Genomic DNA, 72,089 nt, shown 5'->3' with positions numbered 1-72,089 from the left:
CAAAAAGGTCTAAAAACACTGAAGCAGCAAATTTTGTGAAAACCAATACTCGTGTCATTCTCAAAACTTTTGGCCATGACTGTAACTGCACTTGACATAGTAACTAGGTATTTTCTTTTATTTCCTTCAGTTTCTTGCTTTTTATGCTAAAATTACAGTGCTGCTTTTCTTTCTTTCCTTTCATGGCATTATCCTTCACCTTTCCTGCAACACACACCTTTGTTGACATTGACCCTTCATTATTCCACTCACCTCTATTTAACACTCTTGAGCATTTTTCCTATTTATATTCACTAACTGGAACAGCCTCATCCTGTTGCCATAAAATAAATGGACACACAATCGTTTTTCTTTTCTTTCTCTCTTTCTGCTTCTATTATCTGGTGATATATCACTTCTCCCATACATATCTGAACACTACTGAAATCCAGAAAACCTCAAACACATCACCTGTCTCCCGTCTCTTTCAAAGTCCTTTCAATGCACCCTTTGGAATGCCCACTCTGTTTCTAACAGACTTAACTCCATAGACAACCTTTTTCTCTGAAACAGCCTCAACCTACTGGCAATAAAAGAAACATGGCTAAGACAATCAGATAGTGTCTCAGCTGCAGTTCTTTCAAATGGTGGCCTTCATTTCACTCACACCTCCAGAGCTGGAGGCAGACAGGAAGGTGGGGTTTGGTCTGCTTCTCTCCCCACAGTGCACATTTACAGTTTTACCAAATGTCCCATCACTCACGTTCACATCTTTTGAAGTAAATGCTACTTGGATTTTTAATCTATTCTCTAAGCGTTTTGCAGTAATATATTGCCCCCCTGGACCACACCAACAATGTGTTGAATATTTCTCTGCATGGCTCCCTCACTTCTTATCTTCCGAAATCTCCACCATCATCATGGGTGATTTCAATATCCCCATTGCTAATCCATGTTACAATGCTACTTCCAAACTACTCCTCCCTTGGCCTCTCCCAATGGGTTGAATCCTCTACTCATCGGTATGACCACTGCCTTGATCTTGCTTTCTCTAGATTAAGCTCAGTTTTTTATTTCCTAAACACTCCTTTCCCCCTCTTGGATCATCACCTTATCAGCTACATACTCACCCCCAGTGCTTTAACCTCTCTGCTGTCAAACTTTACCAAGCCTCCTCATACCTGCAGAAATCTTAACTTTATTACTCTCCAACAGCTTCCCACCTCTCTCCAACATCGTCTCTCCCCAATTACTACATTCTCCTCTCCTGATATGCTAGTACCTCCTTTTCACCAAATCCGAACATCAGCCCTTGATCAAGTGGCTCCAGCGACACTTCATATTCCATTGATAAAATATATAATACCCTTACAGCGCTACATATGCCACTGCTGCAAATCAGAGAATTAAAACTTTACACCTAAGTATAAATCACATATAGAATTTATTTTTGGGTAAATCACTTTTTTGCGCTGAGGTTTCCCATACAAGATATTTAGAGTAAATCTAATGAATATATAAAACGGAAAAGAATACTTATATTGGTTGATGGTATAGTGTTCAAATTCTTTCAAGCGATCATAGGGAATTGTCTGATGATGAACATACCATGCGGAAGAGAAAGAATATACAATAGTGTAATACTGTATGTTACGACAGTATAAAATCCTAATTATCACTTTTGTATAATGAACTTTTAAAATCTCCAATCCCGATGTTTGGGACTAGAAAACTGGTACTATAATCAATGTTACACCATATGTAGGAATAGTCCTGGTAGGTATATAGTGTGGGATGCCCCACAATCCAATCTACTTACACCGTAGATTCTTTAAAATTGGCACTTCAAAATATAGACCTCCGCTCCTCCCTTCTTCTTCAAAACCTCTCGATAGATGTAAGAAAAAGAGAGGTATACTTTTTAGGTAGTAGCTAAAAGCATTTATTAAATAAAAACATACATGTTCCTACCGCGGAGTATAAAATAATCAGCATATTCTGTGTGCGCTTTCCCTGCGGGTAGATCGTGCACGGAAAGATGTTGACAAGGAATCAGTAATGTCCAGGTCCAGTTTTTTACAAAGTAAAATGTCACTGCCATAAATATCATACCTCTAATGACTGTTGTGAGTGGGAGCTACCTTCCACCAGCTCTCACCTGCGCCCCGGCTGTCATGACAACAGCCGAAAACTCACTTCCAGGGCAAGCGTCGGGATGCTGCTACAGTCAGTGCCACGGCCCGGTATCTGAGGAACCCGTCTGCGTGCGCAAATAAGTTTAATTATTTAGTTGACTCCTGGAACTTATTAGAAATTTCTGCCCCCTGATTGGACAGCCTGACTATTTAAGGCAGGGAGGGCTTAACCCCCTGCAGGTTATAGCTTTCCTGTGCCTGAACACATTGCTGACCAGCTCCTCTGTTCCTGTGTTTCCCTTGCTACCTTAGTTTGATTCCCTGTTGTGAGCCTTTGGCTTGACTCTGTATTCTGTGTAAATTCATGTTCCGTTAGACCTTGGCCTGTTTCTGGATTACCCATGTTCACTGCTTGCCCTGACCAGCTATCCTGCTCATATCTTACCCACGACCCTTGGATTATCTCTGGTATCAGCCTTCAGTACTCTGGTTAATATCCACCTGGATCTAAGGTTTGTTTTGATAAGCTTCTACTACAATAGAGCTAAGTCCTGAGGGTGTCCGAGTACCACCGAGCGTACTAGTTCTACAGGAAAGAAGGCTGCTATAGGTGAAGAGCTCTACCTGCCTGGTTATAGAAGCTTATCAAACAGCCGTGGCCCATAACAATAACTTCTTCACATATACTGCTAACTACTACTCCTATCAAAATGCTCTGGACACTGTAAAACAAACGTACTACCAATCTCTCATCTCTGCTGAAGCTTCTAATCCCAATCACCTTTTTAACACATTTAAATCACTTCTCAATCCACCCACTCTGACTAATAATAGTGCCCAGGATCTTGCTCCCTACTTCAAGGACAAGTTTGATAAGATCAGACTTGAAATAGTAACCTCCTTCTAGACTAGCAATAAGCTCAATCCCTTCCCAACATCATCTGACACACTCTCTTCATTTGATCCCACAAATGAAGAAAAAGTATCTTCTCTTTTCTTATCTTCCTACTCTACCTCCTGTTCTCTTGATCCTATTCCCTCTCAAATTGGTAGATCCCTGTTTCCAGCGCTCATTCCACCTCTAAATAAAATCTGTAATCTCTCTCTCTCTCTCTACTGGTAACTTTCAGTCATTATTCAAGCACACAGTGATTACTCCTATTCTGAAAAACAAAATTCTGACCAAAACTCTCTCTCAAATTACCGACCTATCTCTCGGCTCTCACGCTTCTCCAAGCTTCTAGAGAGAATTGACTACACTTGCCTCACATGCTTTCTTTCTGCAAACAACCTATTGGATCCTCTTCAGTCAGGCTTTTGTTCTCAACACTCCACAGAGACTGCATTGATTAAGGTTGTCAATGATTAAATCATTGCTAAAACTAAAGGCAATTACTCTCTTCTAATTCTCTTGGATCTCTCTGCTGCATTTGACACAGTTGACCACTCTTCTTATACAAATGCTATAATCTCTAGGTCTTTGAGACACTGTCCTATCCTGGTTCTCATGTTACCGATTTAATCGCTTTTCAGTGTTAATTTATCTGGATCCACCTCTTTTCTTCTTCCCTTATCATACGGAGTACCACAAGGCTCAGTACTAGTTCCTCTGTAGTTCTCTATTTATACCATGTCTCCTGAAAAACTAATAAGCTTGTTTGGATTTCAGAATCACCTGTATGCAGATGATACACAAATGTATCTATCCTCACCAGATCTCTTGCCATCTGTGTTGTCATTACTGACTGTCTTCCTGCCATTTAATGTTGAATGTCCTCTCGCCAACACAAACTCAGTCTTTCAAAAACAGAGTTATTAATATTCCCACCAACCAACAGAAGTTACCTACCTGACATTTCTATTTCTGTTGACAACATGACAATAAATCCCACCCCGCAAGCTCGCTGACTAGGTGTGAGCCTTGAACTAACCTTTGTTCCCCACATTGACTCTATATTTAAGTTATGTTGCATACATTTCCAAAATACACATATATGACACACATGAGACTGCAAAAACTTTCATTCTTGCACTCATCATCTCCCGCATTGACTATTGCCTCCTTACTGGTTTTCGCCAAATCAGACTCAAGCCCCTGCGATCTATTTTGCATGCAGCAGCTAGATTGATTTTCCTTGCAAATCATTCTTCCTCTGCTGAGTCTCTCTGTCAGTATCTAATTTGGTTGCCTGTTTTTTACCAAATCCAATATAAAATAGTTCTATTAACATACAGGGCTATCAACAAAATTGCACCTACATACATCTCCATACTTGTCTCAAACAATTTCCCAACTCGATACCTCCATTCTGAACAAGATTTACATCTCTCATCTACTCTCATTACATGCTTCCATTTCCAGTTACTGGACTTTTTTCAGGTTGCACCCACTTTGTGAAATTTCATTCCTCGCACAATAAGACTTTCCTCTTGTCTTCAAACCTTCAAGCGTTCTCTGAAAACCCACCTCTTCTGACCCACTTATAATATTCCTCAACCACTCCCCTTAACCTCACTAGTTTACCCTATTACAACCTTTTACACAGTTCACACAAGACAACTAACCTCTGACCCCCTGACCAACATTGCTGTGTGACTGGATAATATAGCCCACTAAGCACTTTTACCTTTGCATTCTGGCTGGACCAATATGCAATACCTGGAACTTAACCTCATGTATCAAAATCCTATTATCATATAGATTGTAAGCTTCCAAGCAGGGCCCTCTTACCTCTCTGTCTGTCTGTATTACCCATTATTGTTTTATATTGCATATGTTGAGTTGGGCACATCTCAAGATGCATTCAGCTCAAAATATTAACACATGTACCACATATACATCAGGCATAACAAATGTGTATACCTAAATATATATGCTTCAGAATATAATGGTATGATTGAGGGACACAGTGAGTGAACCCAGAGACATCCTGCTGGGATCATAGAGGCACCATACATTGAAGAGGCTGAGAGAACATTAGCAAGTAAGTGTCAGAGCCCAAACAAGTGACTGATGTTGCCCGCACAGAGGAGGGGTGAGCAGAGCTGAGAGAAAACTAGCAAGTAAGTGTCAGAGTCGAAACAAGTGTATAATCATCCCTAAAAGGAGGGGTGAGCAGGGCTAAGAGAACACTAACAAGCATAGTTCCAGAGCCAAGTAAGTATTGCCACCCACAGAGGAGGGGTGAGTGCAACAATTCTGAGAAAAAATGAGAGAAAATGATGCATGCTGAGGCACCACTTTAACTATGAGTGTCCTATTAGCACATGAATGTAAAAGATACGATCCATGCAGGAAAAGAAAGGAAGCTGTATATATTTAATTTATTATTGCAACCATTTAAGAATATGTGAAAGACTGTCAGTAAAGAGTTTCTATTGTGCAATATAGAAATGGTTTGGCCCAACCTACTCATACTTGCCTACATTTTAAACTTCTCTTCCGGGATATCCTGTACGCAATTATGAACTTACTGCAACAATTATTGCATTGCACCACAATGCAACAACACCTGGCCACACTTACCAGACATTACTGTAAAATCCACAGGTGCGGGCAATCTCTGGTCACTGATGCCACTGCCGAGAGCTAGCCAGGTTAATAGTAGAACATAGGTGAGGACGAGCATTACATACCAATGCGTCCCAGGACCACACACATTGAACTACATATTAGACACATTAACACCTCCCAACTGCTCCAACGCCACTTTCCCACACCAGTCGCATAATATTAACCTCACACACCAATTACCACACACACATTAATGCCCCCAACACCAGTCCCCCAATATTATTACCAACAACACCAGTCCCCACAGTATATTAATATCCAATATATCTGTGTCACATGTTTTAGGAGGAAGTGAAACAGTGGTGAAGTTTCTGTGGGCAACGAGGGGTGTGTGAGTGCCATCCAGTATTTTTAATGCTACCATAGTGGCTCCACATGGAACAGCAGCTGCTGAAATGAAGGAGAAGCACTCAACAGTTTCCTTCATTTGAAGTTATTATGCTGAGAGTGTGGTGCTTGACTATGATATCACAACAAATGGCCATACTCACAGTACCAAGAGGAGAGGATGATATTCCCACCTCCCTCCTGCTAAGATAAGCAGCAGCGGGCGGGAGTGCAATGCCCAAGGCCTATAGTTGCATTAGGACCTATGGGACTTGGTGTTGTTTGTTTTTAAATGGTATACACAATTATAAAATCACTTTACACATCCACCTTCTAAGTATATCTGAGCTTTAGTATAAGGTGATGTATCTGCAGAAAAAGTTACCATGTACAATAATTCTTTTGCTGTTCAATTTAAAATTTGGCAGCTTTCTGTGACCCTCATTGTTTCCCTCAGTGTGATCTGAGTTATTACATGCTCCCTTGTGTGTAAATCAATTTTTGGCATATGATTCTCAAACTGTATAACTTTTTTGTTCCATGGGAAAGTTCCTTTCATGTTGCTTGGAATTATGGCTAGATTGGTAGTTTATTTATTATAGTTTATTTATATAGTGCCAATATATTATATAGTGCTGTACAGGGAATATTTAATCATTCATATCAGCCCCTGCCCTGGATCTGCAGAGAATTGTGTCATTTTAAAATAGAAATAGTAACAATAATAATAATAATAATAATAACAATAATAATAACAGTTCGAGTTTACAGTCTAATTTCTCTATCACACAAAAACATTCACACAAAAACAATTTTGACGTTAGCAGCCAATTAAATTACAAGTATGTTGTAGTATAATAATCGAACAGTATGGACTATGAAAGGAAATTGTATTACCCCGGGGGAGAACATACAAACTTCACACAGACAGGGTCCCAATCAGAAGCAAACCTATGGCCCCATGTATATCAAATATTAAATATAGATATAGATACATACAATGGTCGAAGTGGAAATTTAGAAGTGGCGTTATAGAGATTGTAAGTGAATGGAACTTGATAGTTTTACATTGGAGGCAGAAATTTCAATTGTATTGCAAAGTATTACAACTGTCTCGACACCCAGCTACTTCTTTTTTTGTTTTTTTAAGTTTTATTTTTGCAAGGTCAACTGAGAAATACATTACAACTGACAGTTAGAACACAACTAGATAAGCTAAATGAATAGGCACACAGTGACTATGACCAGCATAGCATCAGTAGACTACTGATGTCAGCATAGGAATATAACTGAATAGAAAGAGTGACCAAGAGTTTAAATTATGGAGTAAAGAAGGGAGAGAGAAGAAAGGAGAAAGATTAAAGGGGGAAAGAGAAAAGGGAAAAAGTGGCAATTTCCATATAAAAAAGGAGCAAAACGTGAGGAAAAAACACATAGTTAAAAGGGAGAAAGGAGGGACAGACGGCAGTGAGAGGTTATGAGAATGGCGAGTGAGCCTGGAAAAAGAAGATCCACAGGTCCAAGACCTTGTCAAAAATCCTTGAAAAATTGCAAATGATACTGGTTGAATGTTTCAATCGTTGCATCTGCCAGACTTAATTATGGTCTGGAGAGAAGGGGGAGCCTGCTGTCATCAGTCCACTGCAATTTGACAAACGGCTGCCGAGAGAATGTATATAACCAATTTATTTTGATGCCGGGTTGCCATGGGGACCCCCAAGAGGAAGAAAAAAATTTAGGCTCCAGGGGTTAGTCCATCTGAAGAATTGCATGAATCAAAAGTTTAATCTCAGCCCAAAAATGTGTCAGTTTTAGTCACGCCCACCAAATATTATGAAAAGAGCACTCCTGGGAGCACCCCTGCCAGCAGCGATCAGAGGAGTTGGGGAGGATTTTGTGGAGTCGCGTAGGCACATAGTACCAATTAAACCATTCTCATTTATTCTGACTAGAGATGGGCGGTCTCGGTTCCCCGAGAACCGAACCCACCCGAACTTTGGGTATCCGAGTACCGAGCCGAGCCACCCGCTCTGAATCCAAATCGAGACCGAAGGTCATCGTGACGTCGTCGGATCTCGGGGCTCGGTTCTCGTGATACTTGAAGATAATAAATACACGCCTCCACAGCAATCCATCGCCATTTGACAGAGGGAGAGAGCAGGTTGTAGTCACAGGCTGATTAGAGCAGGGACAGAGAATACAATATTCTGATTCCAAATGTGCTAACAAAAATCGCTAGAGAAGATAGGAAAATAGAGGAGTTTTTTTTCCCAATATTTGGCACTCCCCAGTGCTTTTTGGGTGTCCCCCATTATTTTGCATAAATATTTCTGGCTGTCAAAAGTCATATTTGTCAGCAGTATCTATCAAATAATTTTTAGCACTCCCCAGTGCTTTTGGGGTGTCCCCCATTATTTTACCTAAATATTTCTGGCTGTCAAAATTACTATCTGTCAGCAGTATCCACCAAATAATTTTTAGCACTCCCCAGTGCTTTTGGGGTTTCCCCCATAATTGTGCATAAATATTTCTGACTGTCCAAAGTATTATCTGTCAGCAGATTTACAAAATAATTTTTAGCACTCCCCAGTGCTTTTGGGGTGTCCCCCATAATTGTGCATAAATATTTCTGGCTGTCCAAAGTATTATCTGTCAGCAGATTTACCAAATAATTTTTAGCACTCCCAAGTGCTTTTGGGGTGTCCCCCATTCTTTTGCGATAATATTTCTGGCTGTCAAAAGTACTATCTGTCAGCAGATTAACAAAATAATTTTTAGCACTCTCAAATGCTTTTGGGGTGTCCCCCATTCTTTTGCATTAATATTTCTGGCTGTCAAAAGTCATATTTGTCAGCAGTATCTAAAACATTTTGTAGCATTACAAGTGCGTTGGTCTCATAATGGATTCTAAGCAGTCCACATATGAGCAGAATGAGCAACCAGGTTCTTTCACCAGTCCTGATGGTAGTGTTCCCAGTACGTCATCTGGGAAAGGCGATGTCAAACTACACAGTCTTTTGAAATCAGTCAAAAAAACACACACCCAAAAAAAATTTACCGCGTTGAAGCGCAAAAGAAGTGTAACTGAGGAAAAATTGAGTGCCGATAAAAAAATAATTGCCAACATGCCATTCTATACACGTAGTGGCAAAGAGAGAATGAGGCCTTCACCTTTGGCTGTTAGTGGCAGATCCCAAAAAGTTACCGAGTCTACAATTGGTGCACAACTACTGTTAGGCGTGAAAGCCGAGTTGCAAGAAAACAGTAAGGCATTAGAGGATAATGTATGCTCTGAATCACAAATGACACCAATCCCTGAGGAGAGTCCATCCACCAGTGGTATGTCTAATCGGGAGCATTCTGTTAGTGGCAGTGTACCCATAAAGAAGGTTCCTTTCAGCAGTTTTGCTGATGTGTGCCTTAACAGCCCGAGTGTAGTCAGTGATACACCAATTGAGGATGCCACTTTTGAATTAGAAGAGGGTGAGGGGGAGATTTGTGTAGGTGACAAGGGCACTAATGATGATGTTGATGATTATGATGCAGACAGATACCAAATTGCCTTTCTCAATTTCTATTTATATTCTAGACTCTATAACGGCTGAATAGTTTACTATTTTACTCCTAGTGGAGAGGGGGTCTGATGCAGACAGATAATAAACTACCGTGGTCCATTTATTTTTACTTTCTAATTCCACAGTCTAAGCAGGCTGCTTTTTTTCTATTCAACTACAAGTTGAGGGCGGGTGGGCATAGATAGCCACCAAACTACCGTGGTCCATTTATTTTTACTTTCTAATTCCACAGTCTATGCAGGCTGCTTTTTTTCTATTCAACTACAAGTGGAGGGCGGGGGGCACAGATAGCCACCAAACTACCGTGGTCCATTTATTTTTACTTTCTAATTCCACAGTCTATGTAGGCTGCTTTTTTTCTATTCAACTACAAGTGGAGGGTGTAATATACACCCAAAGATGATGGCTGCATTGCCAATAGGCAAAGATGAAGAGGAAGACAACCAGGTTTGTGTGGAGAATTAAGGACGGCCTACCAGGGATTAAACTGTTTTCTTCCTAATTTATTAGCTTTAGAATTACCTTACTTAACTAAGAAACAGGTGGAGCACTAAATTAGGTTATTTTATGCACAAAAACATTGATTTTTAAACAAAATTGCAAAACAAAATCAAGCAAAACCAAAACCAAAACCAAAACACGAAAGGGTGGTTTTGCAAAACCGAAACACGAAGGTAATCCAGATCCAAAACCAAAAACAAAATCAAACACGGGGGTCAGTGACCATCTCTAATTCTGACACAGATAGAACTGGAGGCAGCCTTGTTGTGAATCTCTGACCATTCTTCATCCTAACAAAGTTTCGTCAAGTTCTCATTCCCAAGCTAATACATGGGTGTATGGGAGGTCTAAAGTAGAGGGAGCAAGTTTGTGTTATAACGTAGAGATAAGACCCTTTGTAGAGGATTGTCGTAAGCAGAAAGATTCAAAAGTAGAAGGAGGGTGAGAGGAAAGACGAACTTTCACAGTAGAATGAAAGTGGCATAACTGGAGATATTGATAGAACTGTTTTGAGGAGATATGAAAGTGAGATTGAATGTCAGAAAATTGAGGGAAAGTCAAAGAAGAAGATAGGTGGTTGAGGTACCACAGTAAAAATGCGTTATGGTTAACTCCTGGGGAGAAATCTAGGGAATTAAATAATGGCATCACAGGAGATGGGTGAGGCGATAGGCCATACTTTTGAGAAGAGGATTCCCATATGGATAGGGAGTGTTAAATGCCAGGGTGGAGTAGGGAGCATTTAGGGCTACAAGCTCTGGGGAGCCATAGGAGGGTGGATGGCGACAGTAATCTCAGACCCTCAACCTCAATTTTAGATCAAACTCTAGAATTTGTTGAACCACACCACAGGACGCATTGAGCAAGTTGGGCGGAGAGGTAGTAACGTCTGAATCAGTTATCCCCAGTCCCTCTGAATAACTTTAAGCCTAACCTGGGGACGCTTAACCGACCAAATGAATTTAGTGACTGAAATTGAAGAAACTTAAAAACGTAGGTGGGCACATGGATGGGCAGGCATTGGAATAAGTACAGCAGTTTATAACAATATTCATCTTAACAGCATTTATATGGCCGATCCAGGAAATATAAAGATGCGATCTGGTGGAAAGGTCTGATTTTATTTGGACAATGAGACTAGGGTTATTCGCTTGAAAAAGGTGACAGTAGTGTTTGGTAATAAAAACACTGAGATATTTAATTTTTTTGAAGATGCCACCGAAATGGAAAATAACTGTACTTTGCCTGGGGTAGGAATATTAAAGTCCAGAACCTCCGTCTTGTCCGAGTTGAACTTATTTCCTGAAAATTTACCATATAGATCTAACTTGGCCAAGAGAGAAGGCAGAGAAGAGTTTGGGTGAGTAATGGACAGAAGGACATCGTCAGCGTAAAGCGCAATTTTATGGGTATTTGGGTCCACAGGTATACCATGTATACCATGCATACCATGTGGTTGGCACGGATCCTGACAGCTAAAGGCTCAATAACGAGAGCAAAAATCAGGGGAGATAGGGGGCAGGATAAATCCAGCAGCGAAGTAGAGTAGGGAGCGCAAGATAAGACGAGGAGGGTGGTGGAGAGGTGGAGGGAAAGCGAACACTGATCCCAGCTTGAATGAGAAGGGTCTACCCAGGACCAGGTAGTGTGATAGGAATCACATAGTGGTGTAAGCCACGGGCTGCAAGGGACAGCAAAGTTGGCGATTCTTAGGGTCAGATGTCTGAAGTATAGCAGATTATGTTTGCTGACAGGCCAGACAGAAAAAAAACAGGTCTATACATGCACCAGACAGTGGCAGTGGAGCAACACAGGCCAGGAGAGGACCTGCCGATGTATAGTATCCAAAGATGTAAGCTGGGATGTCAGGCAGCCCCTGTATTATATGCGGAGGTAGAGCTAAGAGGTAGTTTCCACCTCTGGTCAGAAAGGTGTGAACATTTGAGGTCCCAATGATATACACCACTACGGATATATGACCCAAGGTACTGCCCTGAGGATTGCAGGTGATTGGGTGAAATAAATATCAATGCAGTCGCCAACCGTATTAGGTGAGATGCTCTAATGATGTAGGCGTGTCACGGGCACTAGGAGTCTTTACCCAGGGATCACCAGGTGATAGGCTTACCAGAGCAGTATAGGTGGTAATATGGTACTCTGGTAGCAGGGTGATCACGGAACAGGAAATAGCAAATGATGAGATGCTCAGGAAAGTCTATGAATAGCAGCACTGGCAATATGGAAGTGGTAATACACGAGGAACTGTATGGACAAAGGACACGTGAAGGTAGTCAGTGGTCTGCGGTAGCAAGTTGTACCACTGCTATAGTGAGGAGGAATGTCCAACAGAAACGAGGGGGTGATGAGAGTCAGCGGTCTGCGGATAGCAAGTTGTACCGCTGTCTGAGTGAAGGAATGGAATCCAAGTGGAGGTATCCGGGTAGTCAGTGGTCTGCGATAGCAAGTTGTACCACTGCTATGTGAGAGGATAATGGAACAGGTGATACTGGAAACAGGGATCAGTGGTCTGCCTTCAGCAAGTTGTACCACTGAATATATATGTGAGGAGGTGCACGGGGAGAGACTGCAACACAAGATATACACGGGCACCTTGACTTTGAACCACAGTAATATGCACAATATTAATGTATAGATAACTGAGCAACACTGCCAATATAGAAAGTCTCTTGAAGTAGTCCAGCATAAGATAACACAGTCAATGATGGCAGTAGACTCAGTGGATAACACACTCCAGAGGAGAACCAACACAGTCCAGCAAGGTATGCAATACACAGCACAGTCAATGAGAAGTATGCATACCGTGGTTCAGGAGAAGGCAGTCAGACAGGAGTGCAGAGATACCTGAACGGCAGGAGGCCGGCAGGATGCGAAGTCCCTGGATGGGTGAAGCGGTGGTCTAGTAGGTGCAGCGCACAGGTAGGTAGACCAGCAGGGACACACAGGAAAGCGTGGAGAGTGGATCAGCAGTAGATGGATAAGTCGCGCTGAGGGGTAGTAGCAGCGGGGCTCTGCGGCAACACGGGGGTAGCCAATAGCAACCAGCAGGTGCAGTAACGATGGGACACAGGAGAGCAGAGTTGAACTGGAACTGTTGATCACGGAGAATAGCAGGTAGCACCATAGGCAGCAGACTCAGGGAAACACGGGAGAGTTGACAAGGACTGAAGACTGAAGCGCCCAGAGGCAGCGGATAGGAATCAGCCAAACAGTCACGATGAAACACAGACGGGTTGCAGGTTGAAGACTGTAGTGCACGGAGGCAGCGGATAGGAATCAGCAGCAGTCACGATGATGAAACACAGACGAGTTGGAGGTTGAAGACTGTAGTGCACGGAGGCAGCGGATAGGAATCAGCTGGCAGTCACAATCAGGAACAGGTGAATGGAAGTGAATGAAAGACTGAAGTGCACGGAGGCAGCCGATAGACATCAGCTAACAGTCCCAATAATATATAGTAGAGTTGAAGTGGTTAGTAGACTGTAGTGCACGGAGGCAGCGGATAGGAATCAGCTCACAGTCACGATGATACAGATGATGGTAGAAGTGGTATAGAAGACTGTAGTGCACGGAGGCAGCGGATAGGAATCAGCTCACAGTCACGATGATACAGATGATGGTAGAAGTGGTATGGGAACCACAGGAGTAGAAGTGGTTTGGAAACCACAGAGGTAGAAGTGGTTTGGAAACCACAGGAATCAGCTGGGCTGAATAACGAGGAAACACAGGAACACCTTCAGAGACTCATAGGGAATGAGACTCCAAGATCAGGCAACGTGGTGTTGACCACAGGTGCTTAATATAGGGAGGTTGCCTGATCTGCCAATTAAGTTAAAGGAACATACACTGAAGGTTAGGAAAGGGCTGCGCATGCGCAGTCCCTCAGGGTGGAGGACGGCCACGGTTCCTAAATGTCCGGGAAGAAGCACTCACGGTCCGGTGAGTGACAGTACCCCCCCTTTTAAAGGTGGGCACAGAACGCCTGGAACCGGGCTTGTCCGGATTTTTGGAATAAAACTTCTTCAGAAGAGCAGGAGCATTAAGATCTTCAGCTTTGATCCATGAACGCTCTTCAGGACCAAAGCCCTTCCAATGAACGAGGAAACGGAGGACTCCTCGCGAAATTTTTGCATCCAATACCTCAGTAATCTCGAAATCCTCCTCCTGATGAACTTGAACTGGCTGCGGTGCTGAGGGAGGAGTCGAGAAACGGTTGATAATGAGAGGTTTGAGCAAGGACACATGGAAGGCATTGGAAATCCGAAGATTCTTAGGAAGAAGAAGTTTAACACATACTGGATTGATAACTTGAATGATCCTATATGGACCAATAAAACGAGGGGCGAATTTCATAGATGGAACCTTCAAACGAATATTTTTGGTAGATAACCAAACCCGATCTCCAATTTTTAGTGGTGGCTTAGCCCGCCTCTTCTTATCTGCGAAAGACTTATATTTGTTAGATGTCTTCTTTAAACAGGTTTTGACCTGAGACCAGATATTTTTGAAGGTCTGACAAGCAGTCTCCACAGCAGGAACTTGGGTGGGTGGGAGGGCAGGAAATTCCGGAAAAGACGGATGGTGACCGTAGACCACAAAGAATGGAGTTTTGGATGATGACTCATGGTACATGTTGTTATGGGCGAATTCAGCCCAAGGGAGCAATTCTACCCAGTTGTCTTGGTTGGCTGAAGAGAACATCCTAATAAAAGTCTCAAGATCTTGATTGACTCGTTCCGTTTGTCCGTTAGATTGCGGATGGTAAGACGATGAGAGTGCTAATCGTATGCCCAAGGTTTTACAAAGGGCCCGCCAGAATCTGGAAACGAATTGTACACCTCTATCTGACACAATCTCAGACGGACATCCATGGATGCGGAAGATTTCTTTAATGAAATGTTCAGCCAGAGTAGACGAGGAAGGCAAACCGGACAGAGGGACGAAATGAGCCATCTTCGAAAATCTGTCTACCACTACCCAAATAGTATTGTGATTCTTACTTGGTGGCAAATCAGTAACGAAATCCATACTAATATGGGTCCAAGGCTTGGACGGAATGGGTAATGGTCGCAGCAACCCTGCTGGAGTTCTGCGGGAGGATTTGAACTGAGAACATAAATCACAGGAAGCAATAAACTCTTTGACGTCTCTCCTCATTGAAGGCCACCAGTAACTTCGAGAGAGAATCTCAAAGGTCTTGTGTTCACCGGCGTGTCCAGAAAAACGAGAGGCATGGAACCACGAAAGGATTTTTCTCCTCAGGGTAGGAGGCACGAGGGTCTTCCCAAATGGTAGCATTTTGGTGGATGAAGCAGCCAGAGAAATACATTTGGGGTCTAGAATAGCATGGTTGGGAACCTCTTCTACATCAGAGGACGTCACAAAAGCTCGAGATAGAGCGTCAGCTTTCTTGTTCTTAGCGGCTGGTTTGAAGGTTATAATTAATTCAAAACGTGAAAAAAAAAAAGAGACCATCTTGCTTGACGAGGGTTCAAGCATTGAGCAGATTGCAAATATGACAAGTTCTTATGATCTGTGAAGATCGTCACCGGATGACGAGCTCCTTCCAACAAGTATCTCCATTCCTCTAATGCAGCTTTGATGGCCAGCAACTCCTTGTCCCCGATAGTATAATTTTTCTCGGCGGGCAGAAGACCCCGAGAGTAGAAGGCACAAGGATGTAATTTTTGTTGCTCCGAGCGTTGGGAGAGAATGGCTCCTAAGCCCACATTAGAGGCATCTACTTCTAGGAAGAAGGGAAGTGTCACATCCGGCTGTCGAAGAATGGGAGCAGACGAGAAGGACTCTTTGAGAACTTGAAAGGCTTGGAGAGCCTCAGATGACCATTGCTTAGTATTAGCCCCTTTACGAGTCAGGGCCACAATAGGAGATGCAATGGACGAGAAGTCTTGAATGAAGCGTCTATAGTAATTGGCAAAACCTAAAAAACGCTGGATGGCACGAAGAGTAGTTGGCTGAGGCCAATGTAGTACAGCATTTACTTTGTCTGGATCCATCTTCAGGCCAACTCCGGAAACTATATACCCCAAGAATGGAATCTGGGGTAATTCGAATGAACATTTTTCCAATTTACAGAACAATGAGTTTTTCCGCAGTCTGGAGAGGACCTCTGCCACATGTTGGTGATGAGAAGGCAGGTCCTGTGAGAAGATCAATATGTCGTCCAGGTAGACAACGACACATACATATAATAAGTCCCGAAAGATCTCATTGACGAAACCCTGGAAAACAGCGGGGGCATTACACAGCCCGAAGGGCATTACTAAATATTCGTAATGCCCATCTCTGGTGTTGAACGCGGTCTTCCATTCATCACCGGAACGGATTCTAATTAAATTGTAGGCACCACGAAGATCCAACTTAGTAAATATCCGAGCTCCCTTGATGCGATCAAATAGCTCAGTGATCAGCGGAATGGGATACCGATTCTTGATAGTGATGGCGTTGAGTCCACGAAAATCTATACAAGGGCGTAATGATCCATCCTTCTTTTTGACGAAGAAGAACCCAGCTCCAGCGGGAGAGGTGGAAGGTCGAATGAAGCCACGCTGGAGATTCTCCTGTATGTACTCAGAGGTGGCTTGAGTTTCGGGCAACGAGAGAGGATAGACCCGGCCCCTGGGAGGAGTCTTGCCAGGTAGAAGGTCGATCGGACAATCCCAAGAACGATGAGGAGGAAGACGTTCTGACTGAGCTTTATCAAACACATCGGCAAATGAAGCATACTGAGGAGGGAGTCCCGGGGAGGAAGATGTGATGGAAGATTGCTGTACTTTAAGAGGAGTCACTTGAGAAAGACAACGATGGTGACATTCAGACCCCCAAGACGTAACTTGAGGAGTGCGCCAGTCAATCTGGGGAGAGTGACACTGAAGCCATGGAAGGCCTAAGACAATCGGACTTGTCGTAACTGGAAGAATTAAAAACGAAATTTCTTCATGGTGTAGTACACCAATCTGAAGGGTTACTGAAGACGTACTCTGAGTGATGAGACCATTGATGAGACGTGATCCATCTATAGCCGTCACAGTAATGGGGGTTTTTAAAGTGATCACTGGTAGGGACCATTGATTCACTAGTGATTTAGAAATGAAATTTCCTGCTGCTCCGGAATCAATCAATGCCTGTGACTCAAAGGATTTGGTAGCAAAGGAGATAGTCACATCAAAAGCGCAGACTTTAGATTTCATAGACGATGGAGAGGACTCCAGGGACCCTAACTTCACCTCTCCAGAACTAGTTAGGGCCTGGCATTTCCCGATCTCTTAGGGCAGGAGCTGAGAACATGAGTGGAATCAGCACAATAGATACAGAGTCTATTCTTGACTCTTCGTTTCCTCTCCTCAGAAGATAACTTGGAACGTCCTATCTCCATGGGAATCACAGAGGATGGAGCTGGACGAAATTGAGGGTTTGAACGAAGAGGTGCTTTGACAGCCGTTGTTTTCTCAGACTCTCTTTCACGAAATCTCATATCTACACGATGGCAAAGAGAGATCAAATCTTCTAGTGACGAAGGAAGCTCTTGGGTAGTCAGTGCATCTTTAATTTTATCGGAGAGCCCCTGCCAGAAGGCGGCAACTAATGCTTCAGTATTCCACTGAAGTTCAGAGGCTAAGATCCTAAATTGAATGACATACTGTCCTACTGTATTGGAGCCTTGTCGCAAACGAAGAATGCTGGAAGCAGCGGAGGTCGCACGACCTGGTTCATCGAACACACTTCGGAACGTGGAAATGAATTTGGCACTATCTTGTAGAATTGGATCGTTTCTTTCCCACAGAGGGGAGGCCCAAGCCAGGGCTTGTCCGGAAAACAATGAGATAAGATAGGCCACTCTGGAACGATGGGTAGAAAAATTTTGAGGTTGGAGTTCAAAATGGACTGAACATTGGTTAAGGAAACCTCTACAAGTTTTGGGGTCCCCGTCATATTTTGACGGAGTAGGCAGGTGAAGCGTAGAAGCTGTAGACACCTGGGATGGCACTGGGGAAACGGAGGAAAGCACAGGAGCTTCAATATTAGCTGTAACAGTCTGTCCAGATGTTCCTTGGGAGGTTAACGATTGGTAACATTGAAGTAACAGCTGTTGGCGAGCATCCTGTTGCTCCACACGGCTGACCAGATGCTGCAGCATCTCTTTAGCGGTAGGTTCCGTATCTGGGTCTGTCATGGCCTGATCTTACTGTCACGGGCACTAGGAGTCTTTACCCAGGGATCACCAGGTGATAGGCTTACCAGAGCAGTATAGGTGGTAATATGGTACTCTGGTAGCAGGGTGATCACGGAACAGGAAATAGCAAATGATGAGATGCTCAGGAAAGTCTATGACTAGCAGCACTGGCAATATGGAAGTGGTAATACACGAGGAACTGTATGGACAAAGGACACGTGAAGGTAGTCAGTGGTCTGCGGTAGCAAGTTGTACCACTGCTATAGTGAGGAGGAATGTCCAACAGAAACGAGGGGGTGATGAGAGTCAGCGGTCTGCGGATAGCAAGTTGTACCGCTGTCTGAGTGAAGGAATGGAATCCAAGTGGAGGTATCCGGGTAGTCAGTGGTCTGCGATAGCAAGTTGTACCACTGCTATGTGAGAGGATAATGGAACAGGTGATACTGGAAACAGGGATCAGTGGTCTGCCTTCAGCAAGTTGTACCACTGAATATATATGTGAGGAGGTGCACGGGGAGAGACTGCAACACAAGATATACACGGGCACCTTGACTTTGAACCACAGTAATATGCACAATATTAATGTATAGATAACTGAGCAACACTGCCAATATAGAAAGTCTCTTGAAGTAGTCCAGCATAAGATAACACAGTCAATGATGGCAGTAGACTCAGTGGATAACACACTCCAGAGGAGAACCAACACAGTCCAGCAAGGTATGCAATACACAGCACAGTCAATGAGAAGTATGCATACCGTGGTTCAGGAGAAGGCAGTCAGACAGGAGTGCAGAGATACCTGAACGGCAGGAGGCCGGCAGGATGCGAAGTCCCTGGATGGGTGAAGCGGTGGTCTAGTAGGTGCAGCGCACAGGTAGGTAGACCAGCAGGGACACACAGGAAAGCGTGGAGAGTGGATCAGCAGTAGATGGATAAGTCGCGCTGAGGGGTAGTAGCAGCGGGGCTCTGCGGCAACACGGGGGTAGCCAATAGCAACCAGCAGGTGCAGTAACGATGGGACACAGGAGAGCAGAGTTGAACTGGAACTGTTGATCACGGAGAATAGCAGGTAGCACCATAGGCAGCAGACTCAGGGAAACACGGGAGAGTTGACAAGGACTGAAGACTGAAGCGCCCAGAGGCAGCGGATAGGAATCAGCCAAACAGTCACGATGAAACACAGACGGGTTGCAGGTTGAAGACTGTAGTGCACGGAGGCAGCGGATAGGAATCAGCAGCAGTCACGATGATGAAACACAGACGAGTTGGAGGTTGAAGACTGTAGTGCACGGAGGCAGCGGATAGGAATCAGCTGGCAGTCACAATCAGGAACAGGTGAATGGAAGTGAATGAAAGACTGAAGTGCACGGAGGCAGCCGATAGACATCAGCTAACAGTCCCAATAATATATAGTAGAGTTGAAGTGGTTAGTAGACTGTAGTGCACGGAGGCAGCGGATAGGAATCAGCTCACAGTCACGATGATACAGATGATGGTAGAAGTGGTATAGAAGACTGTAGTGCACGGAGGCAGCGGATAGGAATCAGCTCACAGTCACGATGATACAGATGATGGTAGAAGTGGTATGGGAACCACAGGAGTAGAAGTGGTTTGGAAACCACAGAGGTAGAAGTGGTTTGGAAACCACAGGAATCAGCTGGGCTGAATAACGAGGAAACACAGGAACACCTTCAGAGACTCATAGGGAATGAGACTCCAAGATCAGGCAACGTGGTGTTGACCACAGGTGCTTAATATAGGGAGGTTGCCTGATCTGCCAATTAAGTTAAAGGAACATACACTGAAGGTTAGGAAAGGGCTGCGCATGCGCAGTCCCTCAGGGTGGAGGACGGCCACGGTTCCTAAATGTCCGGGAAGAAGCACTCACGGTCCGGTGAGTGACAAGGCGGAACAGGAGCGCCAGCCGAGGTCTATGCTGAAAGGTCCCCAGAGAGCGCCTAGATTAACGAGAGCCCCGTCTTTAGAAGACAGCCAGCGACCGAAAGTGCGGGCATGGCAACGGGCCGGGAACTTCCGGTTTACCGGCTGAGGATGGTGCTCTTGCCGGTAGTAGCAGACATCAAGGCTGAGTGTCAGCACAACAGGATCTGGGTCCTCAGACATCAGGCGAGGGTCCGGAAAGTGCCAAAGGTCAGTGGGTATGACCAGGGAGTTAGGACTGCAGGAGCGTATAGGCTCTTAAACAGGCTCTGATGGTCAGGGAGGGCTGCCGTTCTGAGGGGACAATTGGAGTGTCCTGTGGGAGCCATGGGATCCAGTGGAGACTGATGCAATGTCCTGATGACCATGGCGAGTGTCCCAGGCGCTCGTCACTCCAGGCCGTAGATCCATGCACCGTTAGGCCCGAGGACCAAACAAACGATATGGAGCAGGCAGTAGGACAAATTAGGCTCTCAGGGGAATGGGGGGTCTAGAGCAGGAGTCGGTTTTAGGGCTAGGATAGCCCCAATGGATTAATGCTCCTTTGTGGGAGAGCTCAGAGAAAGTCTAACTGGCCAGTATGGCAGTCAAGCCACGCCCCCACCCGGTTATTTCTTAATGCCACCCGACTGGCAAAATTTCTTGGGGAGAACACTGGTGTCTATATATATATATATATATATATATATATATATATATATATATATATATACACATATATGTATATATATATATATATATATATATATATATATGTCGCCTCCTACACATCCTGCCCCTTCGTCCCTCACAGCCCATGATGTTGCTGCCTATTTCAAAGAAAATAATTGACACCATTCAAAAATATATTTTCACACTCCACCCATTCTTTCCACTTTAACCTACACACCCCAATCCACTCTTCAGTAACTGAAGATGAAGTCTCTACACTGATCTCATCATCTCACTGTACAACCTGTCCCCTTGACCCTATTCTCTCCCAACTTCTCTAATCCCTCTCCTCCACTGCATGCCCGCCTCTATCTTATCTCACCAATTCTTAAGAAACCATCTCTTGGGACCTGATTCATTAAGGATCTTAACTTGAGAAACTTCTAACTTCAGTCTCCTGGACAAAACCATGGTACAATGCAAGGGGTGCAAATTAGCATTCTGTTTTGCACATAAGTTAAATACTGACTGTTTTTTCATGTAGCACACAAATATCAACTTTAAATTTCAGTGTACAAATAAGCTAGCAAGTATTTGAAATAGAGACAGAGAAAAGCAAAAGATACAGTGTCAAAAGCACCCGTGATATGTAGTAAATGGTAATAGGTGGCAGCGTACCAAAAAGATATAAATAAACAGCTTATCTGTATCAGGAATGCCTGAACGTGGCCTCCAATCAGCCTAGTAAGTCAGGAACAGACGTATAGATAGCTTGTGCGGATACAATATATCTGGACCACCGATCAAAGCACAGTCACAGCTCACAAACTCCACTCAGCCTTTTCTTTCGCTACATGTGAAGTTTTGGAGAGGGCGGGAGGACCAAATGGAAGCCTCAATCGCTGACATTACTGCATTTTGAAGTTGACAAAAATGTTCCCTTCTATAGGTGTCAGTGCAGTTTCATGAACAAAAGCCAGTCTTCTTGTTTTACCCAGATATAAACTTTGTCAATGCCCATAACATGTAGAAGTCAACTGGTTCTCAGGATCCTTCGTCTGGATCTCAACACATAGATAAAAAATGATGGAAATCGATAATAATGTAGTATGTTTCGTAAAATTCTCATTAATCACCCAGTGCTTAAGTTCACTGATCACCGTATTATTTAAACCACACCAGTGGGTTAGTTCACACAGAAAACATGCTTGTGACACACCAATTGGTATTCCACGTACCAGAATAAAATTCACATATGGCTTATCTGTTACTGGATGCTTGCATCAAACTCTTACTTATGAAGATTTTTCTCCTCATTAACTCCACAGATAATGCATGAAAAGGAATAATGATCGATATAGTGTAGTATAATAATATAAGTAACAAATATTTATTTCAATAAAAATGCAATGGTTGCACTCACATAAGGCAAAAGAATAAACAGCATATCTGTATATCCAGCATTAGGACCTCAGCAGTAGAAAAGCGTCTGACTCTTACCACCGATCATAATTTGTAGTCTCACACTGTATATTGGCAGCCTTAATGTCCACAGAAAACAGCACAATACTTCAACCCATTTCATCTAATTCAACAGACTTCCTCAGGAGATTTTTTATATATATATATATATATATATATATATATATATATATATATATATATATATATATATATATATATATACTGTATATAGTTACAAAGGAAGTGGTTTGCCACCACAAGCATCTAAGAGAGGAGTTTGGTATTTAGTTGGAAACCTGTAGAACAAGGCTGCAAACAAAGTTACACATCTGCACAGTAGTGCACCTAGGTTAATGAGATACAAGTGGAGGACATATGTGTGACAAAATAATAGTAAAGATTTAACTTATATATACATATTTACATATTTTGCACTCATTTCAAAGCATATTTTTCTACAGGAAGCTGTCAGGGTGTGTCTGCAATCAAACAGAACACCTGCAGGGTGTCACGGGCACTAGGAGTCTTTACCCAGGGATCACCAGGTGATAGGCTTACCAGAGCAGTATAGGTGGTAATATGGTACTCTGGTAGCAGGGTGATCACGGAACAGGAAATAGCAGATGATGAGATGCTCAGGAAAGTCTATGACTAGCAGCACTGGCAATATGGAGGTAGTAATACACGAGGAACTGTATGGACAAAGGACACGTGAAGGTAGTCAGTGGTCTGCGGTAGCAAGTTGTACCACTGCTATAGTGAGGAGGAATGTCCAACAGAAACGAGGAGGTGATGAGAGTCAGCGGTCTGCGGATAGCAAGTTGTACCGCTGTCTGAGTGAAGGAATGGAATCCAAGTGGAGGTATCCGGGGAGTCAGTGGTCTGCGTTAGCAAGTTGTACCACTGCTATGTGAGAGGATACTGGAACAGGTGAAACTGTAAACAGGAGTCAGTGGTCTGCCACTAGCAAGTTGTACTACTGAATATATATGTGAGGAGGTGCACGGGGAGAGACTGCAACACAATATATACACGGGCACCTTGACTTTGATCCACAGTAATATGCACAATATAAATGTATAAATGACTGAACAACACTGCCAATATAGAAAGTCTCTTGAAGTAATCCGGCATGAGATAACACAGTCAATGATGGCAGTAGAGTCAGCAGATAGTACACTCCAGAGGAGAACCAACACAGTCAATGATGGCAATAGACTCAGCGGATAGTACACTCCAGAGGAGAACCAACACAGTCCAGCAAGGTATGCAATACACAGCACAGTCAATGGGAAGTATGCATACCGTGGTTCAGGAGAAGGCAGTCAGACAGGAGTGCAGAGATACCTGAAGGGCAGGAGGCCAGCAGGATACAAGTCCCTGGATGGGTGAAGCAGGGGTCTAGCAGGTGCAGCGCACAGGTAGGTAGACCAGCAGGGAACACAGGAAGGCGTGGAGAGCGGATCAGCAGTAGATGGATGAGTAGCGCTGAGAAGTAACAGCAGCGGGTCTCTGCGGGAACACGGAGGTAACCAATAGCAACCAGCAGGTGCAGTAACGATGGGACACCGGAGCAGAGTTGAACTGGAACAGATGATCACGGAGAGTAGCGGGTAGCAATAGTGGCAGCAGACTCAAGGAAACACGGTAGAGTAGACAAGGACTGAAGACTGAAGCGCACAGAGGCAGCGGATAGGAATCAGCTAAACAGTCACGATGAAACACAGACGGGTTGCAGGTTGAAGACTGTAGTGCACGGAGGCAGCGGATAGGAATCAGCTAGCAGTCACGATGATGAAACACAGACGAGTTGCAGGTTGAAGCCTGTAGTGCACGGAGGCAGCGGATAGGAATCAGCTGGCAGTCACAATCATGAACAGGTGAGTGGATGTGGTTGAAGCCTGTAATGCACGGAGGCAGCGGATAGGCATCAGCTAACAGTCCCAATGATACATGGTAGAGTTGAAGTGATTAGAAGACTGTAGTGCACGGAGGCAGCAGATAGGAATCAGCTCACAGTCACGATGATATAGTAGATGGTAGAAGTGGTATGGGAACCACAGTAGCAGAAGTGGTTTGGAAACCACAGAGGTAGAAGTGGTTTGGAAACCACAGGAATCAGCAGGGCTGAATGAACAAGGAAACACAGGAACACCTTCAGAGACTCATGGGGAATGAGACTCCAAGATCAGGCAACGTGGTGTTGACCACAGGTGCTTAATATAGGGAGGTTGCCTGATCTGCCAATTAAGTTAAAGGAACATACACTGAAGGTTTGGAAAGGGCTGCGCATGCGCAGTCCCTCAGGATAGAGGACGTCCACGGTTCCTAATAGTCCGGGAAGAAGCACTCACAGTCCGGTGAGTGACAGTACCCCCCCTTTTAAAGGTGGGCACAGAACGCCTGGAACCTGGCTTGTCCGGATTTTTGGAATAAAACTTCTTCAGAAGGGCAGGAGCATTAAGATCTTCAGCTTTGATCCATGAACGCTCTTCAGGACCAAAGCCCTTCCAATGAACGAGGAAACGGAGGACTCCTCGCGAAATTTTTGCATCCAATACCTCAGTAATCTCGAAATCCTCCTCCTGATGAACTTGAACTGGCTGCGGTGCTGAGGGAGGAGTCGAGAAACGATTGATAATAAGAGGTTTGAGTAAGGACACATGGAAGGCATTGGAAATCCGAAGATTCTTAGGAAGAAGAAGTTTAACACATACTGGATTGATAACTTGAATGATCCTATATGGACCAATAAAACGAGGGGCGAATTTCATAGATGGAACCTTCAAACGAATATTTTTGGTAGATAACCAGACACGATCTCCAATTTTTAGTGGTGGAATAGCCCGCCTCTTCTTATCTGCGAAAGACTTATATTTGTTAGATGTCTTCTTTAAACAGGTTTTGACCTGAGACCAGATATTTTTGAAGGTCTGACAAGCAGTCTCCACAGCAGGAACTTGGGTGGGCGGGAGGGCAGGAAATTCCGGAAAAGACGGATGGTGACCGTAGACCACAAAGAATGGAGTTTTGGATGATGACTCATGGTACATGTTGTTATGGGCGAATTCAGCCCAAGGGAGCAATTCTACCCAGTTGTCTTGGTTGGCTGAAGAGAACATCCTAATAAAAGTCTCAAGATCTTGATTGACTCGTTCCGTTTGTCCGTTAGATTGCGGATGGTAAGACGATGAGAGTGCTAATCGTATGCCCAAGGTTTTACAAAGGGCCCGCCAGAATCTGGAAACGAATTGTACTCCTCTATCTGACACAATCTCAGACGGACATCCATGGATGCGGAAGATTTCTTTAATGAAATGTTCAGCCAGAGTAGACGAGGAAGGTAAACCGGACAGAGGGACGAAATGAGCCATCTTCGAAAATCTGTCTACCACTACCCAAATAGTATTGTGATTCTTACTTGGTGGCAAATCAGTAACGAAATCCATACTAATATGGGTCCAAGGCTTGGACGGAATGGGTAGTGGTCGCAGCAACCCTGCTGGAGTTCTGCGGGAGGATTTGAACTGAGAACATAAATCACAGGAAGCAATAAACTCTTTGACGTCTCTCCTCATTGAAGGCCACCAGTAACTACGAGAGAGAATCTCAAAGGTCTTATGTTCACCGGCGTGTCCAGAAAAACGAGAGGCATGGAACCACGAAAGGATTTTCCTCCTCAGAGTAGGAGGCACGAGGGTCTTCCCAAATGGTAGCATTTTGGTGGATGACGCAGCCAGAGAAATACATTTGGGGTCTAGAATAGCATGGTTGGGAACCTCTTCTACATCAGAGGACGTCACAAAAGCTCGAGATAGAGCGTCAGCTTTCTTGTTCTTAGCAGCTGGTTTGAAGGTTATAATTAATTCAAAACGGGAAAAGAAAAGAGACCATCTTGCTTGACGAGGGTTCAAGCATTGAGCAGATTGCAAATATGACAAGTTCTTATGATCCGTGAAGATCGTCACAGGATGGCGAGCTCCTTCCAACAAGTATCTCCATTCCTCTAATGCAGCTTTGATGGCCAGCAACTCCTTGTCCCCGATAGTATAGTTTTTCTCTGCGGGCAGAAGACCCCGAGAGTAGAAGGCACAAGGATGTAATTTTTGTTGCTCCGAGCGTTGGGAGAGAATAGCTCCTAAGCCCACATTAGAGGCATCTACTTCTAGGAAGAAGGGGAGTGTCACATCAGGTTGTCGCAGAATGGGAGCAGACGAGAAGGACTCTTTGAGGATTTGAAAGGCTTGGAGAGCCTCAGATGACCATTGCTTAGTATTAGCCCCTTTCCGAGTTAAGGCCACAATGGGAGATGCAATGGATGAGAAGTCTTGAATGAAGCGTCTATAGTAATTGGCAAAACCTAAAAAACGCTGGATGGCACGAAGAGTAGTTGGCTGAGGCCAATGTAGTACAGCATTTACTTTGTCTGGATCCATCTTCAGGCCAACTCCGGAAACTATATACCCCAAGAATGGAATCTGGGGTAACTCGAATGAACATTTTTCCAATTTACAGAACAATGAGTTTTTCCGTAGTCTGGAGAGGACCTCTGCCACATGTTGGTGATGAGAAGGCAGGTCCTGTGAGAAGATCAATATGTCGTCCAGGTAGACAACGACACATACATATAATAAGTCCCGAAAGATCTCATTGATGAAACCCTGAAAAACCGCGGGGGCATTACACAGCCCGAAGGGCATTACTAAATATTCGTAATGCCCATCTCTGGTGTTAAACGCGGTCTTCCATTCGTCACCGGAACGGATTCTAATTAAATTGTAGGCACCACGAAGATCCAACTTAGTAAATATCCGAGCTCCCTTGATGCGATCAAATAGCTCAGTGATCAGCGGAATGGGATACCGATTCTTGATAGTAATGGCGTTGAGTCCACGAAAATCTATACAAGGGCGTAATGATCCATCCTTCTTTTTGACGAAGAAGAACCCAGCTCCAGCGGGAGAGGTGGAAGGTCGAATGAACCCACGCTGGAGATTCTCCTGTATGTACTCAGATGTGGCTTGAGTTTCAGGTAACGAGAGAGGATAGACCCGACCCCTGGGAGGAGTCTTGCCAGGTAGAAGGTCGATCGGACAATCCCAAGAACGATGAGGAGGAAGACGTTCAGACTGAGCTTTATCAAACACATCGGCAAATGAAGCATACTGAGGAGGGAGTCCCGGGGAGGACGATGAGATGGAAGATTGCTGTACTTTAAGAGGAATAACTTGAGAGAGACAACGATGGTGACATTCAGGCCCCCAAGACGTAACTTGAGGGGTGCGCCAGTCAATCTGGGGAGAGTGACATTGAAGCCATGGAAGGCCTAAGACAATCGGACTTGTCGTAACAGGAAGAATTAAAAACGAAATTTCTTCATGGTGTAGTACACCAATCTGAAGGGTTACTGGAGACGTACTCTGGGTGATGAGACCATTGATGAGACGTGATCCATCTATAGCCGTCACAGTAATGGGTGTTTTTAAAGTGATCACTGGTAGGGACCATTGATTCACTAGTGATTTAGAAATGAAATTTCCTGCTGCTCCGGAATCAATCAATGCCTGTGACTCAAAGGATTTGGTAGCAAAGGAAATCGTAACATCGAAAGCGCAGACTTTAGATTTCATAGACAATGGAGAGGACTCCAGGGACCCTAACTTCACCTCTCCAGAACTAGTTAGGGCCTGGCATTTCCCGATTTCTTAGGGCAAGAACTGAGCATATGTGTGGAATCAGCACAATAGATACAGAGTCTATTCTTTACTCTTCGTTTCCTCTCTTCTAAAGATAATTTGGAACGTCCTATCTCCATGGGAATCACAGAAGGTGAAACTGGACGAAATTGAGGGTTTAAACGAAGAGGTGCTTTAGCAGAAGTTGTTTTCTCAGATTCTCTTTCACGAAATCTCATGTCTACACGATGGCAAAGAGAGATCAAATCTTCTAGTGACGAAGGAAGCTCTTGGGTAGTCAGTGCATCTTTAATTTTATCGGAGAGCCCCTGCCAGAAGGCGGCAACTAATGCTTCAGTGTTCCACTGAAGTTCAGAGGCTAAGATCCTAAATTGAATGACATACTGTCCTACTGTATGGGAGCCTTGTCGCAAACGAAGAATGCTGGAAGCAGCGGAGGTCACACGACCTGGTTCATCGAACACACTTCGGAACGTGGAAATGAATTTGGCACTATCTTGTAGAATTGGATCGTTTCTTTCCCACAGAGGGGAGGCCCAAGCCAGGGCTTGTCCAGAAAACAATGAGATAAGATAGGCCACTCTGGAACGATGGGTAGAAAAATTTTGAGGTTGGAGTTCAAAATGGACTGAACATTGGTTAAGGAAACCTCTACAAGTTTTGGGGTCCCCGTCATATTTTGACGGAGTAGGCAGGTGAAGCGTAGGAGCTGTAGACACCTGGGATGGCACTGGGGAAACGGAGGAAAGCACAGGAGCTTCAATACTAGCTGTAACAGTCTGTCCAGATGTTCCTTGGGAGGTTAACGATTGGTAACATTGAAGTAACAGCTGTTGGCGAGCATCCTGTTGCTCCACACGGCTGACCAGATGCTGCAGCATCTCTTTAGCAGTAGGTTCCGTATCTGGGTCTGTCATGGCCTGATCTTACTGTCACGGGCACTAGGAGTCTTTACCCAGGGATCACCAGGTGATAGGCTTACCAGAGCAGTATAGGTGGTAATATGGTACTCTGGTAGCAGGGTGATCACGGAACAGGAAATAGCAGATGATGAGATGCTCAGGAAAGTCTATGACTAGCAGCACTGGCAATATGGAGGTAGTAATACACGAGGAACTGTATGGACAAAGGACACGTGAAGGTAGTCAGTGGTCTGCGGTAGCAAGTTGTACCACTGCTATAGTGAGGAGGAATGTCCAACAGAAACGAGGAGGTGATGAGAGTCAGCGGTCTGCGGATAGCAAGTTGTACCGCTGTCTGAGTGAAGGAATGGAATCCAAGTGGAGGTATCCGGGGAGTCAGTGGTCTGCGTTAGCAAGTTGTACCACTGCTATGTGAGAGGATACTGGAACAGGTGAAACTGTAAACAGGAGTCAGTGGTCTGCCACTAGCAAGTTGTACTACTGAATATATATGTGAGGAGGTGCACGGGGAGAGACTGCAACACAATATATACACGGGCACCTTGACTTTGATCCACAGTAATATGCACAATATAAATGTATAAATGACTGAACAACACTGCCAATATAGAAAGTCTCTTGAAGTAATCCGGCATGAGATAACACAGTCAATGATGGCAGTAGAGTCAGCAGATAGTACACTCCAGAGGAGAACCAACACAGTCAATGATGGCAATAGACTCAGCGGATAGTACACTCCAGAGGAGAACCAACACAGTCCAGCAAGGTATGCAATACACAGCACAGTCAATGGGAAGTATGCATACCGTGGTTCAGGAGAAGGCAGTCAGACAGGAGTGCAGAGATACCTGAAGGGCAGGAGGCCAGCAGGATACAAGTCCCTGGATGGGTGAAGCAGGGGTCTAGCAGGTGCAGCGCACAGGTAGGTAGACCAGCAGGGAACACAGGAAGGCGTGGAGAGCGGATCAGCAGTAGATGGATGAGTAGCGCTGAGAAGTAACAGCAGCGGGTCTCTGCGGGAACACGGAGGTAACCAATAGCAACCAGCAGGTGCAGTAACGATGGGACACCGGAGCAGAGTTGAACTGGAACAGATGATCACGGAGAGTAGCGGGTAGCAATAGTGGCAGCAGACTCAAGGAAACACGGTAGAGTAGACAAGGACTGAAGACTGAAGCGCACAGAGGCAGCGGATAGGAATCAGCTAAACAGTCACGATGAAACACAGACGGGTTGCAGGTTGAAGACTGTAGTGCACGGAGGCAGCGGATAGGAATCAGCTAGCAGTCACGATGATGAAACACAGACGAGTTGCAGGTTGAAGCCTGTAGTGCACGGAGGCAGCGGATAGGAATCAGCTGGCAGTCACAATCATGAACAGGTGAGTGGATGTGGTTGAAGCCTGTAATGCACGGAGGCAGCGGATAGGCATCAGCTAACAGTCCCAATGATACATGGTAGAGTTGAAGTGATTAGAAGACTGTAGTGCACGGAGGCAGCAGATAGGAATCAGCTCACAGTCACGATGATATAGTAGATGGTAGAAGTGGTATGGGAACCACAGTAGCAGAAGTGGTTTGGAAACCACAGAGGTAGAAGTGGTTTGGAAACCACAGGAATCAGCAGGGCTGAATGAACAAGGAAACACAGGAACACCTTCAGAGACTCATGGGGAATGAGACTCCAAGATCAGGCAACGTGGTGTTGACCACAGGTGCTTAATATAGGGAGGTTGCCTGATCTGCCAATTAAGTTAAAGGAACATACACTGAAGGTTTGGAAAGGGCTGCGCATGCGCAGTCCCTCAGGATAGAGGACGTCCACGGTTCCTAATAGTCCGGGAAGAAGCACTCACAGTCCGGTGAGTGACACAGGGAACTCGTTTTTAAGGACAAGATGGAAGTGTCATCTGTCCACCTAGCCAGGGCTGTGGGAGGAGTCTACATTATTTAAACCTGTCTTTTTCATTTATTAAGTGAGATCAATGCTAGACAGTGGTCGGTGTCTAGAGAGCTGGTCTCTGTTACTTTAGCATTCCGGTAACAAAAAGTGCTATGAGTTGCAGAGGCACAGGAGGAAAACACCAGGCTCTGAAGGGAAGAGTTAGTCCAAGTGAGACAAGACAGAAATGTACCACCTGGTCCAACTCTGCAGAAAATGTCACCAGATGATGATGATGATGACATATGATAACTATATCTGGTGTCCTTTGAGAGGGCTGCAAAAAGGGCAAATTGGCTTTCTGAAGTTTGGGCTGAGAGGCTGGCTCCATATCTAACTGGCAGAGCTCAGCACGCTTATGGGTCTGGATGAGGACTGAGTCTCTAGTTATCCGTGTTTAAAGGCTGATAAAATGGCTCACTTTGGGGCTCGGCACCAGGCCGAGCCCAACATGCTATGGTGCTGTGACAAAGAGAAACTGGGCAGAGCACAATTGACTAAATTTTCAAAAATATTTTAAAAATGGCTGCAGCCAGAGGAGAATTACCTTACTTTGATTATTGAAGTTTTGCTGATAGATCACAGTATCTGGGGGCTGGATCAAGGTCTGTAAAGATGGGTGCTGCAATCGGACCCACAGACTTATGAAGAACTTGCTACAGTGGTAGAGAGGTTTTATGTTTTACAGCAAATGACCAAAGCATCTGCGTTCGTGCCAAAGCCGATACACAACGGAAAAGGTAGAACAGTTAAATGTTCCTCAGGTTCATGTACCTCTAGTGTTAAAAGCAGCACATACACATGTCTGAGGGGGACACTTTGGGGAAGATAAAACTCCGGAATGGGTTCTGCTCAGATTTTACCAGCCAGGTGTACATATGGCAGTTAAAAGATATTGCTGATCATGTCCCATTTCTCAGAGAACCTGTCTCAAACCCATGTAAAGGGCACCTCTCATACCAATACCGATAGTGCAAGTCCCTTTTGAACATATAGTTATGGACCTTGTAGGACCACTAGAGAAATCTTCTCATGGGCACTAATATATGCTAGTGGTGTTTGACTATGCGACCAGATATCCAGATGCAATTCCCCTACAGAACATAAAGTCCAGCATCATAGCTAAGGAGCTTATATTGATGTGTGCACATTTGGGAATTCCCAAGGAAAGTATCATGGACTAGGACACCCTGTTCATGTCCAAGTTTATGAAGGACTTGTTGTTAGAGGTGATGGCTCTTCACACCTCCATGTACCATCCACAAAAGGATGGCTTTGTGGGGCACTTTAACCTCACATTAAAGCACATGCTGTGGAAAGCCGTGGTGCAGGGAGAAAATTTTGACACACTCTTATCCCATATTTGATGTTTGCCATACATGAGGTACATCAAGTCTCAACAGGGTTTAGTCTCTTTGAGTTATTGTTCAGGAGACAGCCCAGAGGTATCTTGGATATGTTGAAGGAAGAGTTAGAGCAGCAAGGGCCCAAAGAGCCAAGTCTGGTACAATTTGTGTCCCAAATGTATGAGAGACTGGGAAACATAGGGTCCATTGTACATCAACATGTAAAAGATGCTCAGGAATGGCAAAAGGGAAGTTGTGATAAAAATGTTGTAGTTTCATCTTTCAAGCCTGAGGACAAGTTCCTAGTCCTGGTTTCAACTCAGGAAAGCAAACTTTTCGCCCTCTGGTGAGGTCTGTATGAAGTTCTAGAGGCTGTTGGTACTGTCAATGACATGGTCCGTCAATTGGGGAGGAGAAGGGAGGAACAAATATACCCTGTCAATCTCTTTAAACTTTGGCATGATGAAGACACCTCTCCTTGTGCACTGAGTACTGTCATTGAAAAGTTCCCATAGAGCCAACTTTATTTGTTAGGCTGAAACAACAGATTGAGGAAGTGTTACACTGCAATAGGCATGTCTTCTCTCCCATTACTGGGCGTACTACTTTAATTGAGCATGACTTCACTGGGAGTTGTCATAAAGCAGAAGCTGTACCGCATTCCTGAGCCAGACAGGCTGACATGAGAAAGGAAATTGAGAAGATGGTCCAGCTGAATGTGATTGAGAAATCCACTAGTTAGTGGAACAGCCCTATTGTGCTTATCCCAAAACTGAATGGGAGCATTAGGTTTTGCAACGACTTTAGGTGGCTAAAGAGCATATCCCAGTTTGATACCTACCAGATGCCACATGTGGTAGAAAATCAAGCTGATAGTAACTATCTGACTACTGTTGATGTAACAATGGGGTCCTTAGCCAAGTCAAACCATAGACCGCATTTTGCACCCCTGATGGTCTCTTTCAATATTAATTCCTACCCTTTGGGTTGCATGGGGCACCTTCCACCTTCCGAATGGCCATGAATAAATTTGCTATGACCCTAAATGGCTTATGCAGCTGCTTATTTAAATGACATACTGAATTATACCACAGACTGGAACTCCAATCCGGCCAAGTTAAGGTGGTCTTAGCTTCATTGAGGTCTGTGGTATTAACAGCTAGTCAAGAAAAGTGTGCCATAGCTATGAGAGAAGCCAAATATTTGGGGCTATATTGAGGGCAAGTAAAATGCCAGCTAGATAAGGTGGAAGCAGTCAAAAACTGTCCAAAACTGGAAAATAAATCTTCCTTGGCTTAGTGCAAAGAAAAGGGTGTCTGTGCAAATAAAACCAAATGATCAGAGCGGCTCTTGCGGGTTCCTGGAGTCAGGGAGCTTGGTCGTTGCACCTGGCTTGTCCTCCCTTTCACCTCCCTCCCCCAGTCGTAATAAATATTCTTCAATGGGGAATGGATCTGATCTATACGTGTGTGTTGTGTGCATGCACAGGGGCTCTGGTTGGCCTATCTGAGCTATGTGTGCTCTGTGACATTCTCTTTCTCCTTCATCTGCCATCACATGACATGCTGAGTCTGTGTGTGTGTGACTGACAGTCATACTTGTCTCCCCTCCAGAGAGATTTTAAAAAGGAGATAATGATTTGTAGGAGGACAGCTAAGAAGGTACATACTTTATAAGGTATTTAACTCACAATTTAAATAAAAAAAAACCTATATTTGGGATTGCCGCTTTAAGCAAACTTTCCCCTTGTTCCCTACTAGCGGACCAGTGAGGGCCCCGCACCGAAGTAGCGATGTCTTCTTGGTGCCGCGTTGATGAGTTGGAACAGTTTACATTTAGATTGTGCTGCACCAGTTTCAATACACAGGAGCTGATTAGAAGACGTCCCAGATCTATTCAGTCAGTAATGTCATTTCTAAAAGTGCAAAATTACAGATAATTTCTATTTGTGCATTGACGCAGGAACAGCCTCCAGGAACCTATTTCAAAGTCCAGTTTGCTGCGACTTTATGGCCATCACCATTTATTTATTCAATGAAACTTTACCCTTTTTTCTCCTAAAATCCTTATTTTAGTTTCAAGTCAAGAAAGTGAGAGGACTATTACATAGCTCAATGTGCCCGTACCGGGCTTCCCGAGTCCCTATAACACTCAGCTATGTTTGTGGGGAGATAAATGAATGCAGCAGGGAACGCCCTGAGGATACGTGGCATGGGGTCTGCGCGGTCCTGTTGGTTAATAAGGTGGAATTATCCTTTTCCTGGCGTATCAATGACAGGGTCTGTTTCTCTCCTCTTTATTGATCACCTGTTGAAACCGTGAGAATACACATAATGATTTTGGTATAATTACATTGTAGTTGTCATGTTATCATCTAATGTGAGCAGAAACATCCAGAATCCAGTATAATATGTTCTTGCTCATAGCTTATTATGTCAATGAAGTTGTTGATTGCTGACAAGCCACAGATCCCTCATTGCAGGTGATCTCAGCTGCTATTTCAGGCTCACAGGATACTGATCATTAAGGTGTTCCCCTTATTCCTCTGACAGATGATGGGGTGCAGGCAACACCGAAACGTGGTCCTAAACAGACTCCATGATTGCATATGCCAGGTACATGATGCATAGATCCACGTGTACACTTTTTACATGTTTGCATATATATATGATATACCTGATTTGCTACCTTTGGTGGTGCACATCCTGGGAGGCAGACGCTGGACCAAATAAGAAATTCCCATAAAAAGGGTAGGGACTCCAGAGTTCTTTTTGGTCCAGCGTCTGCCTCCCAGGATGTGCACCACCAAAGGTAGCAAATCCAATCTGGGCCTACCAGACTGCAATCCCTCCACCAGCTGCTCCAACCACCTCTCTGGCCTTACTGACCCAAGCCAAGATGGGACTAAGGGAGACCACACTGCTATATTAACGTACTTAAGGGTTGCTTAAAATCATCCAATCCATGCTATCCCTTCAGTCAGTGGCATTCAGAATTGGAATGGTGGTGGTCCTAGACAAGCGTGCTATGAGAGTATCTACTTTAGGTGGAAACTCCCATGTCACTGTATTCTCGCTGTGGAGAGGATAAAGGGTTTGCAATCTGCGTGAGTCCTGGAACCTTCGATTAGGTTTGGCCCATACTTCACTTAAAAAGGTCTTCCAACTGAGAGGAAGAAGGAAAGGAAAGCACATCAGACTCCTGGCTGTCCTGGATATATAATGCTTGCTGGATGCCTCTAGTGCCAGTTTTCGCTGCCCAATGGTGTTCAAGGCACAGGAATCCCGGTCACTACCTGCGATGGCAACGGCTGTGTTCCCCCAGGGGCTGTACCACAATGGAAGCAGGCGGGCAGCAGGAGGAGGCAACTGCAACCGTACCTCCTCAGCACGCTTCAGGCATCCAGCAGCTACCACAGCTATAGGGGTGCAGGCAATGGCAAAGACAAGGGGAGATGAACAAGTAAAATAAAGAATAAAGATTTAAAAAATCCGAGCTGCCAATAACAGCCATAGAAAAATGTGATTAACTCCTCCCGGGCAGAATTAAAAAGAATTAGATAGTCCCAGCAAGCTGGAGGGGTATATAGGGGAGGGGTTAGCGTTTTAGAGTAAAATTTAAAGTGTCCAAACTCCAACTCAGTCTCTACACCCCAGAGCTTCAGTGGCCCCATAAGGATGAAAGATTATATTTTTTTATATATATGAAGAATGGCTCCTATCCCCATGAAAACCAGACAGGGAGATCAGTAAGACAGAGCCCCCAGTTTCAGCAGCCTTCGAGCCATGGAGATGGCCAGAAGGATTACAGTCTTCCATGTAAGGAACATGAGATTTTCCAAGCCCAGTGGTTCAAAAGGAGCCAACATTAAATTCAAGTTCCAAGGGATAAATAAGAAATATATATTAAAAGTATAAAAATATAAAATGTGTGACTATTACATTCTACAGCAAAACTTGCAAACATTCCTATAGAAAAACAAATCTGCTAGAGATTCACACCATCCACTAGAGGGACAGCGAGCATATATACCTGATGTTCCAGCTGCTTCACTCTCTTCCGGTCCCTTTCCTCAATCTGTACAGGATCTAACAAAGATGTCATAGTACGTAGAAACCTAAAGTAAATGAAATTATACCCATAATTATAAGTACTATATATACTCCGATTTTAAGATAATTACTCATAGGTCTGTTTGTACCCATTATTAAGATCAATATGTAATAATCGTTTACCATAGAGCATTACATATAAAAATAAGATTTCTCCAGTGTCATCGCATGTTATTGTAAATACAATGCTTACCCAGATTTCTGACTTTGAAAATGACCTTCCTCTGTTGATTTCTGCGTTTCTGCCCGTTCCTGGTGGAAAGGACTTGCTGCAGGAGACGGCTCCATTGGCGCCGGGCCGGATGTTGAGGGAGGAGTTTCGTACTGCTGAAATGTTGCTGTATTCTGATACGCAGGAGTTTGAGAATCTGTTTGTTTCTTAAATGAATCAAAATGCTTCGCCCAATGATCCTGTTCAACAGTCTGCATTCCGAAAAGAAAGATCAGTTAAAAACAACCTTTTATAATCCTAGCACCACCTAGTTATTTCAGTAACCATATGGCAATGAGCTATATTTTTATATATTCTGCTAAGGGGATGGGGGCAGAAGGTTGATATAGGTACTCATTAAATTTAACATATATTATGTAAATTGGGCTTTCAACTGGTCAAAATAGAAAAAAATAAATATTAGCCAATAGTCCCAGGTGATATATTTATAGATATGTGATTTTCTTGATATGCTGCATGATACAACGTTCTATAAATCACATTTCAGATCTACCTCCTGGAACTTCTGCTTCTCTTGCACTTTGCGCAGGGTGTCCTCTTCTCTTTGTTTGTTTAGCTCCTCAAGCCACTTCTTTTGTTGTTGACGTTTGACAGCACTAAACGGATGATCTAGTGGTGCCGCTTCCTGAAACACCCAAACAAGAGCTCATAGTAAGAGTCAAAAATGGGATCTCTTATACAAATTTCAGATTGTAAAGACAGACATCCATTGAAAAAATTGGGTCCTTCAAACAGACTGCTCTTCAGTTATAGAGAATTGATTATTAAGACACAATTAAGAAGAAATGTTAGAAGATATTTGTGACGCCTATAAAAATAAAATCTAGTATTTAAATAAGTTATCTTACCCCCAAAACAAATGCACTACGGATAGCAGCAGGAAGTTCAGGAGAGCTGAAACTTGAAGCCCTTCCAACAGGTGAGGAGTCAGTGGTCTCTGTGACTGTAGGGGTCTTAAATATGGAATCCTCTTGGTCTGGTGTACCATAGTTGAGAGGTGTACTCTAGAGAGATAAGACATTCATCACTACCAGTTCCTATCTTGGTGATGTAGCTCACTATAAAAGGCTTAGATGTAAACACCATGTTATACTCTTCCCAATAGTATTTAACTCAGTGATGGGCAAGGTAAATAAAGAATCACTGGTTAGCAGTGTACAATGGAAGATACAGTCAGCCTGAGTGCTGAAGACTGACAATTACGAGAGTTATATGTAATAAAGAGAAAGAACACCAACGTATAGATGGAGCCATTGACACTATCCTATCCTGTGGCCGCCCTTACTTTTGGCAGATCAGAAAATGGTGTCCTTTCTAAAGCTGAAGATTCTCTGCTGTGTATTTCACGGAGTCTGACATTTATTCCATCCTGATCCGCTTCCTTCAGTCTCTTCTTTAAAGCCACTTGTTCATCTACATCAGACAAACAGACAAAGAATATTTAAGAAGATTTGTTTTTTATTGGAAAGTGAAACGGATGGAAGAAAAAAACGACCTCATTTAAATAAGGATTTTTTCCCCCCCAATACTTTCATTTTCAAAACCTCTAAAGGGACATGAGCAGAATTTATTATGCAGATACCCCCCTCCCTCCAGACATATGGCACCTATTGTCTACACACAGTGGAAGCAGGCAATATACATGCAGGCTATAAATCACTATGAACCAGTTACGCACAAAGCAACTCCTACTTTACTCTCTGTATGTGCTTGGTACTTCATTTAACCTTGAAAACTGAAGGAATATGAACGCAATTAATCATATTAAACTGCACACAAAACTAACACACAGTAGAGGCAGGCAATCTGTGAGATGAATCAAGAACAATGTGACTGGAGAGTGACAAGAACACTGCTACCCCTGTTTCTGTGTTACCAATGGCACCGAGACTGGAGAGTGACAAGAACAATGTGACTGGAGAGTGACAAGAACACTGCTACCCCTGTTTCTGTGTTACCAATGGCACTGAGACTGGAGAGTGACAAGAACAATGTGACTGGAGAGTGACAAGAACACTGCTACCCCTGTTTCTGTGTTACCAATGGCACTGAGACTGGAGAGTGACAAGAACAATGTGACTGGAGAGTGACAAGAACACTGCTACCCCTGTTTCTGTGTTACCAATGGCACTGAGACTGGAGAGTGACAAGAACAATGTGACTGGAGAGTGACAAGAACACTGCTACCCCTGTCTCTGTGTGACCAATGGCACTGAGACTGGAGAGTGACAAGAACAATGTGACTGGAGAGTGACAAGAATACTGCTACCCCTGTTTCTGTGTTACCAATGGCACTGAGACTGGAGAGTGACAAGAACAATGTGACTGGAGAGTGACAAGAACACTGCTACCCCTGTTTCTGTGTTACCAATGGCACTGAGACTGGAGAGTGACAAGAACAATGTGACTGGAGAGTGACAAGAACACTGCTACCCCTGTTTCTGTGTGACCAATGGCACTGAGACTGGAGAGTGACAAGAACAATGTGACTGGAGAGTGACAAGAACACTGCTACCCCTGTTTCTGTGTGGCCATAGGCACTGAGACTGGAGAGTGACAAGAACAATGTGACTGCAGAGTGACAAGAACACTGCTACCCCTGTTTCTGTGTTACCAATGGCACTGAGACTGGAGAGTGACAAGAACAATGTGACTGGAGAGTGACAAGAACACTGCTACCCCTGTTTCTGTGTGACCAATGGCACTGAGACTGGAGAGTGACAAGAACAATGTGACTGGAGAGTGACAAGAACACTGCTACCCCTGTTTCTGTGTGACCAATGGCACTGAGACTGGAGAGTGACAAGAACAATGTGACTGGAGAGTGACAAGAACACTGCTACCCCTGTTTCTGTGTGACCAATGGCACTGAGACTGGAGAGTGACAAGAACAATGTGACTTGAGAGTGACAAGAATACTGCTACCCCTGTTTCTGTGTGACCAATGGCACTGAGACTGGAGAGTGACAAGAACAATGTGACTGGAGAGTGACAAGAACACTGCTACCCCTGTTTCTGTGTGGCCATAGGCACTGAGACTGGAGAGTGACAAGAACAATGTGACTGGAGAGTGACAAGAACACTGCTACCCCTGTCTCTGTGTGACCAATGGCACTGAGACTGGAGAGTGACAAGAACAATGTGACTGGAGAGTGACAAGAATACTGCTACCCCTGTTTCTGTGTTACCAATGGCACTGAGACTGGAGAGTGACAAGAACAATGTGACTGGAGAGTGACAAGAACACTGCTACCCCTGTTTCTGTGTTACCAATGGCACTGAGACTGGAGAGTGACAAGAACAATGTGACTGGAGAGTGACAAGAACACTGCTACCCCTGTTTCTGTGTGACCAATGGCACTGAGACTGGAGAGTGACAAGAACAATGTGACTGGAGAGTGACAAGAACACTGCTACCCCTGTTTCTGTGTTACCAATGGCACTGAGACTGGAGAGTGACAAGAACAATGTGACTGGAGAGTGACAAGAACACTGCTACCCCTGTTTCTGTGTTACCAATGGCACTGAGACTGGAGAGTGACAAGAACAATGTGACTGGAGAGTGACAAGAACACTGCTACCCCTGTCTCTGTGTGACCAATGGCACTGAGACTGGAGAGTGACAAGAACAATGTGACTGGAGAGTGACAAGAATACTGCTACCCCTGTTTCTGTGTTACCAATGGCACTGAGACTGGAGAGTGACAAGAACAATGTGACTGGAGAGTGACAAGAACACTGCTACCCCTGTTTCTGTGTTACCAATGGCACTGAGACTGGAGAGTGACAAGAACAATGTGACTGGAGAGTGACAAGAACACTGCTACCCCTGTTTCTGTGTGACCAATGGCACTGAGACTGGAGAGTGACAAGAACAATGTGACTGGAGAGTGACAAGAACACTGCTACCCCTGTTTCTGTGTGGCCATAGGCACTGAGACTGGAGAGTGACAAGAACAATGTGACTGCAGAGTGACAAGAACACTGCTACCCCTGTTTCTGTGTTACCAATGGCACTGAGACTGGAGAGTGACAAGAACAATGTGACTGGAGAGTGACAAGAACACTGCTACCCCTGTTTCTGTGTGACCAATGGCACTGAGACTGGAGAGTGACAAGAACAATGTGACTGGAGAGTGACAAGAACACTGCTACCCCTGTTTCTGTGTGACCAATGGCACTGAGACTGGAGAGTGACAAGAACAATGTGACTGGAGAGTGACAAGAACACTGCTACCCCTGTTTCTGTGTGACCAATGGCACTGAGACTGGAGAGTGACAAGAACAATGTGACTTGAGAGTGACAAGAATACTGCTACCCCTGTTTCTGTGTGACCAATGGCACTGAGACTGGAGAGTGACAAGAACAATGTGACTGGAGAGTGACAAGAACACTGCTACCCCTGTTTCTGTGTGGCCATAGGCACTGAGACTGGAGAGTGACAAGAACAATGTGACTGGAGAGTGACAAGAACACTGCTACCCCTGTCTCTGTGTGACCAATGGCACTGAGACTGGAGAGTGACAAGAACAATGTGACTGGAGAGTGACAAGAATACTGCTACCCCTGTTTCTGTGTTACCAATGGCACTGAGACTGGAGAGTGACAAGAACAATGTGACTGGAGAGTGACAAGAACACTGCTACCCCTGTTTCTGTGTTACCAATGGCACTGAGACTGGAGAGTGACAAGAACAATGTGACTGGAGAGTGACAAGAACACTGCTACCCCTGTTTCTGTGTGACCAATGGCACTGAGACTGGAGAGTGACAAGAACAATGTGACTGGAGAGTGACAAGAACACTGCTACCCCTGTTTCTGTGTGGCCATGGGCACTGAGACTGGAGAGTGACAAGAACAATGTGACTGCAGAGTGACAAGAACACTGCTACCCCTGTTTCTGTGTTACCAATGGCACTGAGACTGGAGAGTGACAAGAACAATGTGACTGGAGAGTGACAAGAACACTGCTACCCCTGTTTCTGTGTGACCAATGGCACTGAGACTGGAGAGTGACAAGAACAATGTGACTGGAGAGTGACAAGAACACTGCTACCCCTGTTTCTGTGTGACCAATGGCACTGAGACTGGAGAGTGACAAGAACAATGTGACTGGAGAGTGACAAGAACACTGCTACCCCTGTTTCTGTGTGACCAATGGCACTGAGACTGGAGAGTGACAAGAACAATGTGACTGGAGAGTGACAAGAATACTGCTACCCCTGTTTCTGTGTGACCAATGGCACTGAGACTGGAGAGTGACAAGAACAATGTGACTGGAGAGTGACAAGAACACTGCTACCCCTGTTTCTGTGTGGCCATAGGCACTGAGACTGGAGAGTACTCCTGAGCTGCCTCTTAACCTGTTGACTTTTGAAATGTTTTGACTTCTCCTGTGATGAGTTTGTAACTGAAAGACTAGTCTAGACCTCGAGAGGAAAGATAAACAGTGAGACAGCAACCGAGAACGTTCAAAACACTGCTTCCTGAAAAGTTACACTAACTGTCAGGATGTTGGACCGAAAGAGTAAGTTGTGGAACAGTAATTTCCTAGGCTCAGGTTATTTTACAGATAGGTACCAGGTGTAGGCTACCAGCATCACGACTTCAAGGGTAGCAGAGACTCCGGTACCCATTTCACCCACTGCAGAGGAGCCAACACTCAGAGAAGGGTCCAAGTGCACTCATGAATCTGTTCTGGAAGGCCTCGAATGCAGTTAGTAGCACCTGAGCCAAAGGCTAAGACAGTTGTCCAGCATGAAGATGTAGTTTTCCTGTTCTGTGTTTCTCTCATCTCATTCTCTTTTCAGGATGGTCAATTCTTTTAATTATTGACAGGTGACAGAGGCTGGTTCAGGTAATTATATTGAGGAGTTGGGGATGAAGGAGAAGTTAGTAGCACAATCGGTCCAGCCAATTACTCTATTCAATTCAGGGGTAAAGGAAATTTTGGAAACCTTGGAGCTTGGAGAAAGTGTGAGGGGCTATTGTCTGAGTAGTATTACGTCCGTAAGTACGTTGACCCCATAGTTGAAGAGAGGTACATCCAGTGGTGGGATTAAAAAAAAAACAGGTTCTATGTCCTAATGACCATTTTAACTATACCAAAAGATATACCGAAAGGTAGTCTAACAATTCACGCATTAAATACTGCAATAAGAACAGTAAAAGAGGTAAAGACAACTAGATTATGTCTAACGGAAGATTTTTAAGATTAAATACCTGTAACGGACTTACCTGATCCCCGCCGCTCCGTCCAGAAGCCGCACTTCCGCATCCAGGACCACGTGACCGCACCCGGAGGCGGTCACATGACCACAACCCAGAGGCGGGGATTTTGAATCCCCTTCAGCATAAAAACCTCACTCTGGCACTCGCTGAGTGTCAGAGCAACACTTACCTGTTCCTGGCTCCTGTTCTTCGTGGATTGCAGTGTCTTCCAGTTTCCAGTGTCTACCTGTGTGCTGATCTCTGCCTGTTTGACTTCCCTGGTTCTCCTATCCCTGTGTACCGACCCGGCTTGCTGACCATTCACCTATTCTTGTGACCCGTGTACCGAACCTGGCTTGTTGACTCCGAGTTGCCTTCTGATTCTGCCTGACTCCATTCCTGTGTACCGAACCGGCTTGTTTGACTCTGCTACCTCCGCTTCACTCCGCTATACTACATCTTGGGGCGAACCTGGGGACCGCGACCTGCGACTCCTGGCAGCGAAGCCCACCCCGCCTTGCGGCGGTTCTTGGTGAACACCGGGGAGATCGTTAGACTCCGCACCTCAGGTAAGCCAGCGCTAATCAAGATTAGTAATATAGTATCCAGAATCTGTTACAATGCCTCACAAACAGTTAGTGAAGATATTTCCATATTGCTGTTTGATTGGCGTCCTCACTTGCAATTTTCTTTGCTTTTATCCGAGCATCATCAGCTGTGTGATTTACCCTTAACCATCTTTGCACTGTAGGAGTAGGATTCCATTCCTTCAGCGGTAGGCCGATAAGACCGATAATCATAATGTTTGATATATTGGAAACAGTTAGCCGACTTCTCTTCTCAGAACATATAATGTTCATCTTTGAAAAACCCCTTTCTGCTTCTGCTGAACTTACAGCAATTGTTCTGACAATATTTCTAGCTCTTTGAACACTTTCAGGAATTGAATAGTTCTCGTTGCTTTTTAACACATTTTCTAAAAAATCTCGATACTCATTAATCTCAATTTGGTAATTGAAAAATGTATTAAATACATGCAATTGCTCTTCAGCTGCTTTCCATGGAACTATTACTTCTTTAATATTCCAGTAATCTGGCTCCAAAAAATTGAGAAATTGTGATGCTGAATTGTTTCCATTATGGCTAATATTAACAGATGCATTCCCTCCATTTACATGATGGTATTGAAACATAGGCAACACTCTGTGATATTTGAAAGGCCTGTGTGTGGTCCATTTATCTCTGTAATACGCATTATGCTACATATCCATGACTACTTGCATTTATTTTAGTCTTTAAGGTGTGGCAGAGTAAATATAGAAACATGTGTCTCAACTAAGATTATAAAGGATCAATATATTATCAAATGTAGGATTTCAATCTTTGCATTTTGTAGCACAGAAAATCGGTTGCTCAGTTTTTATACAATTACAATAAAACACATTTATATAATGTGAATAATAAATAAAAAAAAAGGAATGTTGCCTAACTTTTCATTTCTGAAGTTCCATGGTTAGCTTTTTGCATGATCTAAGCAGAGCTAGTGACCCATGAAATTGAAGCCAGCTGTCTTAGGTATGGTTTGTATCGTGTATGCAGACAGTGCTTACGTCAGTTGCGTCTGACTCTCTCTTGTATCACATTGGAGACAGCATTATGGCAGTTAATGCCAATCAAGCGAATCATGTGGACTGTATTGGAGGAAATTAATTAATGTTATTTATATGTTTGACGACATATTAAGGCAGTCAGTGAAATCAGGTCAAAATTACAAATTGAGCTACAGCTATGGTTGTGTAAAATGTGCTATATTTACCTGCTTTTCTTTAAGTAAGTTACTAGCTAAAGTGCATCCAAGCTGTAGATATTTTACTATTTGCAGACCGATGTACAGTAATTGCCATTGGATATACTATGGTATTTTAACTAAATTCTCTGCATGTATAGTATAGGGGAAGCTTGGTTCTTGCAGGTAAATCAATTAAATATAGCTCCTACTTGATTGGTGACTTCCTTATGTCCAGGGGCAGGCGGGGCTGAGGGGCAGGGGGCGGTCCCATAGTCGGCTACCATGGGCTGGGTCACTGGTCCATCGGCATTTTTGTTCATTTAAAATGTTTCTAATAGGCTGCCCCTGAGTCAAGTCTTGGCCTCGTGGGCTAAAATTTGCCAGCCCTCCCCTGCTTATGTCTCTCAACACACTAGAACAGATGGGACAAACACAGTTTCATTCCAAGGATTCCCTCCTTTAATTGCTTACTTGTGTATCTGGAGTTTTGACCCCACTTTTCACTCTTCATATGTTTGCATATTTAAATGTTTATACAACCTCGTTGTTAAAAAATAAAAAAGAAAGGATATTTGACTTTCTGCACAAATAAGCAATGTAGCCATCTGTTTTGGCAGTTTTGCAAAAAACAAGGCTGAAACATGACCCTTATCACTACATACACAGCGGTCTGACTCTGTCATTTTTATTTATTTTCCTAATGCAGTATCCTAAGATAAATTACTTAATTGATGTTTGCCCCCCCAAAAACATTCACATTAATTCAGGCCAGTTTACTAGTATTTAAATACTGCATCTGACTTGTATTTTTAATTGCAAAGTGCAAAGTATGCAACCGCATGTAAAATTAAAACCCATTCTATTCTATTTGTCCATGCACATTAGCGTTCATACTTACATCTGTGTGCATTTTTTTTAGATGCTTTATCACCTCTTTTGGGGTGTACAAAGCAGTACAAGACACTTGAAAATGTCCCAGGGACTACTTACTTTGATCACAAATCAATGGTGACTAATTAAATCTCTGGATGTGGGAAAGAACAAATTAACAACACAGTGAAGCTCCATTTATATGAAGGGGCTATTCATTTCAATGGCCCCCTTTTTTTAATGGTGTTTTACATTTAAAAATCCCATTGAAATGAATAGGGCATTGAAAGGAATGGGTCATTGACATAAATGGAACTCCACAATATTGTTAATTTATTTTTTCCAACATCAATGTGTGATCAAAGCAGAGAGTGTCTGGGGCTCCCCACAGCACCAGCCAATCATATTGCAAGTTTATTGCAATCTATGAGGTTGCAAAGATGCTACTCCAGTGGGTACAAATATTCCTCCTTATTCCAGTCTCTACAGCTTGTGAACCATATAGCACGCTTGTCAGACACATGAGCAAACACATACCATTTATATGCATTTAGACATGCTGCGTACACTTGCATTTGTTTATGCAATTGCCATGCCAGTGGGTAAGAGACCCTAAGAAGACCCCCAATCCAAACCTTAAAATCGATTTTTAGGTGGAGATCACTATGTTAACAATGAATCCAGAGTTCTACTTCATTTGTCGGGAATCACGGAAACCTTCAAGGGTCCAAATTTAGTTCTAAGAGCAAACACAAGTAAATGGCCCAGGCCCTCCATGTAGTGGACACTGTGCACACAAAAAATATAGGTATCTTAAAACCTATTTCCAGGTCATTCTCCTAATTTCCAGTTGACGCACTATTAAAACTGGGACTGTCAGCTGTGGATCACTGTACACATTAATGCTAATACTACAGAAAATACAGACATGCTGTGGCACTCCACCTATTGTGGAACATCAAATCCTGGTAGGGGATGTAGAGCGTAAGAACCCCATTAGTGACAGATGGGGATGTTCCTAACTCCAGCTGGCACACTTAGAAGGCATACATGAGATTTTTTTTATTCACTTTTATCCAGCTCTACTGTCCTAGGACCTCTGCAAAATGCATAATTGTCGAGAGTCAACCTATAATCGCTTCTTAAGTGCAGAATCGCTTCCCAGTCACGGTATACAAGAAAAGTGCCTGAATGCTGTCGGAATTAAAGAAGTGGATCATATCACCATCCGCACCACCAAATGTAGATTATAAAATAGGAAATCTGTCATAGAAATGTGATTGGAGAATAATATTATGGGAAATCATTTTCACAACTCTGGTTCCAATTAAGAGTGGGCCATTCACTGGTGCAAGAGTAGGAATTGGACAACAGACACTGAAAGCCATGGAGGTTTCATTTAAAAGTTGCGTGGTCTAATCCTGGTAGGCTGCCTCTATGCCCTCACTGGCAGCTGGGTGCCAGTACAGAAACTGCTTCTTTGTCCATCACCCCATGCAAGGGTATCTTTATACTCTGCTGTATACAAGTCACTCTCATTTCATTCAAACAAACATTGGTGTTGTAGATGCCCCTTTCCCATGAACTATGCAGTGCATGCATTAGGAAATACACAGCGGATGGGAATCAACAGCTGGCTGTTTGAATAAGTTGAGTGATGATAGTGTACAGCAGAGTAGTGTTGGACTAATAAAAGCTTCAGGGAACCCGGAATCCAAATTGTGCATCAGAAGTAAGTAAAACTCAGGATTTAATGTTAACACAGTGAACTCCAACCAAAATAAAAGTATTGGTTACATTGGAACCAGATTACTTGCAACATGTTGGAAAGTTCGTTATATATAATAATAATAATAATAATAATAATAACAAATTACAGATTTTAAAGCTTAAGTCATTTTAAAAATCTGTGCATATAGAAGAATTTATCCTATAGGGTGGACAACTTCACCCCTGGTACTGGTACAATAGGCTGGAAAATTAAAAATTACTGTGGCTGCATTTTGGATCAGTAAGGATTTGTCTAGCTGAACAATCATTGAAATACTTCTGAACTTAATGTCACGTTATAGTATTGTGCAGGTATAGCAGTGCGTAGTTCACATCAAAGTGCTCAGACACCTGTTGTCTGCATAGTCAGAAATAATTTATAGAAGTGGATTACATGTAATCCCTCATACCTGTTTTTTACTTTCTTGGCAGTAATTAGTGATGAGATATACCGAATCATAGACAATGGCACGGACATAGTAATTATATTCCAATATGGAATAGTTAGGATTTGGGGCCTGATTCATTAGGGAATTTAAATTAAGAAGTTTCTTATTTCAGTCTCCTGGACAAAACCATGTTACAATGCAAGGGGTGCAAATTAGTTTTCTGTTTTGCACATAAGTTAAATACTGACTGTTTTTTCATGTAGCACACAAATACTTGATAGCTTATTTGTACACTGAAATTTAAAGCTGATATTTGTGTGCTACATGAAAAAACAGTCAGTAGTTAACTTATGTGTAGAACAGAAAACTAATTTGCACCCCTTGCATTGTAACATGGTTTTCTCCAGGAGACTGAAATAAGAAACTTCTTCATTTAAGTCCCTTAATGAATCAGGCCCCTGGTCATCATGACGGTGTGTATGGCAAAGATGTCAAACAACGCCAATCATTTTTCTCCTTTTTGGATTTAGAATTTTATGGAAAAGAGATCTCTTATCTGTAGACAAATAGGATGGCCATGTTGATGAAATTTCTTGGATTTTCAATATGGAAAGTAACTATATCTAAATGTGAAACACACATAGTATCTCGCAAAGATAGACTGGATATACCCAGGTTTAATATTTTTCACCATCTGGTTGTAGATGCTTAATACAACACCATTGTCTTAAGTGATTGTTACCGTTTTCCTTTAATGTGAATGTAATAAATAGCTTGGATTGTTTAGAGCAACTTGTCAGATTTAAACAAGTTTCCCTAATAAGGAAGAGTGATGTCACACTCCTGGCTGTCTGCCAGAACATGGACACTCTTATTGTTTACGTAAGATGCATTCCAGTGGAAAATGCCTCACAACAGTTTAGCATTGGATATATATAGCGAGGATAGTTTAGTGGAAGAGAACATTAGATTTATATGGAATGGAAATAATTATAGAATTATGTTTAAGTTGTGTTTGAGACATGTGTTTGAATGAACATAGAATTTCCACACACTTTAAAATCAATTTGAAATCAATACACTATCATTATTGTAGCGGTAAGCCCATACATAGACTAATATTGTGTACTTGTGTGAGAGATAACGATTTACAAACAGCAGAATTTAGTTAAAAGGAGAAACATTTTGGTTTAAATAATTTTCTTCTTCAGCTTGCTGTAGATATAGCCATAGATCTAAGTATATTTGTGAACTTACTATCATCATCATCACCATTTATTTATATAGCGCCACTGATTCTGCAGCGCTGTACAGAGAACTCATTCACATCAGTCCCTGCCCCATTGGGGCTTACAGTCTAAATTCCCTAACATATATACACACAGACAGACAGAGAGAGACTAGTGTCAATTTGCATAGCAGCCAATTAACCTACTAGTATGTTTTTGGAGAGTGGGAGGAAACCGGAGGAAACCCACGCAAACACAGGGAGAACATACAAACTCCACTATTTGTGTAAACCCCAAATAAAGTATCATTAAATAAGCCACACATTAAAGCTATTATTAAAAATGACACATATTTTCTTTGTGAAATCAGTTTCCAATACAGGTTATTTTCGTAGACGATCTTCGACAAGGTGATTCAGCTGTAAGCACTTAGGGGTCTATATATCAAAACAAGGAAATATCATAGATTATTTTCTCTTGCCTCAATTTATCAATTAAATTCCATCAGTGCAGCTGAGTGATATTGAGCTCCCGGGCGATACTGTCTGGCAACAGTAAGAGCCACAGAGACCCAGCGATAGCTATGGACGCGATAGCTGCAGCTGGTGTTAGGCTTTGTTAAATTGGGAGAAGCTCCTATAATGTCTCTGTCTTTCTATATAATGATGGTTCATTCTTATCATAATTCAAATTACATTGTTTATTGGATTATAAAATATAATTTGTGCCACAAAATCTTTTAGCTTAAATTGCTTGTAGAAGACGATACAGGGCAGAAAATAGAAAATAATCCATTCACCATCACAACTCAGACTGACTGTGCAACAGATACATCCTAGGATGTCTACTATATAGAGCCAATTGTTCATAATATATAGCAATTTTCCTATAGTGAAATACTGTAGAAATCCTAGGGCCTTACCTATGTGCCAATTTATCAAGCCTAACACCATGAGAAAACTGCAGTTTCCGCATGGTTTAAGCAAATGTAGGTATCAGGGCTATTTAAGAAAAACCTAACACAGAAGATATCAGAGATATCTCCTGTGTTAGGCAAACTAGCACACAATGCCGCAGTTCCCATAATTCTCAATGTGGACCGCGGTCTGGAGCTTAGCTTGTAGGAGGCTAACCTCCATAGCTTACCCCATTTTAGGATGTAGTCTGTAGACAGTAGACAGTAGAATAGTATTAAAATTCACTAATGTCTATGAGAATATTTCCTTAAGCAAGTTATATAAAAAATATCACATGGAGTTCCATTTACATGGTAACATCTTAGGTGAACAGTTTTATAGAACATTATAGGTTGATCTTTCTAAAAGTGATCTAAAAACATTAAAAAGTGACTTGTGTCCACTATGCCAAATCAAGATAGAATCAATAGACCTCAGATACATAGAAGTGAAAAGACAGAGTAAAAAGATTGTTATTTCCAGCATCAGCAACATGGCTATCATGGGTTAATGTACCCTAGTGCATAGTTTGATCATGTATTAACCTGTGATATAATTATAACATCACTAGCATTCTTTGATGATTACCTCTGCAGTAGTCTGTTGAAAGATATATAATCACGCTACTGCTTCCAGTTTTGCACTTTTTAATTTTTATGTGTTTATATTTTTTTTACTAAAGTTTTAGTTTGCAGTTCTTATAGGTTTTATGGTTTTCTTCACTATGTTTATAAGTTATTTTTTATGCTCTTTTTAATATGTTAATATGTACAGTTTCTATTTTAATAAAAAAAAATGTTTAAAATCAGAGAATTTCTTTTACCTATCTTCATATATTGTCCCTGTGGCTCTGTTCTAGTCATTGCGTATCAGAGCTTGTACGGTGTAGCATCGTGGTTTTTTTTCTTTAATCAAGCATGTTTCGGTTTGGATTACAAATATGAGGGCCCTCCTGGCCTGAATAACAGAACACTGCAAGCATCAAGGGAGTCCTTCAAGCCAAGAAGAACAGAAGATATTTACAAGCAGGAACATTTGGAATTACAAATTTATTTGGACATTTCAAGCATGGACTATTTTAATTACAAATTTATTTGGGCATTTCAAGCAGGGATATTAGGAATTACAAATTTATTTTGGGTCCTGGTTTACAAGAATTTTTGGATTTAAAGCTGCTGACAACAGATGAAGAAATCTGATGGGTAAGTATATTTGCTATTTTGAATAAATATATGTGGTATGAATGAGGGTGTTTAGTGTATTTATCGGGGTTTTATTATTTTTATTAAAATGTTGTGGTTTTAAACAGGGAGTTATTTAACTGGCTTATTTAACATTTTGTTTGAGACCAGCCATGGGTGTTAGGGCATGTTGACACTTGTGGTTCTCCAAGTGCCAGCATGCCCTGGCTGCCATGGGTATGCTGGGGCTTGTAGTTATACAAGCATCAGCATGCCTAGACTGTTTAGGGCACCCTGGCATGGCTGGGACTTGTAGTTCCACAAAACAAAATGGCGTCAGTTTGTTTTCTTAACATAATTTTCGCCATTATTACCCTACTACCCACAGCCCACAGGGGTAGCAAGAGCCCTAGTGCTTTCAGCACTGGGCTGGTTATTTCTAGAGAGGGGGCCCACTCATTTTTTTTGGCGAACCCCACTCCCTAGGGAATCCAGCCCAGCGCTGTACAGCCTGGGGTTGGTTGTTATTTTGGCAGGGGGACCCCTGCCGCGTGTTCCTCTGTTATAGTGGCACCCACCCCAGACTGGTTTGCCTAGTGCTGGATGCATGAAAATCGGGGGACCCCAAGTAAAATTTTCCCTGATTTTCACGCAACCAGCAGTACGCTGGAAGCAATAGAGTTAACAGTGGTCGAGCGGGCAGACCCCACGCTTTTTTTTTTTTAACATTCATCTACTTTTACACTTTTGACAGCTGTCGGACCTCCAGCTCTATAGACAGACAGTGTAACAGTGATGTGTTTACTAATCACGCAGCTAGGAAACACAGGGGAGTTAGCTAAACACGGGAGTGTTTGACATTGCAGCAAATCGTCAGAGATAACCAGCGATTTTTAAGATCAGAGTGCAAATCGCAGTTTAATACATCTGGCGACTTGGGGACTAAAATCATGTGTTTTCACCCGCGAATTGCCGCGATTTTAAAATGCTGAAAAAATCATACATTTACCTCCTGGTGTGTGAGAAAGATGGGACATTTCAGTCTTGATAAACTCCCTCATGAAAATGCACACGTTCTTGTCTATGGCAGAAGATTTTAAACACTTCTTATAGGCTCTTCATGTTTGGGCACCTTAGAGAATCTCTCACCTCTGCTCTGCTTGAGTGGCTAGATGGTTTACAACTTTAGGGCTTCAAACTCCTCCAAGAGCCTTATCTATTCTGGGCCTGGCTAGTTCCAAAAGACTTGCATAGGTTCAAACTCATGTCATCTAGCAAAGCACACGTTGAGATTACATTACAAGGTTACATACAATATCACCATCATCATCATCATCACCATTTATGTATATAGCGCCACTGATTCCACAGCGCTGTACAGAGAACTCATTCATATCTGTCCCTGCCCCATTGGACCTTACAGTCTAAATTCCCTAATATAGACACACACTCACAGAAAGACTCATACAGACAAACAGAGAGGGAGACAGACAGGTAGAGACTAGGGTCAATTTTGATAGCAGCCAATTAACCTACTAGTATGTTTTTGGAGTGTGGGAGGAAACCGGAGCACCCGGAGGAACCCACGCAAACACAGGGAGAACATACAAACTCTACACAGATAAGGCCATGGTCGGGAATTGAACTCATGACCCCAGTGCTGAGAGGCAATATACATTGTCATACATGAATTCAACAGAAAATGGCAATCAGTCATTAGATATATTACATAATCGTCACAATTACAAAAATTTAGCAAGTGTACAGTTGTGAACGAAGTTGCCAAAAGTTCAGTACACACAAAGCAGAACAAAGCAATGAATGGAGATGATGGTATTTCCTGTTTGTGGATGTACTCTATGTTTGTGGGTGTTGTGTGCGCTGAGGTTCAGCCCTTTATTTAAATTTATTTAGCATATTGCTACAGGTACGGCAGATATCTGTAGAGTGTGTTCGGAGTCATAATACTTTGAGCCAATGGTTTGAACAGACCTAAATCACAGATCTGATGGAAAACCGTGTAAAACGACTATGTAGTGTGTACACATTAATCAACATGTTTATTGGGACTTTCAGCCGTTGGTAAAATCGTTAATGATATTGCATCGGAATAAATTTTCTGTAGTGTAAATAGTTAAGGATAATTGGCGATGTAATGATACACAGAATAGACTTGCGCAAATGGAGATGGAAAATATATATAATTTGAAAACCTTAGTCCCAGATGGACTCAATGTGGAGTTCAAATTAAAATGTTTTTTTACAGGATTAAAGATCCTTATAATTAGAATTTCATTTCAGTATCCATGGATTTGTATTTGTAATTCAATGTGAGTGGTTTTGTGCATTTAAGAAAGAAATCGTTTATGATGCAGGTTTGTGTGTCTCCTTGTGGGGGATGTGATTTGGGAGATGTTTATCAAACATGTACACCAGGGAAGGGCTGGCAGACTTTAGCCCGGGGGGCAAGCACATTACAGCCTCTGGAGTGAAGTTAAGGGAAATACAGCTAGTGTCTTCAAATAATAATGTTAGCCTCCCAGTAAGATTATGAAAAGCACTGTGGGTCCTCCTGAAAATGAAGATCACTATTAATGGATCCGTCCCTGCAGTCAATGACACTGATACTGTAGCATCACTGGTTCCCTGCAAGCCTAGAGCCCAGGAGACTTTCAGGATTGTATAGATGGGTCGCTGGACATTCAAATTAAATAATAAGACTTTATCCACTACAATAGGAACTTGATATTATATTATGTATATAAGTATTTGTGAGAGTGTGAACATTCGCTTATAAACTTCATATCCAGCTTCTACAGCATAAATCTATATTAAATCTCAAGTGTGAATGGTTTGAGCATCATGAGACAGTGCCAGTCATAGAGAATGGTTACATGTATGGAAGTAATTACCCCTAAATCAGCATCTATTTTATATGAGTGTTTAGGGGTGTTATGTTGACATGGCAGTGTAAATTGGTAGTGTAAATGTTTCATCCAGCAATCCAAGTAATATGTCTGCCCTCTTTTAACAATCAGGTGTGATTGCTGTTCTAGACAGGAAAACCCCAAAAAAGAAAACAATTAATTTATTTAGACCACTTTTATCATTGTTGGTTTATTAAAGTGATAATAGAATGTGTGAACACTTACATTATTCCAACCTGTATTATTATTTACCATGTGTATACATGGTAACAACCATTGATTTTAATGTCTTTAGTTGGAACTATAAGGACCAACACTGATGATGTCAGACACAAGTACATGTCTATAGAATAACTGATAAACATAGACCTAATACATCTTTGGTTACGGTGCTATATATTACCTTATAAAAGGTGGCTTATATTGCTATATTTATTAATATAGACAAACTCACAGTTCGTAAACACAAAAATGAACCCATAATTGCTGTTCAAAATACAGTATATTCTCTCATGTTTTCCCCAAGAGCATGGCGCAATTCACATATTATCGCACTCCTTCCAATGTAAGGCTGCAGAACTCTTCCATCTTATTAAATGGAAATTATAGAGGAGGCATTTCTTGCTTGTCTTTTACTTTTAAAAGCTGCCTGTTATTAATAATGTAATGTGTGCTAGTATTATGCAGTCTAATGTTAATCCAAATGAAAATGCCAAAATAATAAAGCAAAGAAAAATATTGAAAAATGTTCAGGAGAAAAGTAATTGCCCCATATATGTCAAAGAAAATAGATTATGCCAATTCAACTAAGTGAATCTAATTGGTTACTATAGTTGTTTTTTTAACTGTACTACAGCTTCTGTAATGGCTCATTCCAAGGTTACTATAAAAAAAGGTGACATATGCAGAATAGAAGAATGAAAATAACTATAATGGGAAAATATTTTGCATAAAAGCATTACATATTTCACCTTTACTTTTTCTTACACATCTATAATAAATGAAACTTGGACGATAACACCAAAGGCCAGTCTTTCATCTGTCTTTAGACAGGTGTGGTTACCAAATAAGAGGCTATTCTAGTTTCACAGAAGAATACACAATATGTTGAGAGGACAGAAATGACTACATTGAATCTGGCACTATTATTTGCAATATAACTAGAGTATACATTACATAATAACCACATACAGTAAAGAGGAGTTGCACCATTTCAATGGTTCATAGATCCCACTAGAAAACAGTGGTACTAAAGTAGCTGAAGCATAGAAGTTAAAGGTACTATTGACAGCATTTTATTACAGTACATTTCAATGAAGCATTTTATATATTGTATTTTGTATGCATGCTTATGGACTGAAATGCAAGTGGCTGCAAATAGAGGAGCACATAACTTTAAATCCTATCTAGCTCACATGTGGATAATGGCTTATTCTAAGTTGCTATAATATGCCATTAATTAAATTTAAATAAAAAGCACATGAGAACTAGCAGTCAATTATGAAGTTGTTTCTGTCTGATATGCAAGCTGCATGTAATGTCTGCATAGAGTATGTACGCCATAGTCAGGATATGTTTGGAGAGAGTAGAGATGAGGAGGTTAAGTTGGGCTGTGGATGAAGTGTCAGGAAGAGGAAAGTGGAAAGAAGCTGTTATGATTCAGATAAGGAAATGTGGGGGAGTTTTAGGGAGTAAGTAGGGTTCACATACATCTCAGTTTTCCCAGGAAAATTTTCCACAAGCAATGCTTAATGTGTTACAATTGAGATTTGTAATGCACCTAGATCACCACAATGAGTGAGAGAAGGGTACTATAATTGTTTTATTGGCACCCAAATAAAAGTAAGGTGTGGCTTTTATATAGTGTATCAGGGAGTCCCAGCTTTGTGCAGGAGCCCTAAGGATGAGAGAAGGTGTGTATGCAATGAGCCCTACCTGAACAAGTAGCTTTCTTTATTCATATTGTACTTCAAAGCAGAAGTGACTAACAATGTAAATCCATTTCATCAGAGAATGAACAAGCCTACTGGAAGTCAACTGTGCCTTGAATTTTAAAACCGATGTCTCTTCCAGATGCTGCATCACAGGTGATGATTGTGTTGTGTCCTTTTCTCATCTTCTAATGTATTTGTCATCCGAACAAGGTGCTGTTGCCATTACACTGGATGTGATATATATGATAGTTACCTACTATAATGTGTATTCATTATTTTGACAACAATATTTTTTGTCATGACAAAAGCTTAGAAAATGGTTAAATTAATAAATATATTTATACAATAATATTGTTGAGCATTGATTTGAACATTTTCTTTTTATTGGGTTTAAATGGTATTCATGTGCCCGTCCCCTTGCGGTGCCACCAATGATGCTGGGGCAACAGCACACGTGAACAGGCTGAGATAGCATGGTATGTATAAGTTCCATGGATTGCTCCTCCTTCTGTTTTTATGGGAACAAAAAGAAGGGGATTTAGGTGCTCCAGCACTCATCTGCTATGAAAGAATAACTGTTAATAATTATCTACATTATGTACAATGTCTGTAACAGTAACCATAGAAAACTGTTAAATCAATGAACAATATCCAGAAAAGGACATCATTTCCAGGGCTATGCTTATTAAAATATTTCCTTCCTTTGAATTTAAATAGAACATAAAACACTTTGAAAGGTACGTTTAACACCTTTGTACAATGTGTTCTCAAACTGCCATATTGATCCTACCTACATACCTCCCTACAGAGCCGTAACTTGGAATTCTAGCGCCTGGGGCGAGAAAGACAAATGCTGCCCCCCTAGCCCTCAATTTTAACCAAATTAACCTAAAATATTCCTAAATTGCGCCTGCCTTCAGCATTGCACCCTGGGCGGTCGTCCCTGTCGCACAGCTCTAGTTACAGCCCTGCCTCCCTACGCTTGTTCTAATTAGGATGAAAAGAGGGCATGGTTATGCTACATGGGGGTGGCCTCATCAGGTTGGGGTTTAACATGTCCTCCAGGGGCATGCCTCACAATTTTGAAATCCCCCTTTCCCCTTTAAACATCCGTTTAATGCCACGTGTGTTTGTTACCCACAGCGATTATGGGCCGCCCGTTAGCAGCACACATCTACAACTGTTGTGGAATCTGCCCAAAAGTCCTGATTTGCAGAATGGCAGGACAGTCCCCTCAAATCAGAACTGTACAACCTAAATCAGGACACTTGGGAGATATGCCTCTAAATATGAAATACTTGTCTCTGGAAAAATGATTTGGTCTTCATAAAAATAGAAAATAAAGTCACTGCTATGGGTGGAGATGAGCAAATCTCAAAAGATAAATAAAACATTAGGATAGAGCTAAACTGAGTTGCAATAAATACAATTAATGAGACAAAAATCTAAAATTAATTGTGATATTAGAGATCAAAAGTAATGTGATATATTTAACTGGCCAAAGATAGATATATTTAATCAGTTCAGTAACAAACCTAAAGGAAAAAAATCTTATTAAATGACAGGAAGCTGAAAAATAATAGGCACTCAAAGTGCAAGAAAACCTGACGTTTTGGCGTGGATGGGTGTCACGGGCACTAGGAGTCTTTACCCAGGGATCACCAGGTGATAGGCTTACCAGAGCAGTATAGGTGGTAATATGGTACTCTGGTAGCAGGGTGATCACGGAACAGGAAATAGCAGGTGATGAGATGCTCAGGAAAGTCTATGACTAGCAGCACTGGCAATATGGAGGTAGTAATACACGAGGAACTGTATGGACAAAGGACACGTGAAGGTAGTCAGTGGTCTGCGGTAGCAAGTTGTACCACTGCTATAGTGAGGAGGAATGTCCAACAGAAACGAGGGGGTGATGAGAGTCAGCGGTCTGCAGATAGCAAGTTGTACCGCTGTCTGAGTGAAGGAGTGGAATCCAAGTGGAGGTATCCGGGTAGTCAGTGGTCTGCGATAGCAAGTTGTACCACTGCTATGTGAGAGGATACTGGAACAGGTGATACAGGAAACAGGGATCAGTGGTCTGCCTTCAGCAAGTTGTACCACTGAATATATATGTGAGGAGGTGCACGGGGAGAGACTGCAACACAAGATATACACGGGCACCTTGACTTTGAACCACAGTGATATGCACAATATAAATGTATAGATGACTGAACAATACTGCCAATATAGAAAGTCTCTTGAAGTAGTCCAGCATAAGATAACACAGTCAATGATGGCAATAGACTCAGCGGATAGCACACTCCAGAGGAGAACCAACACAGTCCAGCAAGGTATGCAATACACAGCACAGTCAATGAGAAGTATGCATACCGTGGTTCAGGAGGCAGTCAGACAGGAGTGCAGAGATACCTGAACGGCAGGAGGCCGGCAGGATGCGAAGTCCCTGGATGGGTGAAGCGGTGGTCTAGTAGGTGCAGCGCACGGGTAGGTAGACCAGCAGGGAACACAGGAAAGCGTGGAGAGCGGATCAGCAGTAGATGGATGAGTAGTGCTGAGGAGTAGCAGCAGCGGGTCTCTGCGGGAACACGGAGGTAGCCAATAGCAACCAGCAGGTGCAGTAACGATGGGACACGGGAGAGCAGAGTTGAACAGGCACTGTTGATCACGGAGAATAGCGGGTAGCAATAGTGGAGGCAGACTCAAGGAAACACGGGAGCGTTGACAAGGACTGAAGACTGAAGCGCACAGAGGCAGCGGATAGGAATCAGCCAAACAGTCACGATGAAACACAGACGGGTTGCAGGTTGAAGACTGTAGTGCACGGAGGCAGCGGATAGGAATCAGCTAGCAGTCACGATGATGAAACACAGACGAGTTGCAGGTTGAAGACTGTAGTGCACGGAGGCAGCGGATAGGAATCAGCTAGCAGTCACGATGATGAAACACAGACGAGTTGCAGGTTGAAGACTGTAGTGCACGGAGGCAGCGGATAGGAATCAGCCAAACAGTCACGATGATGAAACACAGACGAGTTGCAGGTTGAAGCCTGTAGTGCACGGAGGCAGCGGATAGGAATCAGCTGGCAGTCACAATCATGAACAGGTGAGTGGATGTGGTTGAAGCCTGTAATGCACGGAGGCAGCGGATAGGCATCAGCTAACAGTCCCAATGATACATGGTAGAGATGAAGTGATTAGAAGACTGTAGTGCACGGAGGCAGCGGATAGGAATCAGCTCACAGTCACGATGATACAGTAGATGGTAGAAGTGGTATGGGAACCACAGTAGCAGAAGTGGTTTGGAAACCACAGAGGTAGAAGTGGTTTGGAAACCACAGGAATCAGCAGGGCTGAATAAACAAGGAAACACAGGAACACCTTCAGAGACTCATGGGGAATGAGACTCCAAGATCAGGCAACGTGGTGTTGACCACAGGTGCTTAATATAGGGAGGTTGCCTGATCTGCCAATTAAGTTAAAGGAACATACACTGAAGGTTTAGAAAGGGCTGCGCATGCGCAGTCCCTCAGGATGGAGGACGGCCACGGTTCCTAAATGTCCGGGAAGAAGCACTCACAGTCCGGTGAGTGACAATGGGTTAATCAAAACAAAACCTCCGGGTCTATCTAAAATGGACTAACATCCCTAAAAATGATCTCTCACTCTCAATATTAAACACCAAGTACTGCCACCACTAAGATTTAGGTCAAGAACTGACACTTGCTTCACCAAAGCTGGGTACACACTACAGAATTTTCCACCAACTTTTTAGAAACTTTTTACAGCCATGTTGTCGTGAGCAATGATTGTAATTTCGTACTCACTGTCGTGGATTGGTCGGAAACTTATATACATTACACAACCGAAAGGAGATTTAAACGAAAATATTGAACGGTACGACCAACCAAATGAGGCGACAATCATCCATTTGGGCAGACTTTCGACCACCGTGACACTGACCCGACTTTCGAACGAGCGGTCGTATGTCGACTGGTTGAGCCGATTATTGGACAAAAACCCTATAATGTGTACCCAGCTTTACACCCTGACTGATCCCAAACTCAAATCAAAATCTGATTTAATAAGAGTTACTGTAAATTAAACATAAATGTAGTGTCATAAAAACCAATCCTATCTGATATGTGATTTTTCTTTAGAACAACATTAAATGTGACTTATTATGACAAAAATCCCAAGGATTATTGAATAAAAATTGTGATAACAAATTGACATGCATGTATATAAATGCAAACCAGCTTCTTTAAAATGAAATAAAAATAAAATGTAACTCTGGGTTATCATAACTCACTTCTGGAACATATCAGATATAATTCCACTAAACATGTTTGATTTTCCACACACATGCATATGAAACATGATTACTTTTAATGGAGAAATACATCCCTTAGGGATAAATCATTGATATGTTATGTTGTTACTTTTGTTGGTTACAAATGTATACAGAGGTCTTCTCAAACATGGATTATGGAAAGTATTTCTTTGATCGATTATGCTTCCCACAAGGATTATACAGTGAACTTGGAGTGACCAAAATAGAAATTTTAGCCAACTTTTCCATAAAACTCTCAAGTGGGCAATAAAATGGGTTGATTGTAATCAATTCGCCAGTAAACTAATGTTCTCCCTCTAGACCCTCTTCAGCATAGCATACACCACTCCCTAACCCCGCCCCCCACTCCTTCTCTGTTCTGATCCCAAATCCTCTTGATCCTCAACCTCTCCCCATATTGTTGGTAAAATTTGCATCTCTATCTAACATATTCATGTTTTGTGATTGTAGTTACAGACTGACTTCTCAATTTGGTTGAATGTTTGTTTAGTGAGAATGTAACTTTCACTTATTTTGTTTGTAATGTCTTATTTTAGGTTACATTTATTAACTAATCTACTATTGTAAACTGACCTTTTGCTCATCACTTGTGACATACAATAGAGTCACTTTATACATCAATTGACCAGATCAAGGTTTGTGAAATAGTAAAAAAAATATATATGTTAGCTGATGATTTGCTAACAGAACCATAAAGAGAGCATTATCTGGAACTTCTAACTCACCCACATCTATTTCACAATAGGTTCTATCTACAGACCCCCTGGATACAGCAATGGGTATTCTGCGTGTGCCAACCATTGCTACTCTGTACCCCAGGTGGTGGAAGGATACCTTTGTTTTTATTAATCATAATTCTTTCTTTGTGATTATAGTCTCTCTTGGTATTTACATACAGATGTGTTCATTAGAGATGCTTGAACCATTTTGAAAACAGGTTGAAAATCCTAGGACACTACAACTTTTGCAAGTTTGAAAGATTTTTACATGGTCCAAGCAGGTACAAGCTTTTTCTATGTTTACCAAGCCTGTTTTCAATTGACCAGTCCTGGTGGGCATCCGCTAAGCCCATTTGACATTAATTATGATAGTGTTTGATGTCCCTCAACATTAACAACACATATGTGTTACACATTAGATCATGCTTACCAAGTTTTCCTCATTAGCTTCAGGGAGATCCCGGGAGAGGGGGGTGTGCAGGGGTGGGTCTTGATGAATCCCATCATTTTCACCCCGTCCCCTAAATGATTGTCACAAATTTTGCCAATTACAGCAGGGGCGGGGCTAAGATGACGCAATATTTATGCCATTAAGCCCCACCCCCGCCACTTATCTCCCAGAAATGCGGGAGTCTCCCGGACATTTCGGAAGAGTAGGCAACTATGCGTTAAAGAAAAGCAGCTGATGAATCTCTAGAGACTGAAGTGCCTTTTACATTTCTGTCTCCATTACTGAAGTCATGTTGTCTTACCTGTCAGTCTTTGATTAAAGCTTGGTCTCTATGAAAATGGCCACCTCCATAGGGATCAATACATGGACATAGGACACAATTTCTGAACGGTGTCATCATGCCACAGATGGCAAAGCCAACCACGTCTTGTACGGGCTCAGCATCAGGGAGAATGCCAGACTCTTCAGGGAGTGAGGGAGATCACCCCTATTTCAGGGAGTCTCCCTGACATTCAGGGAGAGTTGGCAAGTGTGCATTAGATCATGAAACACTTCGATGTATGTGTGACTTATTCAAACTGCAAATGAACTGGCTCCAAATCACGAGCAAACTACAATCAAGACTAGGATACCAAAAAAAATGATCTGACATATTCATTTCTACGCCTACGACATATCTGTCTGGACTAAACTATTTTTTGAGAACAGGCTAAGGAATTTGATGAACACTTTGAATTCTATCAAGCTAGTGTTACCTATACCCATCTATATACTGCATTATATTTTATCATTTTAATATTTTAGGATTTGTCAGTTCTTCCATTTGCACTTTAGATAATTTAGTAAGCATTAAGGTTGAATCAGAAAGTCTGATTGTGTGATACAAGTATGCCAAATATTGGCTCTATCTTTGATGTCCTTTATTACTAGAAATGGGTGTATCCATTAAGGAGATTTCTCAATTCCGCCAAATTTGAGAATTCACCAATGGGATATAAATTTGCAAATCAATCTCAGTTCTCCAAAAACTTGCCAAATGAATAATGACCACTGGGGATTCTGCCAATCACAGTGCACAGGATTTTCAGAGCCAATCAGCAAGCATCATCATTAATTAAAGGACCGTCTGACACTCATTGTTCCTGGATTTTATTAGGAGGAAAAGTCACTTTACTACATAACTGTATATACTGTAGTATTTCCTGTCATTAGCTGTCTAGGTGGAGAAATATTCAGGCAACTGTGATCTCAACCAGTATATTTTTGTAAGCACACTAACAGTCACTTTTCATTAGATCCATTACCTATACAGGTAGAAATACACAGGCAATTCAGTCTAATATCAACTATTGTATTTGTTAATACACCACAAGTAGAATTGGCGAAATCTTTGCAGCATATGAAAGGTAGTAATATGCTTCTGCATTGCCAAGAAAGTCTTTCTTAAACTCCTCAGTCATTCATACAGCAAAAAAGGGTATATAACACAGAAAAAAATGTAAATCTGTCTATATATTAATAACAACCTCTTGTCTGTGGCGACTATGAAATTCTGCAAATTGTCACCAAAAATTAACATAATTCTATATTGATGATAATGATACATTTTTTTTTTTAAAGGCAAAACACTGCCTTTTAAGCCATTGCCGCTTTAAATTTTCACTGCAAACTTGCCGAATAGCGGCGACTTGCAAAAATCAGACGTTCATACATTTACCCCCTGGTCTGTGATTTCCACTGATATTCAGCAGCTTCTGCTTGCTCTCCTTGTTCCAGCCTACGCACAGTCCACCTTTCGTTATGTAATGTGGTCATGGCAATAAAATATATTAGATAAACACATGCCATCTAATAAATGAGACATTGACTTTTACATGGTTTGTATTGGCCTGGCATAGTCCCCAGAACCTTGAAAGGGAATTTCTTATGGGATAGCTGCATGTTTGAATAGTCATTTCCCCATCACACAGTGCACCTTTGTTATATTTATTTATTTATAAGGTGCCACAGATTCCGTAGTGCCGGACAATCACACAAAAACAGATAGGACATAATTAATACAGGAAACAGATAACAAATCATTGTTGAGATGTCCCTTTTTCTTAAATCTCAGAAATAAATCCTGGACAACACAATTCTTGGAGGGTTGAGAAAGGAGGACAACCACTTTAATGCCTTCACTTTTTTCTTTGATTGCTATTATTTGTGTATATAAAAATATGGATGATAATAATAATAATAATAATAATAATAATAATAATAATAACAATAATATAACGTTCTAGCATTTTTTATTGCCCCACTCTTCCTGACTAATTGTGGTGGTTGGGTTGTCTCTGTGCTATACTGTACACAAAGAAGACATGTGCATGGTCTTCATCACTCCTACTTCCTAAAAATATGTGACACATAACTAAATTATAATAACATATCATAAAGTCATAAGTTAATATTTCAAGGCTGGACAAACTATTACTTCTGTTGCTGCCGCATGCAGTCTGTGACACCCCATCAGGGCCGGACTGGGACTAAAAATCAGCCCTGGCATTTAAAGCACACAGGCCCACGTGTTGTGGGCTCCATGCACTATATTGTTGCACACTGATGCTGGCGCAGTACAACATGATGTAGTATGAGTGTGTGGGGGGGGGGTATTTATTTCTCCTAATGACCCTCAACATTACATTATTAGCACCCCAATTACATCAATAAACACCATGACAATACATTATTAGTACCCAAATTACAGCAATAAATAACCCCCCACACACACTCATACTACATCAATCACCCCCACATTACAGCAACCGGCATCACCCCCCACATTACAGCAACCGGCATCACCCCCCACATTACAGCGTCCAGCATCACCCCCCACATTACAGCAACCGGCATCACCCCCCACATTACAGCATCCAGCGTCACCCCCCACATTACAGCGTCCAGCATCACCCCCCACATTACAGCAACCGGCATCACCCCCCACATTACAGCGTCCAGCATCACCCCCCACATTACAGCGTCCAGCATCACCCCCCCCACATCAACCCCCACATTACAGCAACCAGCATCACCCCCACATTACAGCAACCGGCATCACCCCCACATTACAGCGTCCAGCATTACCCCCCACATTACAGCGTCCAGCATCACCCCCCCCCCCCCCCCTAATCACCCCCCACATTACAGCAACCAGCATCACCCCCACATTACAGCAACTGGCATCACTCCCCACATTACAGCAACCGGCATCACCCCCACATTATAGCAATACCCTCTCCTACTTATAAGCAATACTAAGCACCAAACACACTACAACACTGCCACCAGCACGCCACCCCATACTACAGCAATACCACCAATTATACAGACGCCACTGTAAGAAACAATGTTTTGCTTTTTTCAAATCTCCCACAAAATAGCAACAACGAACAGAGTACTTACACACATATAGGTAACAGGTACCCTTTTCCCTCAATTAAATAGTAATGGCAGAATTTTCATGAATCATTCCACATGAAATAAAACTAACATGTATCTAAAAAAAACATAACTATTGAATGATCAGTTGAATCCACACGGCCGCATTAAAAGTATTTCCATCTACAGCAAAATGTCAGAGAAAAATATTTTGGTTTTACTACAGTAATTGGATATGCGTCTTTTCTATTCATTTTAAATAACACAGTATATAAATTAAGGGGGATAGAGGAGGTGGGTGAGAAATAATTGGATGTGATCCATCAGTTTGATTAGATAGGAAACATTTAGATTATTTACCTGGAGGCGTCTACCCCCTTGACTCACAGGCAGGGCTGACAAGATTAATTTTGGGCCCCGATACAGCAACTTCTTTGGGCTCCCATCATATTCAACAATGAAAGACTTGCCTTTGGCAGAAGTTCATATGATGCCACTCCGTAGTGTGCCCAGTTCATATTATGCCACATTGTAGTGCCCCAAGGTCATATTATGCCACATAGTATTACCCTCAATTCATATTTGGTCATGCAGAAGTGCCCACAAATCATATTATGGCATAGTAGTGCCCCCAAATCATTAGTAAAGCTCAGATAAAAACTCATTCACAAATAAAAATTGCTACAGCATATCAGATACTGAGTGTGAGTCCCAAGAGCAGCTTAATACATCATTTACAATGCAAACAAAAATAGATATATTGACACAATTACAGATAAAATTTATGACAAGCAATGTTTTTTCCTCTTAATTAAAAATCTCTGTAATGAGCAATACATAGTGTTAAACATTATTGGATACGCTGTAGTGTCCCCAGTTCAAGAAAGGATGGTTAAAAACATATTGCACACGAGAAAATATATGAACTTACCTGATTATGGCATCCTGTGTTCTGTTCTCCTAGTGGGCGCGCTGGGCGAGGAGGGATCAGCAGCTGTCAGCTCACACAGGCAGTCGGGAGCAGGAATAGAGGGCAGTGGTCGAAGCAGAAATTTAGGAGTGGGGGTATAGAAAATATAAGTGAATGGAGTATGAAGGCTTGATTTTTTATTTTTTTTAACACTTGTCCCCTCTGTGCATTTCCATTCTTCATTACTACTTGTGTTTTATGATGGCTGCATCCCTGACATTCCCATTCTTAAGATGTCTCTCCCTTTACACTTTCTTTTACCTATGCCCCTGCACCATCTTCTCCTTTGTCCCTCTCACTTAACCCCCTGCACCACCTTCTCCGCTGGCTCTCACACATCTTCCTGTACCACCTACTCCCCTGGCTCTCTCACACGTCTTCCTGCACCCTCTACCCCCCCCGGCTCTCTCACTCCTCTTCCTGCACCCCCTACCACCCTGGCTCTCTCACCCCCTTCGGCTCTCTCACCTCCTTTCCCAGCACCCCCTTCGGCTCTCTCACCCCCTCTCCCAGCACCCCCTGGCTCTCACCCCCTCTCCCAGCACCCCCTGGCTCTCACCCCCTTTCCCAGCACCCCCTTCCGCTCTCTCACCCCCTTTCCCAGCACCCCCTTCCGCTCTCTCACCCCCTCTCCCAGCACCCCCTTCAGCTCTCTCACCCCCTCTCCCAGCACCCCCTTCAGCTCTCTCACCCCCTTTCCCAGCACCCCCTTCCGCTCTCTCACCCCCTTCGGCTCTCACACCCCCTCTCCCAGCACCCCCTGGCTCTCTCACCCCCTCTCCCAGCACCCCCTTTCCCAGCACCCCCTTCCGCTCTCTCACCCCCTTCGGCTCTCACCCCCTCTCCCAGCACCCCCTGGCTCTCTCACCCCCTCTCCCAGCACCCCCTTCGGCTCTCTCACCCCCTCTTCCAGCACCCCCTTCGGCTCTCTCACCCCCTCTCCCAGCACCCCCTTCGGCTCTCTCACCCCCTCTCCCAGCAGCCCCTGGCTCTCAACCCCTTTCCCAGCACCCCCTTCCGCTCTCTCACCCCCTTTCCCAGCACCCCCTTCGGCTCTCTCACCCCCTCTCCCAGCACCCCCTGGCTCTCACCCCCTTTCCCAGCACCCCCTTCGGCTCTCTCACCCCCTTTCCCAGCACCCCCTTCGGCTCTCTCACCTCCTTACCCAGCACCCCCTTCGGCTCTCTCACCCCCTCTCCCAGCACCCCCTGGCTCTCATCCCCTTTCCCAGCACCCCCTCCGGCTCTCTCACCCCCTCTCCAAGCACCCCCTAGCTCTCACCCCCTTTCCCAGCACTCCCTGGCTCTCACCCCCTTTCCCAGCACTCCCTGGCTCTCACCACCTGAAAATCGCGGGCACCCCCGCCCGAAAATCACGGCACCCCCGCGACCCCCCCCCCCCCGAAAATCGCGGGCACCCCCGCCCGAAAATCGCGGCACCCCCCCCCCCCCCCGAAAATCGCGGCACCCCCGCGACCCCCCCCCCCCCCCCCGTCTTCAGTAAAAAAAAAAAACAAATTAAAAAAGACAGGAAACTCACCAGTGTAACTGGCTGCACAGCATAACGGGGGAGGGAGCTGGGGAGCGCGCAGCAGAGGTGGCTGGTTCCACCAAGAAGACAGGGGGAGTCGGGCCGGCCCATATAGCCATCGGCCCTTCTGGCATTTGCCAGAAGTGCCAGATGGCCAGTCCGGCCCTGCACCCCATCAGCTCTGCACAGTCACTGTGCTTCGTGTGATGATGTATGGCATGCCGATGTCACCATAGCAACCAATGCAGCAAACTCACTAAAATCTATCTCTAGGTCATGGTTTGCATCCAAGTCTGTGAAAATTGCATCAAGTGTTTTGGTATCTTGGACTTGCTGTGGAAGAAATAAAACAGAGCAAAATGTATTATTGAGAAGTCATTAAAGCATTTGAAGACATGTATATAAGTGGAAATATAAGGCAAAAAGAGAACACAGATTTATAGCTGATTTTTTTTCAATAATGTTATGTGTGTGTTAATAAGTGTACATAGTAATTAGGATTTTACTCAGGTTATATTTTTAATTCTAGATTTATTAACACTGCATGTAAGATAAACTTTATAAGTTATTACACAACAATGAAAACACATTATCATATTTCTCTACTGTACCTGACTAGCTGAAGAAATATTATACTTTTTGTATTATAGTACATTGCTGTTATGTTATTATGTTGACACATTGTATATCATTGTCATATATTCCTGACTGAGTGACCTCTTCTCTCAGGTGCATAAAGACCTAATACTCACCTTCACAAACGTGGACATTTGAGTGTTGATCAACTTTTTCAGATCTTTTTTCCTCAACTTGCAGTTCTCTCCAGAATAGGAATGGAAGACCCTTATGATGTTCACCATTGACTTTTCCAGCTCTGTCAGCTCTTGCCTACCAGACACAGCATGAAAATTAAATGTAATGAGCATCCTAGTCTGGGAAGCAAACACTCATAGGATTTTAAAGCAAGCATCTCTTTAGCTGACCTGGAAAATAGTATCCCAAAAATCAGATCTTATCTAATATAAAAGTAAAATATGGGAATGTGGGAAAGATAAACCTATTGATCTCTGAAGGTTTGCAGCTGAAAACCTAAGTAATTATCTTTATTCCAATGTCTAATATATTGTCTCCGTCTATACTGTTTTAATCCATATCTTCAAATTATATGCTATTCTTTCCCCCTGAAAAACAAACAATGCTGACACATACCACACTGAAATCTTCTCTTCACAAGCATTAGTATCTATGTCTACTAGGAGTTAAAGCAGTTCTAAAAGCAGTCCAAGAAGTTATTAATAAAGAAAGGAACTTCAGCAGTACAAACAGTGTGTATTTGTAGGTTATGCCACTGTAGTTAAAGTGATAAGCACCTACCTGTCCACTACCGATTGGGGCTAGCTTGCATGTTTTCTTTAAGCAAGTGTATGACGATTATGTAGTATATCTAATGACTGATTGCTATTTTCTGTTGAATTCATGTATGACAATGTGAATATTTTATGTAACCGTGTAATGTAATCCCTTCTAGGGATAACCGGCCCTAGTGATTTCAGCACTGGGCTGGTTATCCCTAGAAGGGGGGTCCCGCTCGTTTTTTTCATTGGACCCCACTCCCTAGGGAATCCAGCCCAACGCTGAACAGCCTGAGGTTGATTCTAATTATGGCAGGGGGACCCCTGGCGTGCATCCCCCTGCTATAGTGCCACCCACCCCGGCTGGTTTGCCTAGTGCTGGTTGCATGAAAACTGGGGCGACCTTACACATATTTTTTCCCGGGTTTCACGCAACCAGCAGTAGGATGACAGCACTAGGGTTAGTAGTGGTTGGACGGGGGGAACCCACGTTTTTTATTTTTTTTTATTATATTTCTCTATTTTTAAACTTTTGGCAGCTGCCGGACCTCTGGCTATATAGACAAACAGTGTGACAGTGATGTGTTTACTAATCACGCTGTTTGGAAACACGGGAGAGTTAGCTGAACACAGGAGTGTTTGAAATTGCAGTAATTCGCCAGAGATGTCCAGCAATTTTTAAGATCAAAGTAAAAATCGCAGTTTAATACATCTGGTGACTTGGGGACTAAAATTGCACCCGCAATTTGCCACGATTTAAAATCGCTGAAAAAGAATCGGACCTTGATACATTTACCCCCAGGTCACTGATCCTCAATTAAAAAACCAGATACAGCAAACTCGATATCAACCAGTAGAAGACAGCTTTTAATAGTTAACAATGTCCACAAGAAGTGTCAGGATCTGCCTTCGACCTGTATTGCAGCATTTCATTAGCATGCTGCCTTGTCTCTGCAGCTCCTGTCTCCTGGATTACATTGGACTTGGTGTTTTATATGTGCCTTGCAGTTCCTCTGACTCACCAGAGGTGCTGCTACTGAACCCTTGTCTCTTCCCTCTGTAGCAGAGGTTAACCTGCTGCTCCTATTAATTATTGCACCTGTTCTTTCCCTATTTATTACTGCCTCCCTCAGTTCACCTTTGCTGTTCCGGATGTTGTTGCTCTCATTTGTTACTGCTTTATCTTCTGCTGTTCCCTGGGACTACTGCAAGCTGCTAGTCATTATCCCTGTTCCAGGTTTCCTTCCACTCAGCCTGTTCACCTGCAACAGCTATAATCTCTGCTGTTACCTCCTTTCAGTCTCATCTTGATATCCATTGTTCAGTGTCTGCAATATTCGTTTTGTACCTTTTTCTGCACTATCTGCTCAATAAATCTTATTATGCTTTCACCATACTTTGGGCTCCATTGTTGTTATTTTCAGCTTTCAGTGTGACAGTATGACCAGCCCAAAAATCAGCTTAGGAGCCATGTGAATGATTCTGCTTCAGATTTTTATTTCAGGGACTCGTATTGCAATTGTTTCTATTTGCTGCTGAATCAGTGCAAACAGCACCTGTTAATAATGCTACTACAAATTTGCAGTTAACCAAGAACTACTGTGTAACAAACTTCAGGTTAGCAGGTGGTCCACGCCTCTATCTGACCGAAGAGGAGCAGTGGCGCAAAAGGACTAACAAATTATGTCTCTACTGAGCCAGTAATGTACACTTCTTACAAGACTGTTCCCTCCGCAGACCATGATAGCCTACAGAACCGTCTTCTGTTTACTCCCCTCATTCCGGATTTGTTTGCACATCGCTTCCCATTTCAGTCTCCTGTTTCAAGGCGCCAGCTTCTGCCGCCTGTCCTGAGCTGCCAGCTTGTGCTTCCTGTCCTGAGGTGCCAGCTTCTGTTGCCTGTCCCACCGTGTCAGCCTCTGCATCCAGTTCCACTCTGTCAACCTCTGCCTCCAGCCGTGTGCTCAACCAGGGCCTTCCTCCAAGTGTGCTCAACCCGGGACTTACTCCAAGTGTGCTCAACCTGGGCCTTCCTCCAAGTGTGCTCAACCCAGGCCTTCCTCCAAGCATGCTCAATCCGGGCCTTCCTCCAAGTGTGCTCAACCCGGGACTTACTCTAAGTGTGCTCAACCTGGGCCTTCCTCCAAGTGTGCTCAACCCAGGCCTTCCTCCAAGCGTGCCAAGTCTGTGCCGACTCCTGCCAAGGGTATCCAGTTTGAGCCGTCACCTACCTTTCATGGGAACCTTTCTCAACTCAGTGCCCTTCTGAGGGTTTGTGCTTCATACTTTCCCTCCATACCTAGTCTTTTTAACAACCCAAGAAGGCAGGTACTGTTTTTGTTATCTAATTTTAGAGGAGAAGCCTTGGAATAGGCAAACCCTTTTGTTGAGACTAATCATCCCATTCTGTCTAATTTAGACTATATCTGCTCAATAAATATTATTATATTATGCTTTCACCATACTCCGGGCTCCATAGCTGTCACTTCCAGCAAAGAAATTTGACAGAAAGTAAATGGATTTGTTTTTTAGACTTTAAACAATGAGACTTCCTTTAAAAACATTAAAAAAAAATAATAAAAAAAAATATATATATATATGTGTGTTTATATATATATATATATATATATATATATATATATATATATATTGGTGCTTCCCATTTTGGGTGCATCTGGTTATAGCTTATTTTGTTACCAGAGTTAGCTTAATGATGCTACCATAGAAAATTTTAATCTGTTGCTGAGGTTAATTGCATAGCTAAAGCTGCCAGGACGGCCGAAGGTGAACCTTATTTTTTTGTTAAGGGGGATTTATTGTATAGAGTGGGTGTTGTTCAAGAGAAAAATGTTGACCAACTGTTAACACCGCAGGTACACGTTCTTTTAGCTTTGAAAGGTGCATACACGCATCTTTGTGGGGTAGTTTGGGAGAAGAGAATATATGGAGAAAGAGTGTTACTACGGTTTTACGGACCATGAATACGTATGGCATTAAAAAGATAATGCCTGTCCTGCCGAGTATGTCAGAAAACTTCTACAAAACCTGATTACAGGGCCCTCTTGATTCCTATTCTGGTGGTTCCCTTTGAACGAATTAGTATGGACGTGTTGGGTCCATTGGAAAAATCAGCTCAGAGGCACCAGTATGTCTTTGTGATTCTTGATTATGCCCCACACTATCCGGAAGCCATATCAAGTCAAGTACTATAGCTAGGAGCTACCACTTCTTTATATGAGGTTGGGAATTCTGAAAAGAATGCTAACTGGCCAGGACACTCCTTTCATGTCAATGTTAAAAAATTAAGTCAATTACTCGGTGTAAAAGCCGTCTACACCTCGTTCCATCACCAGATGGGCTGGTGGAGAGCTTTAACTGCTCTTTGAAACAGATGAGAAGGGCAGTGAATGGCATAAAGAAAAGACTGGGATA

This window comes from Mixophyes fleayi, unplaced genomic scaffold, assembly GCF_038048845.1.
Source record: "Mixophyes fleayi isolate aMixFle1 unplaced genomic scaffold, aMixFle1.hap1 Scaffold_35, whole genome shotgun sequence".
Classification (NCBI taxonomy): domain Eukaryota; kingdom Metazoa; phylum Chordata; class Amphibia; order Anura; family Limnodynastidae; genus Mixophyes; species Mixophyes fleayi.
The sequence above is the reverse complement of the archived record's forward strand: the minus strand, read 5'-3'. Positions refer to the sequence as shown.